Here is a 70,802-nt window from a genome sequence, read left to right on the forward strand (position 1 = left end):
AGCTAACGTCAGACCAGACCGATACAATCAATGATTTATGTCATATCGATGTGTTTTCATTATTAGCATAACGTTACCTGCGAGGGTGGTTCCTCATCTGTACTTTGTCCTTGTTCTCCATATTGTCCTCTTCTGGACCCTCACAAAGAGTCCTCTTGAGTCGTATCTGAAGTCACAACTTGACTCGTTTAAAACTGACACACGGTGCTAACTGACGATGCTATCAGCTAGCGGAGCAGCTAGCCCGTCCCTGTGTTACAGCAGCGTTCCGTTAGACGCTGAAAGCATAGCGTTTCTTTATCATTCTGTCACACGAGGTTCACACAGCGTACACACTTCACACAGCTGCAGTATCCTCGTCTTTGAGTTCATCCTCCTCACCGTGTCTCGACAACTTTGGACCCGGTTTAACAAACCGCTCGGCAGCCGCTTGTGACATCCAGTTTGAAAACACCAGGAAGTCAAGGGAGGAAGGCGGGCCAGACAAAGAGTGCAGTACCGTACGCCGGCAGCAGGGGGCGACAAAATACACACTGAGGACACAAATTACTTGTTTGTAGTGAGTTTTAAAGTGGTAATCCTTAGAAGGTTGATTTATAGCAAGGGTCACCAACCTTTTTGAAACTGAGAGCTACTTCATGGGTATTGAGTCATACGAAGGGCTACCAGTTTGATACACTCTTCTGAAATAACAAATTTGCTCAGTTTGCCTTTAGTTATATGTGGTTATTAATGATTAATGATGCTCATGTGAAGACACTGATCATGTTAATGATTTCTCACAATAATTATCAACAATGACTTAACAAGGTGGGAAACAGATAATATCAATATTCAATTTTCATTTTTAGAACAGGCCTGAGGGCTACTCATGTGGTCCTTGGGGGCTAAAAACAATTCCGTGATTTAGAGTGTCTATTTGAGGGAAAACAATGGGGTTGTGCTGAGAGTTTAGCAGTATGGAGCATGTACTGTAAATAAAATGAATATCATGATGTTTCTATGGTCTGGAGTCTTACTGTTGATACATGCACATGAGCTTTTTTTTTTTTTACAATTGTGTGCAATTAATCTCCTCTAAACTGGTTGAGTTAAACCTACACAGATTAAAGATGCTAAATTAAGATTAGCAAACAGAGTTAGGGAATTAAATTAGATCAGCAGGGCTTTGAAAGTGATAAAACATAGGGATTTGACACTGATTCAATAGTTAAAAAAAAACCTAAAGAAAACTCATTAGCCCACTTATTTCTGTCCTACAGACAAATATAAGTAGAGGCTGGACCAGATATTTTAGCACGTTTACAAAAAAGGTTTTAGTGGTGCAATGGTGTAATGTAACTACGTACATTTACTAAAGTACGTGACGGTTTCCCTACACTATTTGTATCACGCATGCGTTGGAACCTATGGTTGGAACACTTGACGGCCAGGCATCACTTTTTTAAATTTTTTTATTGTTCATCTTTCAGAATACAGTTATACAAACAAACAAGGCACAATCACAAATCCATCTCAAAAACAGAACTATTGCCTCAGGTTGAGCATATAAACAAAACCTAGGAGCTTATACCTTACACAAAGAATGATATAAAAGAAAAAAAATAAGGGGCTATCTCAAATTAAATTAAGAGTTTCAAATAAATAAATCAATTTAAGGGCTTTTTTTAGTCTTTAACCCGTTTCAATGACTTGCACAAAAGATTTAACTCATTCTTCCAATGGATCAGGGAGGGTTTGGTCTTAAAATATCTACATTTATGTATAAAATGTTTTCCTAGCAGCACCAAGTTGTTGAGAACAAAATCTACCTTCTTATAAAAACACCAACCTTTATATTCTTCACTGTCAGAGGTGGTATCTCAATTTCCCTGGTCTGGAATCAGCTCTGCAGATCTCTCCAGAAGGATTGCACCGACTCACACAGAAAAAAAAAAAAAATTCTTTTTCACAAAAAACACAGTATATCAAAATAAAATCTCAGTCTTAAAAAATTGTTTGTTGGGTAGTCCCTTGGTTTAAGGAAAGTTCACAGTCTGTATTATGACAATTGTTTTAGTATTTCTTTTAGCTTTTTACATTAGCAAGTACAAAAAGTTGAAAACAGAACAGAACAGAAGGCCTTTCTCTGTCCCAAAATCCTACAATCCTTCAAAAAATTTCTCCAGCGTGTCTCCAGTCGTGTCACCCACCATAACCATGTCATTACTCAACCCCCCTCTGTTTGGTGTGTTAAGTTGTGGGAGTATGGCACTCAGCTCCAGTGTTCCCATGTGTCCCTGCTCCATGGAGCCTGACATTGGGCCTCCAAGGCTGGGGAGCGTATTCGGCACCTGGTTTGCCATAGCTACCATTGCCTGCATTCCTGCCTGGGACCCAAGCATGGCCTGAGTGTCCTGCTGCTGCGCCTGCTGTTGTTGCTGCGGCTGGGTGGCCTGGTACTTTCTGTTGCTGCTGTGGGGAGCTGTGAGATTTGGCATCACACTCCATTGTGTCCATCAACACTCTCCAACAATTAAGTTGGTCATCATGATTCATCCACACGAATGACTGCTCGTGCACCCGTCCCTTAAACAGCCCAGGGTTGTTCCTGACGATGTACTCTTCCGTGTACATGTCTTTGACAGTTAATGGTAGCTTCTCCACTTCTACCTGCTCCTCCTTTGATAAAGTAAAATACCTTAAGTTAAGACTACTCTATAACATAAGATGTTTATGCCATTTCCATACATGAGGAACATCACCAACATGGTATTTATTATAAATTCAAGACATTTTCTCAGTGGTTCCTTGTTGAAATGAGTTGACTAGTGCTGTCCATTCCTGGGAGTTTTGGTTCTTTCAAAAGGGACCTTAAAGACATCTTTTCAGCATAAATTAATTAAGTAGTTCTTATGAGTTATGGTTTGTATATTATGGTATTTTCGTTAGGCTATTGATCATTGATATTACATTGTTGTTAATTCTGCTATTTTCCTTAATGTAGTTTAAGCAGCATTTTAAAACTGTTTACTGTTAATTTTTAACTTTTGTATTGTTTTTATTTATAAGTCACTTTGGACAAACGCATCTGCTAACTCATTACATAACTATTACATGCACAAAGAAAATATAGGATGAAAACGCGAAAATGGTTGTCTGGTTAGTTCGGCCATACCTCGACTTTGTGGGGTCGAGGAATCCTATAAATAGGTGGTAAGTTGCCTGCCATCATCTGTTTTGCATGCTGCCCATGCCTTTTCAAAAGTCAGAGTATGGTACTTTTAATATAGCATAATCGTAAAGCAGACCAATGTTTTACTGAATGAAATGTGTCCCACCTTGTGATTGCGAATTTCTCCAATATCTGGAGACTTGCGCTGTTTAGTTTTTAACATTCTTGGATACATACATTCTATGAATTACAACTTACATCCAAAAAGTTAAACTGGGCACCAGTACAGATGCAGAGGGCGTACTGTTAAAGAGGAAGCTACTGATTACAGAGACGTAGGACAAACGGGAAAAATTGTGTGGAAATTGTATAAGCTTACCATAAGCATGAAGATCCCACAGCTCTGTCCATCTGATTGAACTGGAAATGGCTGGAAAGTAATACACAGTTATTCAGATGTAGTGTTGACTGTCCCATCCTCGTCGCCATGTTTGTTGTGGAAGTTTCCTTTGACAGCCAATCTGATACACATGAAGACAATCAGAGAAATGCAAGAGACATCTCGGAGTCATCTCACCTCCTCCTCCCTGTACGACTTTCACCCCCCAGTTACATCTTAACTGGCATGGGAAAACATGAGATAGTTTTAGGGTGACCTTGTACCTTTATCTGTTCAGACAAACAGCTCACATTATGTTCCAGACTGGACACCTCAGCAGTTTAAGCAGAAACTGAGATAAACTGTCTTTCAATAATGTGAGAGAATTAAAGTAGAAATAAAACATAAAAATATAAGGCATTATGCTTAAATGTAATTTTTCCCATTACATTGACAACCATTACAGTATACTGTGTCCGCTGTGCAAAATTAAATGCTGAAATATTACATAGTAAGTACAATGACATCAAAATCTTTGCCTGTCTTCTCCACCCATGGCCCATTACCCACTGCTTCTGTAAGTTGTCTGGAAAACAAATTATGCAAGATTTAAAACCTGAAGCCATAGAATGAGGCTTTTGCTCAAACCTGAAGCCATAGAACGAGGCTTTGCCTAAACAGGATATCAGTCCATTTCACTCGGTTTGATCTGTATTTTTTAAGGCTGTTACACAGTGTCATCAGAATGATGATTTTCAGAGTGCTGTTCAGGCTTAACTGGATGAAAGAACTGTATAGAAGGCACCCAACATGTGTTAACTTTAATTCCCATAGTAGCATGTAACTACATGCACTGTCTGTTCTCTGTGTGAGCCTTAGACGATCACAGGTCAAACCTTGCTAATGTCCTCTGCGTATGAGTTTCAAACCTGAATATGGTTCGGTACTCCTCATCTTCAAACCCATTTGGACGTAATGAGTCCAGAAAAATAGCCTCCTTCTTAGCAACTAATAACACCTGTGAAGCACATATGCCATAAATGCCAGCTAGGGGCACCTACTGGTTTAAATAATAGAGGAAACACAAAAAAAAATTTTTACTCTACACAAAGCATGTAGTGGCTTGCTGTTTTTGACTCCCTACTCCATGCTGGCAAAATGATAATGTCTTTTTATTCCACGTTTTCCTATAAAAAAACACAATGTTCAGATCTCCATGGACATATCTTCACTTAAAGAGGTGTATCTGCTGGACTTATGTCAACACATTATGCAACTTACTGGCAAACTGGCTTCACTATGCTTCCATGTAAGGATTGTATACAGGTCAGCAATGTGGACATCCATTCCCTGAATAATATTGTATGTCAGTATTTCATACAACCCAAATTTATAAGTGTAATTCATTGTGTCTCCTGGCTGCCACCTCTACCAGCATAAAGCATGCATTCCCAATCTGAAAGCACAGGATGTTTTGCATATTGCAATAAGGGCATTAGAACCATCCAAACTCTTCACAGCAATATCCATTTACATTGCTCTCCACCTCTTCATCCAGCCCCAAGCTCCAAAAGTCCTCCCTTCGAAGACACATTGGGCCATCCAGAACAACAATTTATTTTGCTGGACGTGCTCACTCCAGCACATAGGTCAGCTAGAAATAACAAAAAATATCCCTGTTATGAATGAGCAATCATGCATTTATTATTTGAAGCACACCCACAAGCTATGCATGTCAACTATCCAGTTTAGTTTGGCACTCACCAGTTGATCTTGCTGTGGACCGAGACTCTTGGACCACATTGGACCTTTATTGGCATGCTGGTGGTCCACCAGTCTAATGTCCTCTGCCCTCTTGGACCACAGTGGACCTCTTTTGGCATCCTGGTGGTCCACCAGTCTAATGTCCTCTGAATCCTCTTGGCTGCCCTCTTGTTCACAGCTATGGTCTACACAATGGGAAAGTAAATACTAATAGTCATTGTCAATTGTCATGTTTATATTTCAAATGCTATGCCACATAGTAGGATTATTACAATACCTTGTGGTCGAAAGTAGGGCCTCAGCCGCGAAACATTTACTTTTTGGACTTTCTCTGACATAGCCACACTTGCCACACCCTTCTCTTTCAGGGATGTGAGGGTGAATGGCCCTTGGTGGAGATCCTCCAAACAATTTCCCATCGTCACCTTCTTTTTGGGCATCCCCAGCCTTGACTGAGCACTGGTGCTCCCCTTTCCCTTTCTTGGCCTCAAAATGTATAAATTATAATGTGAACATTCTTATTCACATTGAACATGCCATCCACACAACTCTGAACAAGCTTTTCATTAAGGGCCTTGACTCCACATTTTTTTTTGCTCCAGCTCCTCCTCTGGGTCTGCCAATTCTAAGGCGGAGTCTGTCTAACAGGCATTTAATGCCTGTGGTAGACGGGGGTGCCTGTTATACATTAAAAAGTATGGGCTGTACTTGGTGGATCTCTAATTTGAAACAAAAGGTTTTATTAGATTGCATTGAACCACAAAATAAAAGTCTTAAAACATGGATGTGATGTGATATATGTTATCTAATCATTTTGAATAATAACCTGTTTTGCAGCGTTAATTCCATAAACTACGGCCTGCAGGTGGATGTCCCAGTCATCCTGGTGCTGATTAACGTATTTTGTGAGTCCTCTTCATGTTTTGATTAGTTCTCTCATCCTTCAACATACAAAGGAATTACTACATGCATTTAAGTGTACATTGGCTAAAGTTGACTTGTTTTGAGGGATGTCATGATGGCACACTTACTTGGCCATTTGACTGGGGGTGGTATGCACTTGTAATGGCAAGTTTGATGTTCAGTTCCGCAAATATGTGTGAATTTAGCTGTACATAATTCAAACACATATGGTTATTTTCAATATTTATTGGTCTTGGAAATGACTGACTTCTTAAAACAACGTGAATTGTGATGTCATATGACCTGTGTGAAGGAGGTGAAGGGAGAGGGTAATCAGGACACATACGTTTTTACATTTACGTTTATTTCACACGTCATAAATGCATAATTTAACACAATCTCATAAAGAACAATGATCATATATAAGCCGCGTGAAATGGGGAAGACCAAATAAGCTACTAAAAGCTTTTCGGAGGTAATAAATAACAGCAGATAATATACAATCCAAAAACTCAATTTACCAAAAACACAAAATAGACAATAAAAAATACAATACAAATACAGACAGACATACTTAAACTAACATAGACAAATACTACAAACAAACAAATGAACGATCCTCAATTTTTCCTTTAGGCTTTTTCTTGAAATACCTCGTTAACAAATGTACGGCCCCTGTCTGTGATGATTTTCTGGACCATACCAAATGTGTACAGCTGTGGCACAAGTGCCTCAGTGCTGGAGGCAAACTTCAAAGGCTCAGCGATGACCCACTTGGTGAACAGGTCTGTCACCGTGAGGACATACTGATGGTCTTTTAAGGTTTTTTTCAGTGGACCAATGAGGTCCATGCCGACCACCTTCCATGGCTCTTTCACCTGTGGAGATATGTAATATTACCACATCACCTTATACATTTCTTGTTGCTTAAAATAGTACTCCAAGGTAAGCCCTACCTTAATAGGGTGAAGGGCAGGAGACACAGTCTTTATGGGTTCATTCTTCTGGCATCTGTGACAGCTTTTGACCTGATGGATACATTCATTATTTAGACCAAATAATTAACTGAAGTCAAACAAAGCCACTAATGCAATTCATTGCCTGAGAGCCATAGTGTTACATTCCATGAGAGTTTTTACCCAATCTGCCACATCTGCCTTTATGCTGTCCCAGTAGTACCCCGCAACAACCCTGTCTGTGGTGGCCCTCACGCGCCCGTGGTTCCCTGTGCCAGGGTTGTTGTGGCACTCTTCCAGGACAGCCCGCCTCTGCTCCTCAGACAGCACAACCAGCATCATATTTTCCACACTGGGTCCAGTGTAGAATAACTGTCTGTGATAGACATACAAATGTTTATTAAGTAATGATTTTTGCTGCATGGTTTTGGTATTACAATACGGCACTTATGTGCACGTGTCTTTGTTCAGGGATGCAAACACGTGTGATGAAAAAAGAGAGTGACATTTCTGTTACTGTGAAAGGAAACTAGCCTATACGAAATGTTTTAAATGTGAAGGCTCTAAACGTAATTCATCATTAACTAGATTATAGGCAAAGCATGACACGTTCATCACTCAGTTGTGGTGTAAGCCTACGTCTTGAGTGATCGTCTTCCCTTTAAATGTCTGGGACTTTAACTCCATGCTGTTTTTGTTGTTGGACAGCGGCGTCTTTGATTCAGAATTTTCTTACCGTTTTCATAAATGACACATGGGGGGCGCCGAAAAGCGTGCTATTTTCATCCCTGTTTGTTCCAGTTATAAGTCTGGCTGCTACAACACAGCTCACTCACTTCTTTTCAACTCTGACTAAACTTTACTGAACAGCTAATGACAAAGTAGCTAGCTAGTCATAAACGAAAATGTGCGAAAAGATCCCTTGTCCCACACACATTAGTAGGCCTACTAGTGCTAACTAAAACAGGTGTATCGGTTGACGTTAGCAGCACAACGTTAACGATAATATTATTTCATATACCGAAACTAACTTACCTCTTACAATGAAATTTCCAGACCTATTTCTTATAAGCAGGATCCACCAGCCCATCAACCAAATATTGCCTAAGGGCAACATAAAGAAGCCATTTTTTTCCTGTACAATACGGTAATTCCTCTACTATGTGACACAATCTTTAGCCTATTTTTACAAAAACGTCTGCTACGGAGCCATAACGTGAGGTACAAGGTAAGGAACAATGGACAAATAGAGTCTTTAAACGCTTCAGATGTAAAGTTATTTGCTGTCAAATGAAGTCAAAATGAATGCTACTCAATGGAATGCTAACGGGAGGTGATACCTTTGTAGCATCAAAATGGCGCCATAGGAGGGTCGAGTTCTGAAGCGAAGCTTACCCCCTTGGTTTTGACGGATCTTGGAGTAATCAGAGAGGTCAAATGTTTTATGATGCCACTGAGAGGCGACTAAATGAAACGTCCTGTGTCATTAAAATAACTTGGGAAACATTTAGGATAGTGTAAATACACAACTCAACAAAATATATAACATGGGTTTAGTTGTTTTTAGACATTTTAATGAAGAAATGCGACAATCCTTGAGATTTCAGTTCTGGTTGATTTAGAATCTCTGAGTGAAAATAACAAAATTGTGTTTAGAGTTTAGCAGCCAAGAGTAGACCATAGAAACATAATCTGTTTATAGTCTAGAGCAGCGTTTCTCAACCTTATTGTTCTTCTTTGGTTCCCCCACACCACACCGTCAGATTAACTTGCGTACTTCATCAATTCATATTTGTTCCAAATGTATACACACATAACTTAACTCGCCCTATATGAAAGTGGATATTGTTAGGTTGTCATACAACTGAGCTGTCAATATTTAGGTTGGTTGGTTAGCAATACTTGGCAGTTTAGATGAAAGTTCCATTATTATTATTATATACACATCAATATATACTTGACTCCATTATTTTTAGCTAAATATTTTTAGTCAGTACTTTGCTTACTAATGCTTATAATTGAGTTCAACATGTTTAATCAAATTTCAACACATCCATTTTAGGAAAAAAAAAGAAGAAAAGAATACAGTGGTCTTTCCATCCTGTTCTCAACTGCTTGGTAACCAATATTGTATTACAGAAGCATTTATTTGTAGGATTGTTTAGGATTTGAGGAAAGCAGTTCATTGTGATATAGCCTAAGTTGATCTTATCTGGAGACGTAGCATAACCTATGGATTATTTACGGTGTAGACAGAACGGCATTTTACTATAAAATATTATTGATCGGTTGTTGAAGGTAAAAGTGTGTTGAGGAATGAGCCCTTGAGTTTGGAGTGAGGTGGCTCTTAAAAGAGCCTTTGTGGTGTGTGGAGCAGCAGCAGACAGTTTAAGCCCGCTCTCTGCGGATGCGACGGGCCAGCTGGATGTCTTTGGGCATGATGGTGACCCTCTTGGCGTGGATGGCGCACAGGTTGGTGTCCTCGAACAGGCCGACCAGGTAGTCCTCGCTGGACTCTTTTCTCTCGAACTCAACGAAGAAGAACAGAAGAAACGCGAAAAATGTCTGGAAGAGGAAAAACCGGAGGAGGGTAAAGGTAAACTCGGCTGAGTTTATCCACCAAGCCTCCTTCCTCTGTCCGATTTTGTTTGAGCGCGCCTGAAAATGGCAGCTTACTCCGAAAAGTTTGGCTCACACTGGGCAAGATTAAAGTTTGGAGGACAAGGCCCTGCGCCCAACAGAGATTTTGTGGCTGAACAGTTATTGTTTCAGTCGTCATGGGTGAGTCCTACGGACATTTACTCCTTTATTGCCCTGCCTAATCGGAGAGATTTTGAACTGGTGTTTTACCAGGAAGCACAACTCCAACACTTTTTGGAGGTGGTCTCCACCAAGTCTAACGATCCAAAATGGAATGAGTGGAGCGTGGAGTCATCTGTGGCTATAGACGTCATAGCAATAGTGGTGAAATTCTGGACAGGTAGAGTGGCTGATCATGATATTGAGCTCTACCTAAAACATTACTGTGACATCATACAATCTGTATATAGACCAGTAGACAAGTATGGCATCTGGTACGGTGTTCGAAAGTACAAAGTCTGAATACATACTGATACCTCCGGTCACTTAGTCCAGTTACCCAACTCCATCTCCCTGGGTCCATACAATGGCCGCATCATATACACTGGACAGTTAACCAAATGCTTCATTTGCGAAGCTACCGACCACCAAGTGAAGGACTGTCCAACGGTCAAGTGCTGGCGATGTGGTAACTTAGGCCACAAAGCCAACAGCTGTGAAAGTGAGAGCGAATGCTCCCTGTGTGGCGAAAAAGGCCACACCTTCTTCAGCTGCCCGAGGTCTTTCGCCAACAAAACTAAAGGCTTTGCTCAGCGGGGAGACACCGCTGCTCCTCCTCCCCCCCCCCGCCGCCCCCCAGCAGCCTGGAGGAAAGCAGTAAGAGACCGCTACCCAGGAGCCTGGAGGAAAGCAGCGAGAGACAACTACCCAGCAGCCTGGAGGAATGCAGCGTGAGACAGCTACCCAGCAGCCTGGAGGACCGTCACAACAACCAGCGGCCAAGCAGCAGCTGCATCTCACTCAACCCACCTTGCAGACCAGGAACCCCCCTCCTGAAGTCTCCCTTCAATCAGGTGAGGAGAAAGATTTGAGTATAAGTGGCATAGAAAGCACGAGTGACGATAGTGATGGTGATGAAAATGAGGAAAACGAACAGAGTTATGAGAGCGCCAGTGAGAGTCCCAGTTCAGATTTTAGCTCTACAGGGCTGACAGCCGGTCAGCGGGCCAGCAGCACCCCCGCTGCTGATAACGCTGACTCCGCTCCAGGTGACAGTAACTCTGGCTCGTTCTCCACGACACCTGATTTCCCTTCTCCAGAGTCTCAGCATGAGCTTCCCTTTGAGGAAGTTAAAAAAAGAAAAAAAAGAAATCGTACTGAAACATATAAAGAAAACAAACGTGTGGATGTTAAAGGGGTGATAGAATGCAAAACCGATTTTACCCTGTCATAGTTGAATAACGACAGTTTGGTGGGTAAATAGGACATACATAGAAGCTCAAAGTTCCACTGACACCCCTTTACTATGAAAATTTCATATTTTGAAACTGCCGCTGAAAACGGGCGAATCCCAACAAAGCTGACGTCAACCTCCCAAAAACCGGAACCTTTGTCAGCCCATGCGTGTATTAAGAGAACGGTCACACCCCAACATTTACATAGGCTACACAACTGACCTGAGATCAGGTAGTCTTCTGAATCTAGGTCGCGCAGATCTCTGCTATTCCATTACAAAATTCACTTCTGAAACTTTTTTATGCGAGAAATCAACTATGTAAGGTTCAGCGCCGGTGCTGCCTGTGTTGTTGCCTTGCCGCCTGACCTGCCTGACCTGCCTTCCTTTACACACCCCGGCCTGCTCTGAGGTACTTGGAGCTCCGTCACGACTGGCAGCCCACAGCACTCCATACCCGCTCAAAGTCACCGGTTTTAGGATAATGGACTACTAAACGCTGGTGCTCTGACAGAGCTCCAGGGCCTGCAGCTCCCCTCTTCCTGCTAGCTAAATGCCCGGTGTGTGTGAGTGAGAGCACGGTCAGCGAGCTTGTTACGCCAGCAATCTGTTACCACAGGTTCCAGTTAATCTTTTAATGTGTGTAATTATAATGTGTTGAGTTATTTAAACAAACGATTGGGGAAATAAACGCCGCTTGCGAGTCTCATTGATAGAGCCTGCGGCTGGATGTAGTTCTATCAATGAGAACTAGCTCCTCCTAGAATTCCTCTGAAATTCACAAATATTCATTAACTTGAAATCGGACACCGTGTTAGCTTTATAAGACATTTAAGGAGATCTTGTATAAGTGGCGTGATGAAATTCAAACTGTAAATATACAGAAATTACGCCAGAAATGAAGCTATCTATCCATGATTTGTAGCTAGCTACACATAGCTAGGATTGAAGGGACAGTCATAGCTAACGAAACCCCCACTGTTCACAAAAATTTATTAACTTGAAATCGGACACCGTCGTTAGCTTTATAAGACCTTTAGGGAGATCTTGTATAAGTGGCGTGATGAAATTCAAACTGTAAATATACGAAATTACGCCAAAAATGAAGCTATCTATCCGTGATTTGTAGCTAGCTACACATAGCTAGGATTGAAGGGACAGTCAAAGATAACGAAACCCCCACTGTTCACAAAAATTCATTAACTTGAAATCGGACACCTTTGTTAGCTTTATAAGACCTTTAGAGATATGTTGTAAAAGTGGCGTGACAAAATTCAAACTGTAAATATAGCTAGTTATGCTGACAGCCAGCCAAGATTAACTGGAACTGTTGTAAGAGATTGCTGGTGTAACAAGCTCGCTGACCGCGCTATCACTCTCACACACGGGCCATTTAGCTAGCAGGAAGAGGGGAGCTGCAGGCCGGGGTCTGTGGAGGAAGGCAGGCCGTGCAGCGAGGCAGCAACACAAGCAGCACCGGCAGCTGAACTCCGACACAAAGTCTTACCAAATTTGCAATAAGCCATCAATTTTCGTAAAACGTCCCATATTTGAGCTTTATATAGTTGATTTCTCGCTTAAAAAAGTCTCAGAAGTGAATTTAATAACGTAATAGCCCGACAAACAATGTATAACTTTGCAATGAGACCTGCTGCCGAGTCTCCCATGTGTTTCTATGTAGTTTGCTCAAACCAATCAGCGCGTAGCTCATTCTGAATATTCATGAGCATACCATATTTGGAAGAAAAGCTCTTGTTCCAAATAGAGCCATATTCACAGGGTAGTTAAGGGCCTAATATAATAGCATTCGGGCAATTTTCAGCCCAACCAATGTTACATACCCCATTAGGAGACCTTAAGGAACAGTGTAAAATACCCTATATAATCATTCTATCACCCCTTTAAACCTTCACCATAGACTTAGTCTCTCCCCAAAAACATCATGTCCTGTTTAAAAATATCCACCTGGGAAAAGCAGAGCCGATGGTGTCGGTATTTTTTTCAAAACTAACGATGTTGTTATAATACGAAGAAGAGACATAATTCCGTGAAGATTGCTTATGATTGATTGTTAGTATAGGGGAGAAAAATATTGAATCATAAACTTGTACACTGCTCCGGAAAGAGTTAAAAAAACTCAATTATTTAAAAGACTTAGAGAGCTTTTAACCGTAGGCTATAAACTTATTTTGTGTGGTGATTTTAATACAATCACGGATAAAAATGACATAGTTAGTCCCTATGGTTTTAAATTACTAAGGGAAGGTAAGCTTTTAAAAGAAATATGTGATGAAGCTAAATTAATAGATGTGTGTCGCGAAATTTATCCTGTCGGGGTCCAATTCACCCGCTATGACCACAAGACAAAGACTCGTATTGACCGAATTTATGTGTCTAATCATTTTAAAATTAAGCATTATGGAACAGTAATAAATGACTTCTCTGATAATTTAATTGTTACAACCGTCTTGTCATCTGAGTCCTCTGAAACAAGAGGATTCTGGAAGCTAAACTCTCAGATCCTGAAGGACTCAGACTTATTAATAGAATTAAAACAAGAAATTCATAAAATCTTACAATTAAAATGTCTAACTAAATCTCACATTGAGCTGTGGGAGTTATTAAAACGAAGATTAAAAGACTTCTTTAAATTTAAATGTAGAGAAATAAATAAGATTAAAAATATAAAATATAAAGCTTTAATGGAACAATACGTTAACTTAAAACAGATGAAGAAAAGATCAAATTCAGATGATGAAATCATGTTAGAAGTAAAAACACAAATAGATAACTTTAATAATGAAATATTGTATAACATTTATAAACAAAACATTTATAAACAAACAAATACATATAATAGAGGAAACTTAATACATACTCTTAAAGCTGGACATCAGCAAATTCAAAGCAAATTTATTAAATCTATAAAGAAACAGGACGGTGATGTAGTGTTTGATGAAAAGCAGAAAAGACAAGTGATCAGAGAATTATGTACAGAAGCATATAAACACATAGAAATAGATAGTGGCTGTGTAAACATTTTATTAGATAAACTTACCTCATACAGCTCACTGAACTTCTCAGAGCTTGTGGGAAACATAAGAAAGGATGAAGTGATACAAGCCATCAAACAACTAAACGTTGGTAAAAGCCCCGGCCCTGATGGCCTGTCTACAGAGTTTTATCAATTAAATATCGATGATGTAACAAATGTCCTCACAGAGATGTATAATGAAGGGGTGAACAGTGGCTGTATGGGGGAATCCTTTTATCAGGGTGTAATGTGTTTGCTTTATAAGAAAGGTGAAGAAAATGACATTGATAACTACAGACATCTGACCATAATGAATACAGATTATAAAATATTAGCCAAAGTAATTATGAATAGATTAAAAAATATATTAGATGAAATTATAGAAAAAGAACAAACGTATGCCATTAAAGGCCGTTTAATGTGGGACAATCTCTGCACATTGAGAGAAATGATAAATAAACCTAATAAAAAAGACTTATGGCTTCCCAGAAAGTTTTATTCATTTGATTAGATGTCTGTATGTTAAATCTAGTGTGTGTATTAATGTAAATGGTGTTTTAACAGAACCTTTTAATATAGAGAGAGGGGTGAAACAGGGCTGTCCTCTGAGCGCTGCTCTGTACGTCCTGGCCATTAGCCCCCTTATTAAAACTATTAATTCAGATAGTCTTATAACTGGCACAAGCGTTGGGCTCGCTCCCAAAATCACGGCCATGGCCTACGCAGATGATGTCACAGTCGTTATATTAAAAACCAGATGGAGATGGATGTTTTAACTAATCACCTGAACTTATATGAACTGGCTTCAGAAGCTAAATTAAATCATGATAAGACAGAGGGAGTTTGGATCGGAGTTAAACGTGATATCAACATTAAAGTAAAGGATGAAATTAAAATCTTAGGTTTGACCATTTGTAATCAAGACTGTAGTGAAAAAAACTGGGAAAATAAACTATGTGAAGTTAAAGAAGAAGTTAAAAAATGGGAAAATAAAAACACCAATTATAAATCAAGAGTGAATATTGTTAAAACTTTCATCTTATCCAAACTCCTGTTTTTAGCAAACATCTTTCCTCCATCTCACAAAATGATAATGAAATTAAATAAACAGTGTGTAAACTTAGTTTGGGGTACAACCAGGGAAGTAACAAAAAGAGAAATCATGTATAAAAGTAAAGAATATGGGGGGTTAGGGGCAGTAGATATGAGCATAAAATTATATATAGCTTTTGTTAAAAATGTGTCAGCAGCTATCTCGAGGAATGCTCTCTGGGTCGGTGAAAATTGACTGGAATGGCCTCCCAAGTAAAATGATTTTTTTTTTTTTAATTAATGATTATAAATATGGTGGGTATATAAATTATAAATATTTAACGCACAACGAAGGAACTCAGTTCCTGAAATTTAAAAAAAATAAGAACCTCTCTGAGAGCATTCGAGACATGAGATGGCTGATGTCTGTAAATAGACTCGCTGTCAGAGCTGTTGTATCATGGAGTTGTTATGTAAAAACAAAAACATGTCCCATGATTAATTGCCAAGAAGATGAGACTCAACAGCATCTATTGATGGATTGCTATAGAGCTAAAGAAGTCTGGGACAAATTAAAAGTGTATGGTGTTAATTTTGTACTTTCATATAAATCTGTCATGTACTGTATTGTTGACGAGACTCTATCAGAGAAACAAAAGGAACTTTTACAAATAATCATATGTATTGTATGCATCAAGCTGTGGAAAACCAGATGCTGTATGGTTATTCAACATACAGTCATAAATAGTGACGATGTGTGCAAACCAGTTCTCGCTGAGATCAGGAGAAGAAGAACCATGGACAAAAAACAGCTCCTTCCTTGGGACACTTTTAACCTGTGAACTACAGCACTTTATAAAAAGACTTTATATGCACTTTATAAAAAGGCTCTATGCACTTCATAAAAAAAACTCCATGCACTTTATAAATATCTCTATGCACTTTATGAAAGGCTCTAGGCACTTTACACTTAAGCTTGGTTTGCACATTTTGTTTTATTAGTTATATTTTTGTAATTCTTGTATGGTTTATATTTATGTCAGGTAGCCTACTGTATGTTTAAATGTATAAATTGTAATTTGTAAAAACTTAATAAAGCTCTTTAAAAAAAGAAAAAGAAAAATGTAAAGTGAAAAGAAGAGACCCGCGACTCTTAAAGTGTGGGACCGGATGTACGATATGGTGTCTCCCCCTGTAAAACCATTTGTATCATATTTGCTACGCAAGTTTTTGAAACCTCTATCTCATCAAGTTGATCAATAATTTCCTTAAACACCTGTTGTATATAATCTGATACATGTATTCTGCCCTCTAGTGGAGTATCATTCCACTACAAGCAGTGAAAGGGATTTTTTTTTTACCTTTTCAAATTGGCTGATGTCATTAAATCCTCCACACACTTTTGGCAGGGAACAAGTTGCTAATTTTCATATAGTTATGGTAAGAATAACATTTATGTTATTACTATTTTTTTAAATAAATACCTTATTTATTGAAACAATGCATAATTACCTAAAAAAATATTATTTATATTATAGTTAAATCGTGTTAAAAATGTGTGTATCAAATTTGATACTGCGGGGATTTAAGGTTCTTTATCCCTGAACTTTCAAGTCACATTTTTGTAATGTAATCTACATAATGCCTACCACTATACAAACACACACTATTTTGATGATTTAATTAATGTAATTAATGACTAAAATGCCATCTTAAAATACATTTAGGGTATTTTCAAAATAACAATAACATAATCGCTATGCTATATCGACCAATTTGTGTATTTTTAGATGTGAAAAAGACTAGAGGAAGAATAAGTATATTAAAAATGTCATTAGCATGATAGTACATGGAAAATCAAGTGACATGGAGCAGTTAGGGGAAGATGATGAGGAGGAGAAGGAATGGACTCCTAGGTTATGCATGATAATGGAAGTTCAGATAGCAGTGATGAGGAAGACTATCAAGATGAAAGTGTAGCCCATACAAGCATGGAAGTTGAGGTCCCAAAAACAAATTTTTGTACCTAAAATGAACATTGTTGTGAGTAAAACGTTGCCCAAAATGCCCAATGTATCAAACATGATACAAAAAATATATCATAAACAAAATCATATGGCAAAAAAAAATTTGGAATTTTGTAATAAGGTTTAATAAACATATAAATTCCAAAAAATTAGAATTTTCTGGTTATTTTATCATGTGTCAGGCTTTACCTCCGGCTCGGCGGCTCCTGACTGGCGAGGGGCTCCTCTGGAGCAGAGCCATGTCTTTCTCTATCACGCTGCTCTGAAGCTTAGCACCGCCTCAAGGAGCATCCCACCGCCCGACTCTCCGTCGCTATTGGCGGACAATCCTTTTTCTATCCGAGAAACACATTATTATTATATGCATCAAACTATACAACTCACCTGTACACGTCTCAGCAGGTAAACTGCAGTCTGGAGGTCTTTTTAAGGCCAGACATACAGGCAAAAACATCTTTCAGACTGATGGAAAGAAAACATCCCAACACACACATTTAACTGTTTATTTTACACTTTGTCTATACTTGTGTTTGTAGAGTTCTTCAGAATTCACCTTAAGTTAGCATCAGATGCCTCATTTGCATATATATATATATATATATATATATATATATATATATATATATATATATATATACGTATATATATAAAAAATACATTTTTAGAAAACTTGTAATGCAAAAAATAATTGTCTTAATGCCAGTAATCAACTGGGGAAGTTCCATAGTGATAGCAACCCTTTTCACCTGTATAGTGTCCTTAAATGTTGTGTGTTTTGAGGAGAGGATCTTGCAGCAGGACTTTTTCTGCTGATGCTTTTTCGCCCTCTGCTGGTCAAAGTGTTCCATTGCACAGGATTCAACCGTTCATGTTCAACTCCTACTCATTTAATTGGATTAATATTTCACTATAATTGGCTTTAATCATACATATGTTAGACCTTGGAGTTTATTTCCCTTATTGTGCTGAATTAAATTGCATATATATAGCCTACTAATCAATACACATCTATGCTCTGACTAATATTGGATTGAATTTGATGGTACAGCTAATTTTTTGTTCATTAAACATTTGTCACTTTAAATATGCTGTCATTGTGTTTATTTAAATGTCAATCTACACATTTGTAAATATGTGACTTCACATTCACAACACTCTGTGTGAACATTTTCTGAGTAAAATTTCAATATGCAAGTTTTCCTACAAGCACACATGTTCTCTGGCTTCAAATCTAGCTCATGTGTGAATATTTTATATAAAGTACTGATTTTTGTTCAAGGGATCACATTAAGTCTACAAGCACTTTGCACTATATTTACCTTGATACTTTTAAAGTCCCATCTTTAGTGTTCCCATTTGCTTGGTAGCAAATATTGTTTTAAATAAGCTATGAAAGAGGTTTTTAATTGTAGAGATTAAACTTTACAAGAGCAGTTCACTGTAAATACTATTGATCTGTTATTATTCAGTTTAAAATTAGGCCTATTATTTAAATGAGTGAGGAAGGACCATTTAAATACACGGTCATTGTATTTATGTATATCACTCTACAAATCTTTGTTTTGAATTCTGTTCAGATCACGGTATGTAAATATTATCAGAGTGAAAATGTTAACAGCATACAAGTTCTCATTTGTACAAGTTTGTGTTGCTTTCCTTAATTCAAAGTAGCTCACATGTGTCAATATTTCATAATAGGTAGCCTACGGATTGTGCGCTTTGGGGAAAAGACAGAATAATAAAAAGGAAATACTCTTTGAGGATGATTTGATGGCTCTTAAAAGAGCCTTTGTGGTGTGTGGAGCAGCAGCAGACAGTTTAAGCCCTCTCTCCGCGGATGCGACGGGCCAGCTGGATGTCTTTGGGCATGATGGTGACCCTCTTGGCGTGGATGGCGCACAGATTGGTGTCCTCGAACAGGCCGACCAGGTAGGCCTCGCTGGCCTCCTGCAGAGCCATGACGGCGGAGCTCTGGAAGCGCAGGTCGGTCTTGAAGTCCTGAGCGATTTCTCGGACCAGGCGCTGGCAGCTTGCGGATAAGCAGCTCGGTGGATTTCTGGTAGCGACGGATCTCTCGCAGAGCCACGGTACCGGGCCTGTAACGGTGAGGCTTAAGCAATTTTTGGTTCTCTAAAGGTTCCGGGAAGGTTCGCTGAAGGTTCCGGGAACGTTCGCTGCAGGTTCGCGGAAGGTTCTCTCCGAAGGTTCGCTCACGGTAGCGCAGGAAAGTTTTCTGAACGTTCGCGGAACGTTCCCTAAAAGTAATATAACTTGTTCCGGGAACGTTCGGCGAACCGTCAGGGAACTGTCAGTAGGTTCGCAGAACGTTCTGCGAACTACTAACTATTATTATTAATAATAATAATAATAATAATAATATTTAATGATAGTGATAGTAATAATAATAGTTGATCATCCAGATGTAATATTGGCGACTTATTCTAGCCAATTTATAAGCCACCTTGTAAGATATATATGTTCACAACACTAGATTGATTATGGTCAATGAACAGACGGCATGTAAAACACTGAATGTTTTATTAAGTATTCGCTGGAATTGCAGACGAGAATGATGCACAATTTATTCAGGCGACACTTGGTTTCAATCCGGGAGAATGCCTTCTCCTGCCTTTGGATGATGAGTCCTGCAGCTCCTGCGAACGAAAGAAGAACGCCACTAAATCTACGTGTTTTTTTTAAATGTATCGAACATCTTTGGGTTGCTGTTTCCCCTGGACCAAAAGCACACTGGATTACTGTACGAGAGATTGGCAGGTGTGTTAATTGTCCAATGCTTTTTGTATTGTATTTGTATTATATTGATCACGCACCAAAAGGCTACATCGTTATATATGCAGACATGCTGTTTAACCACATGTGTGAAACAAGCCGTTTCCAAAGCAGGGTTTTTGTCCCAATATTTGATTCATTGTTTACAATGTACATGTGCAGTCTGACCTGAGCCGACATACCGCGGTCTCTAGAATCCAGCGACACGTCTGGCCTCCACTCCATGTGTTGGTGTGAAAGACACAAAAATACGGTTTTCAAACAGTTGATGATATATGCATAGCTAGACACAGGTGGTATAATTGTACCTTTTTAGAAAATGTAATTTAAAAGCGAATGGCAAATATAGCCCTCAGAATAGCTTTTCAGAGTTTAAAAAAAATATATATATATATATATATATATATATATATATATATATATATATATATATATATATAAATAAATGTGTAAAGCCACCACCCATATATATTATTTAATATTATTTACTTAATTTAATTTAATTGCATTATAACAGTTCATGTTCATTATGTGCATTGCTTTATGTTGTTAAAAGAGTCACTGTGCTCCCTGCACTCAGGCATTGTAGTAGAAACATGTTGTTGCTCCCTTCAGCCACAAGAGGGAGTATACCCTTAAATGAGCGCTTCTGTCAGGAGTAAACAGAGTCAGCACGTACATTGAATGGTAGTGCCAAGAGCAAACGATGGACAGAAATGTGTTGACAATGTACGCGATGTCTGTGTATTTTGCAGGTAAGAAAACATAAAATGGGTAATAAGCAGATGTGTAGCATGGTGTCAGGAGATTGTAGTGATAGTGGGAAAGTTGGCCGTATATTCCGACTGTGTATATTGAAGTGACAAGTAACTTTTGTTGTTAGCCATGTAAATGTAGCAGCTAAGCTAACTTTTGCTGGATATATATATATATATATATATATATATATATATATATATATATATATATATATACACACATTTTGAGCCTGTAGAACCTGCATGATCATAGTTGTACCCTTTTCTTTTCTTTACCAGAGGAGGCCTCTGTTGTGTGGTCACAAGTGGGATGAGACATGGCCCATGGGTAACAGCTGACCAAAGTGGCTAATTTTCATGTCCTTTCCAAAAGCACCCTTGGGAGGACAACGAAAATCAAATGTGAGTATTGAATCACAAGTGCACACTGAAAAGACACAGTTTTTGTAATTGGATAAAAGGACACCATTTTTATAGACTGATATTGATTAAGTTTCCCTTTGCTTTTGTCGTTGCAAGATTTGTTCAAAAGCAGATATAGTGCTTACTTAACTTACATTAGAGGCTGAAAGTGCACATCGCAGGGATCCATGAAAAGGGTTAGAACACTGAAATGAATACATTATATTATTAATTTTCCACACAGAAAATGTCAGATATATTTAAAAATACATTCTCAATGAATTTGGTCCATCATGAGTTGGTAATACTTATCAGCATTTCCCTGAAGCCTCATCGATCTTCATTTTCTCCAAATCACTTTACCACCTGTCCACCTATCTGTCCCACTGATCAAAGCTATCTCTGCAGTCATTGTTATATAGATATACATATGTACTAGGCCTACTGTTAGTAGAACACAGATATCACTGGAATTTGTACTAATTATCATAGACCTTATCCACTATAACAAGTAAATGACAGGACCTGCGATCCATAAATTAGATTTTATTTTAAACTACAGTTTTGTACTTCTCCTCCTCCTTTCCTCTTCCATCTTAAACAAAGAAAAAAATACAAGATTGCTATTAGGGATTAATCAAAATAATTTTAAGAGAGCACTTATGGTGAAATCATTAATGACTCATACCACTTTAATTGTCTGTGTGGTGCTAATTTCAGCGCCTGGCCAATGGCATCTTCCACCTCATCTGCCTTCACTTTATGCAATTTTTGGCATGCTCCTAAAACACATAATAGAGGTTAGAGATGTCAAACAGCTCCAAGTGTTAACATTGTACATAGGGTTGGGCACCGAAACCCAAACAATACCCAACCCTAATTGTAATAAGTAATAAAGTTTTTATTGCAATAACAGCTTACCAATCATTGCTTCACACAGTCGAAGCTTACTAAAAGGGCGCTTGCTCTGCCTCCCTTTAAAACTAAAATTTGACCAGAGGTCATTTTTGCCCACACGGCGGAGCATTCTTCTGACGGCTGCATTCAGGTTTGCTCCGCCGAGTGAGCGCAGGTACATAGTCTGAAAGATATGAAGAGATCATTGTTAGCTGCCACCGCCCTGTTGTACGCCATCATCAGCCCAGTTGTGGGCACAATGATGAAGATGACTATATATGTATATAGTCAAAATGCATACCTTTGGAGAAAAGTATACCTTTTATACAATATACCTTTTATATTTCCCAGCCCTATAGTTCAATATGTGTGTGTTTATGAAATTGAATTGGTCACCATTTTTTGTTTTTTTGACTTGTCCTCAAGCTCCTTCTCCAATGTCTCCAGGTCCTCCAGGGTCTCGCAGGGACGGTCAATGATGTCCTCTGACTCACTCACAGGTGGCATATTTTGTTTTTGGTAATTTAGAATTTGTTGCTGTTGTTCAATAATTTGGTCCAATTTCATTAATACTTTCATCTGAAAGTCTAAACAAATAAGGAATGTATCACAATTTTATAAAGAAATAAAGAACTTGTGTACATGTTTATGTAAATACTATCTTAATGAAGCATATGCAATTAAAGGAACATTCCACCTTTTGGGAAATTGGCTAGGAGGTCTTCTAGATGAATTTAAATAACACTGGGGCACACTGCAAATAGGGTAATTTCCCAAAAAAGGTGGCATGTTCCCTAAAGACAGCTGACTGACTGACTGAGTATACCACAGTATTAAGACTTACTGTCATTTGCCACCTGTGTTGTATTGCGCTCAGCTTCAAATGAGAAAAGAAGACATATTTGTAATTGATGTTACAAATATTGAGACATTAATAAATGATATGGAAATGTATTAGTAATAATAATAACAACAATAATAATATACTGTTTATATAACAGTCATCCACAACTGGGAATGATCATCAAAATCTCAACAAAACAACTTTTGTGTAATATTTTTGTATATTCATAGCCTGTAATGTATTTTTTTTTTAAATTGGACTTACTAAGCACCATTCTCTCTGGCGTAGTATGTGAATTGCCTGTTGTAAAACAGAACTATTAGTGATTTCAATATTATTGAATTTTGGAATATTGGTTTGTTTGTTTGTTTTAACAGGATTATTTCACAACACTTTGCTTACCATTTGAAGGACCCGCCAAAGGAGATAGACCAGTCACTGCAATTTCAAGAAATGCATGCTTGTGAAATGCAGTTTTAACACTTAATATTCTTTTTTGTAATTTCAATATGTGTGTATTTTACTTACTCTGCACAAGGGTGTTTGTGAAGGACACAAGAGACCCTGGAGACTCTGGGCTTCCCAGCCCACTTTGTTTTGGGCCTAAAAACATGTCTTGCGAGTAGAGCTCATCTAGTGATCCAAAAAAAGGGAGACTCCATCAGCAAAGGTATGAGTACAGAAAAACAGCAGAACATTTAAGGGTTTCGTTTATGCCTTACCTGGAGTCTCTGAATCACTCTCATGGTTCACAACTGTTTTAGTGTTGTACTGTTGTACTGTCTTCCGGTTGTTGTCTATCATTTAGAATTTTTTTAGTTAATAGAAGTTGTTTAGAAATAAATGGTAGTTTCCCCCGTAGAATTGTACTTACATTCTGGAGGAATTGGGAGGGTTTTGGTTGGGGCTGGCTCTGTTCCTTTTTTCTTTTTTTTGGGGGAAATTTCATCTGCAAAGTTAAGAAAAATTAGCTTGTTACCATCAAGAACAGTAGATCTGATAAAGTGGGTCTTCAAGGGTGATTTTGAGGTGGTTAGGTCAGAGCGGTCACGGTTCTAGAGGGAAGGGGCAGCAATGGATACTTACCGTCGGAGGACTCGCTATTGTAGCGAATCGGCCTTTTGGTGTTTTTTTTTTTTTTTTTTTTGCTTATTTCTGCCTCACTTTCTATGTTTGAGGTGGAAGTGGCCTCTTTTGTCTTCTCAGCCGCCCTGCTGTATGAATCTTAAAGGACAAAATGTGGGAAATCTTTCATGCAGTTTAGTAGCCTAATATGTTAAGTACAATATGTTTTGCCTCCATATAACCAGGTTTGCAATTCTTCAGCCTTAACACATGACTGATGTCTGCCATTAGTTGTTTTTATGTATTTTTTAATATATTTGTTTTACCTGTCCTAAGCCATATTTTTTTAAGAGGGAATTTCCTCCACCTCTCTTTGTCCGGCAGGACAGCCTTCATAACCTTTTTTGTGACCTCCTTGTGGGTCCAGTACGAAAATATTCCCTGAAAAGTAAAACATAAGTAAACATGTATTGCAGAAAACACAATTCTTATCCAGGCATTAACATTAAAAGTACCTTTTTTTCCCTCTCAACCCAGGTGCTGGGAACAGCAGCCATTGCACCATCCAGGAATTCTACAACCGTATATTTTTTATCAGTCATTTCTACAAAGGAAAGGAAGGAAAGGTAAGCATGATAAAGTAGAGTGTTATATTGCGTTGTTGAGCATGATGGCCCGTTCAATTGAAAGCCCACTCACCATGTCAAGGTACAGGCAGACATAAACTATACATTACACAAGGACATAGAAATGTCAGGGTTATTGACTGTTTCAGGTTAAATTCAGCATTAGGTTGGGTTAGATTGAACAAAACGATGTGAAAGAACATTACCGACAATGACACTGTCCTGTACACTGTCGTTTGACTCCATGACTGTCCTGTATACTGTCCTGTGACTCCATGACTGTCCTGTATACTGTCGTTTGACTCCATGACTGTCCTGTATACTGTCCTGTGACTCCATGACTGTCCTGTATACTGCCATGTGACTCCATGACTGTCCTGTACACTGTCATTTGACTCCATGACTGTCCTGTATACTGCCATGTGACTCCATGACTGTCCTGTACACTGTCGTTTGACTCCATGACTGTCCTGTACACTGCTCTGTGACTCCAATACACTGTCCTGTACACTGTCCTGTGACTCCATGACTGTCCTGTACACTGCTCTGTGACTCCAATACACTGTCCTGTACACTGTCCTGTGACTCCATGACTGTCCTGTACACTGCTCTGTGACTCCAATACACTGTCCTGTACACTGTCCTGTGACTCCATGACTGTCCTGTACACTGCTCTGTGACTCCAATACACTGTCCTGTGAGAACATAAACACTCCTTGGAACAGTCCTCTTCATTGCTGGGGCCGTTTATGATCCACTCAGCAACAGTTTCAGCTGTTATGTTAAGTTGCATGGAGGACTTCCATGAAGACAATCTCGTCTCTGTTTTCCACCATTATTGCTCTCTTGGTGCAGTTGGCTTCTGGAACCATCATTATTGAATAGCGCTTTGAGTGCACCTTGAAACACCCAATAATGCGGGAGTCACAAGGACTCAAAAACAAGGGAAGAGGTGATTCATATACCCGACACATTAACAATGGACTTCCAGAATCATCTTTGTTGTCTGTTTCTTCGATCACCTCGTAGCATTTGCCGTTGACAACAAAGCTGTTGTTTGGTCGTGACACTTTACTTTTCTCTGGCAGTATGATGTTTCTTTGGTGTTGCTTCATCTCTTTGAGCCTCTTTGCTACCTGTACAAGTGGCTGTTTTCCCGATCTCACAAGCCGTTTTATTCTTTGCATGTAATTCTCAAACACAAATGCACTGCAAGCATCCAGACATCCAAATCTTCTTGCTTCTGCAGCGACATGCACAAGAGAGTGTACATTGTACACCATGAAATGCTTCCCATAAAGGTCCTTGACTTGATCAACAAAATAAGCCATCAGCTCCTCAGCATACTTGTTGTGCTCCTGTTGGTGTGAGCTAAGGAGGAGACTCAGGGCTATGCTGAACTGCATGAAGTGATCATACAGCTCATCCTTTAGTATGCCCTTCAGCACCACTTTCCCTGTGTACACTGCAAATTGGCGTAGCTCTGTGGTTTTCCATCTGTCGATATCCTCCAGCTTTCGAGGTTTTCTGGCAAAGCAACCGGGCATTGATTTCCTCAATGACAACAACCTCTCGCTTACCTCATTTATTTGACCAGCTGACATGCGTGTCCTCTGCGGTCCCTTTATCCAGACTTGTAGGAGTTTCTTCATGACTCATAAGCAGACTGGTCATTATATACATACACTTCTCTGATCACACTTGTCACAGCCATGATAACCTGTGTATTGTTTGATGCACTTCAATAACTTCTCTGGGGTAAAGCTGCAGCTGTTTTGTGAGTGTGTCCTTGAAATCAAAATGTATGTATTGCTGTAAGGCTGTCAGACGGTTCCAGTGGCATCAGGCCAGCACAGAACATGCAGGTGAATGGTTCCAGTAATCCTACTGCTCCCAATAAGTGACAAAATAACACCAACATGTTCCTATTTACATTTTGTGATTTGTATAGTCACAGCGTGTACAAAGAACAAGGTCACGACACGCAGCCATCTTCTAACCGTAAACAAACCGGGAACTATATTCTCAGGCGGAAGAATATAGTACTTGGGCGGAGTGATTTGCTTTGCAGCAAGCCTGTTTGAGAATATAGTTCTCAGTTTGATAAGGTTAGAAGATGGCTGTGTCTCATGTTGTTTTTTGTACACGCTGTGACTCTACAAATCACAACATGTAAATAGGAACATGTTGGTGTTATTTTGTCACAATTGGGAGCAGTAGGATTACTGGAACCATTCACCTGCATGTTCTGTGCTAGGCTAAGCTACCGGTGGAGCCATTAGACAGCCTTACAGCACGGACGGAGATACAGAAATAAAATTAAACTAATACATTTAAAAAATCCTTTTGTAAACCTAAGTGTCAGTGTCTCTATTCTTGTTTTCATAGTAGAATGAAGCACACAGAGAAGCAGTCACCATCAGCTAGTCTGTATTACAGCTTTTTTCTTTCCTCCCCACAATTGATTTAGCTTCTTCAGAGTATAAATTGATCCCATGTAGCTATACACCATGCCTAGATGGTTAAAACATGTTATTTTTGTTACATGACCATTTACATCTGTGTACTTTTGGGTCAGATATCAAGAAGTGAAAACACTCTTAAAGATTATACTTGTTACTGCAAATCGCACCTAACACATGTTAGGTGCGATTGCAGTAACAATATCCGTCTTCCTGTGTGCAGAATTGCGGAAATGTGTTTATAGCTTTAATTGACAACGAAACAAGTGCATATCAGGCAGACTGCATGCCGCAGCGCATTGAGCGCTCAGAGCGCAACGATGGAAGATGTTAAAAAGAAGTTGGCCTCAGGAGATTTTAAAACCACTGAAAATGAAGGAAAGTCTACTGTGTGGAAGTATTTCCACATAGTTGTCTAGGCATATGTTAATTTTATTTCAATTATATGATTGGGCCTCTTGTATGAGCCTGTGTTAACGTGCGCTTGTTGCCCCGTGTGCGCTCACTGTGCTGATACGCTCATCTGTTGACATTTCCGAGTGCCTTACAGTTATTTCCACACAAAAAAACGTAGCCTACATGTGTCATTAGTATGAGAAAAAAATGAGATTTTAACGGTATCGGGCCGGGTCGGGCTCGGACATAAATGTCTTGATGCCTGTCAGGCTCGAGCCGGGTTCGGTCACGGTTCTGTCGGACGCGGGCCGGGCTCGGACAGAAAAATTTGGCCCGATCCCACCCCTATAAGGGACCCTTTATTTTATAACCTTAAGAGAACCTTTAGGGAATGTTCAGAGAAGGTTAGCTGAAGGTAAAAAAAATAACCTTAAGAGAACCTTTAGGGAACGTTCCCTAAAGGTTCTTTAAAAGTTCTACAAAACTAACCTTTACAGAACCTTTAGGGAACGTTCAGAGAAGGTTAGCTGAAGGTAAAAAAAAATAACCTTAATAGAACCTTTAGGGAATGTTCGCTAAAGGTTCTTTAAAAGTTCAACAAAAACAACTTTAAGAGAACGTTCCCTAAAGGTTCCCTGAAGGTTGCAAAATATTTTACCTTTAGGGAACGTTCCCAGAACGTTCCCTAAAGGTATTACCTTCAGAGAACCTTTAGGGAACGTTCCCTAAAGGGTATGTGTTTGCTGGGAACCAATCCTGTGCGAGCAACAGCACAGTTATATTTGCATCGAGTGGATACAAATTGAACGTTCGGCGGTGCGTTGGTATATTTAATTATTGAAATTCTCAGAACTAATCATGCCTGAGCCCAACGTCAAAGCGCCCAAGAAGGGCTCCAAGAAAGCCGTCTCTAAAGCCGTCAGCAAGACCGGCAAGAAGAAGAGAAAGACCAGGAAGGAGAGTTACGCCATCTACGTGTACAAGGTGCTGAAGCAAGTCCACCCCGACACCGGCATCTCCTCCAAGGCCATGGGCATCATGAACTCGTTTGTGAGCGACATCTTTGAGCGCATCGCCGGTGAGGCCTCCCGTCTGGCTCATTACAACAAGCGCTCCACCATCACTTCCAGGGAGATCCAGACCGCCGTGAGGCTGCTGCTTCCCGGGGAGCTGGCCAAGCACGCCGTGTCTGAGGGCACTAAGGCGGTCACCAAGTACACCAGCTCCAAGTAAACCATCCTGCTGCTGTAATCCACTAAAACAACGGCTCATTTAAGAGCCACGCACTTCATCTAAAGAGGTCTTCCTGTTATCATCGATAAACTTATCCATGTTTAACACCATATATATCATTTCAGGAATGTTCAGGTTATCTATACTAACGGAGGATGAACCGTAAAGTAGATGGGAACAGCTCAGCATAAAATCATATACAGTGAAACCGGATGAGATAAATAAACGTTCTATTTAAGTATAAGCTTATCCAACCATAATATAAGAGGGGGGGACTTCAAGCCTAAATGAGATGGCATGATTTAAGCACACTTACTTTGAACCTTATTAGCGAACCACTCTTCTTAAAACGATAAGTGTATCCATGATATAAGAGTGTATCCATGATATAAGTTGAGACCCCTTCACCTAAATATAGATGTCAGTTTAATTTGATACATTTTGCCCACAAATCCACACTGAAAACTAACATGTTTTGAATGATCGTAGAAAAAAAATCGTATTTATTTTTTTTAAATAATTGATCTTTAAATCTGATCTTAAATTTGTAGCAATATGTGTATCAAATCATAAGCGTTAAGAGTTATCTCAAGACAGAGTTATCTCAAGACACATTACAGAGAGTAGTAATGACCACACCATAATTTACAAAGCCCCAACAATTCTAGTAGCCTATTGTCCTTCCATTGGATAAAAGTGTTCTTGTTTTGGTATAAAAAGTTTCTCATTTTAAGTTAATATTTTCCTTACTGGTGTATCAGTTATTTCAAAACTTATTTTTACAGTCATGTGTGAAACCTTTCACGTTCTCTGGGATTCGAAGAAATTGTGATATTTATAGGAAAAAAAGGAGCTAAAAAAATTATGAATTATAACCATTGTGTTTACTCCTGATATTAAGTGTGCTGTTAATTACAGAATAAGATTATAAAGGAAAATTCTCTTTGAGGATGACGTGGTGGCTCTTAAAAGAGCCGTTGGTTGATGAGACGGAGTACAGCTCACTTCTTCTTGGGTGCTGCCTTTTTCACTTTGGGCTTGGCAGCCTTCTTCGTGGGGGCTTTCTTGGCTGCAGGGGCCTTTTTGACCACTTTCTTGGGGCTCTTGGTCACCTTTTTTGGGCTCTTTGGGGCCTTCTTGGGGCTCTTGGCTGCTTTCTTGACCGCTGCGGGTTTCTTGGCCTTCTTCGGCGACTTCTTCGCAGCTGCTGGCTTCTTAGCTGCCGCTGCCTTGGGCTTCTTGGCCGCTGTGGGCTTCTTGGCTTTAGGAGCGGCTTTCTTGACTGGCTTCTTAGCCTTGGTGTCAACAGCCTTCTTGTTCATCTTAAAGGAACCGGAGACTCCGGTCCCCTTGGTCTGGACCAGAGTCCCCTTCGCCACCAGGCTCTTGATGGCGGTCTTGACGCGGGCCTTGTACTTGTCCATATCGTAGCCTCCGGCAGCCAGAGCCTTCTTGAGGGCGGCCGCAGACACGCCGCTCCGCTCCTTGGAAGCGGCCACAGTCTGAACGATGAGCTCGCTGACGCTGGGGCCGGCCTTCTTCGGCTTGGAAACCTTCTTCTTGGCTGCTTTGGCCGGCAAGGCGGCTGGAGCTACTTCTGCCATTTTCTATTCAAGAATCTGTTTCTTCTCACAATAACAGAGTCTGACTGGACTGATGAAAAGTACAGAGCAGGACGGTGCACTTAAACACACCATGAGAACTGTGGAGACTCAGCCCATCCCGGTCGGTGTCTCCTCTGTGCAGTCTGGATGCCACTTTGTGTTTTCTCTTCACCGATAATAGCCTTCAAATTAAATTAGGACGAAGTGCTGCAGTCTGACAGAGACAGGGCCGATAGCGGACTCGTGTGTCTTCATGTTGAAGTCCCGCAGAGCTCTGATGCTCTCTGCGTTTTGTCTTTGGAGCCTCTAAACCTCACCTCTTCCCCCCCGTGAACAGCACTGCTCAGCGGCTTTTCCCACTCCTTTCTCCCCTAAAAGTATTTAAAATACATCAGAGCCCCATTAAAAGCCGTTTTCCAGCTGGCCCACATGTGTGTTCAGGGACTCGACGTTAAAACAACCATCTGCTGTTGGTGAGATTGTAATAAACTGAAGGTTTTCTCGTGGCAGCAAACACAGTGAAGATGGCCGAGTTTAGCCAGACTTTCTATCAGTCTGTGAACAGCTCCTCTGCTGAGGAATACGTTTAATATAAATAGTTAGTAGGCTAGTTCTTCTGATCAAACGGACAAAAATGGATTATATCCACATCTTTTTTGTCAATTTACAGTATATTAACCATCAGACCAAACCCCATTAAAATAAATACCATTCCTGAAAATTGGAAAACTACATTAAGTTATTCTATGTATGCTGCTGAGGTTGAAAGTACTGACTGACTGACTGACTGAAATTTAGATTTGGACTTCCTTTTAATTAAACCTCAGATCAATACAGCAGCTCAGATTCTACAGCGCTCTATGAATTAAGGCATTTCTCCCTACAGCTCAAAATGACCCAATAATTTTAGCAGTTCTTTAATCATTTCTATTCTTTTCCCTCTTGGTTATTATGGGGATCCATTTGTGCCAAAATGATGTCACACGCTCAACTGAAGATGTGGAGAAACAATCAATGTAACTTTAACCTGTACTTCTGTCCTCTTGTTATTGAACTGTGTTCTTATGAATATCGTCCTGACGTGTTGTACTGTGTAGTGGGATCCATAATAAATCTGCATCGAGGCTTTTGTCATATGGTATTGGCCTTGGCACAACAACCCAGTCAAACTGCACATCAGGACGACATTTGTTGCCCCCTTGAAAAGAAACCTCCTTTTGTTGGGCAACGCTATATTCCTCGGTACTACATTCTTTTTGTATAGTTTTAATGAAGCAGCCGGATATGAAACAGCTTTTTTTTTCTCCACAAACTGAACTCAAAGCAACCCTGATCTTCTTGGCAAGAGTTTAGTCTTTTGGCTATTTTTTTGTGAGGCCTTTCAAAGCCATGGTCTCGCCTGATAATTGTTATAATGTACATCCTAAATGTTTTCTATGATACTGTCACCTACATTTACTTTCATCTCTTGGCTCTTTTCCATTAAGTCAAATTCTGGATACAGAACAAGACATTTTATTTGCACGCAACTCCTAAAGCTCTATGAGACACAATAACAGCACAATTATGCCTGAAGTCATTAAAGAAAGAGTGGCCCCAGGACACTCCTTTGATGGACCCAACAACTATTGTTGGTTCAAGCCGTTAGATAAGCTATCTTGCTGTGAATAGTTTGTGGGGGCTGTGAAATTAAATGATGGCCTTGCTGTGCTATAGAGATGGAAACCTTGCGGCTACAAAGATGGAAATGTTGTGCTTTAGAGATGATAATGTTGAGCTACAAAGATGGAAATATTGGTACAGCTTGAATCTGACTTGGACTGACAACGTGTAAATGTGCAATCAGCACACACAAAAGGATAACACGATGCATGAGATATATTTAGTGACAAAAATTGGTTAAACTGCTCATAGACAGACAGACAGACAGTTGCAGTCAAACGTATTTAGGGAAATTGACTTCTTTCAAAATGTAGTTTCTTCCATTGACATGTTCCTTATGTGAGCTTCTGACTCTAACTGTTCAGTAGGCTATTATGTTTTTATCATATCTGTTCTCCTGATGTTTCTGATCAGTCACAAACCGACCGGAGGGATTTTTGCAATTCCTAGAACCTTTTTTTTTCTTGTGTTCGACTGGACCAATTTGGGGATTATTAAGTTCCTCTGACCGCAGTTCCTGTAACTCTTTCAGCTCCTACTTCAGGGCAGGGTCTTTTCCCTTTTCCACATAGTGGTGGTTAGATGGCTGTGATTATAATAACAAAAGGTCAGTTCCTATGGCCACTTGGGCAGTGTGAATGCAAATGTCAAAACCGGTTTTGGGGGAGTAGTTAGTAGAACTGTTTAGAAGTGGACTGTTCCTAGAACTATGTTCCTGTAACTACCTGGTCAGAAAGGCTATGGCTATTTACCACAGAGGGAGTGTCTACTAAAAGATGCTGACAACAATAAATATATATATATATATATATATATATATATATATATATATATATATATATATATATATATATATAGTTAGAGTACCTCTCTGTGATTTGTTACATTTAGTAATGATTCCCTCCCCAGCTCACCATGATGTTATCTCGTGCTGCCATCTTGTGTTCAACAATGTAACACATTACATTATGAACCTCTGTGTCATTATATAAAAAAATAACATTTTAAAACTGACTGTATTCTAAGGGTGATGTTAAGTCTTTTTCCTGAAACTAGACTGAAAAAGTCAGGTAGCTGTGAACTAAAATCAAGTACAATAAAGCTTGATTTTAGAAAATACCTGAAACAAACCAAACTGTTATTATCAGGACTTTATTTACAGAGAAAGATGAACAGACAGAAGGAGATGCCATGAGTTATCATAATTTAGGCCAACTAATTCATAGAAAACAAAGGACTTTATATTATTATAATACATGTTAAACAAAAGTCAGGTAGGCCTATATGAGGCTGTAAACCTGACCTCAGAAGTATAAAACTAGGCCTACTATAGAGGCAGGAAGACACGAAGGCTAAAACAAATACATGAATATATAATCATCAAAAGGAAAGACGTTAAGTTTTGAAAAATAATGTGGGCAGGGCTGCTGGGTTTGGCTTCGCCCACCGAAGTTGGCGCCACCTGTCCTCTCTTACGTCCGCAGATAAGATGTAAATACAGCCGGTCTGGTGATGTTGAACTCATTCGTTTCTGGCGATCCAACATCGACTGAACTTGAAAATGTCTGGAAGAGGCAAGGGAGGAAAAGGACTCGGTAAAGGAGGCGCTAAGCGTCACCGTAAAGTTCTCCGGGATAACATCCAGGGCATCACCAAGCCCGCCATCCGTCGTCTGGCTCGTCGCGGTGGAGTGAAGCGTATCTCCGGTCTGATCTACGAGGAGACCCGCGGTGTGCTGAAGGTGTTCCTGGAGAACGTGATCCGTGATGCCGTCACCTACACCGAGCACGCTAAGAGGAAGACCGTGACCGCCATGGATGTGGTGTACGCTCTGAAGAGGCAGGGCCGCACTCTGTACGGCTTCGGAGGTTAAACCTGATCCGGAGAAACTACAACAACACAACGGCTCTTTTAAGAGCCACACACTTCATCTAAAAACCAGTTTTCTATTGTCAATTACTTTGTGGAAATTATTATTTAACAACGTTATAAATATATAACGTGTTTTTTTTTTTTTTTTTTTTTTTTTTTTGTGAGTTAATGTGGATTAAATCAATGTAAGTGGTTTAACCCTTGTATCGTCTTCGGGTCAAATTTGACACGTCTATAAAATTTCTTTATCATAAATGTGTTTCTTTCAACCAAATTAACCAAAAACCGCATGGGTGGTTCCCAATTAAGTTCTTCGCAAGTAAAATGAACGATCACTGCTTTCATAAAATTTTTGGGTGTTTAAATTTTATTCCATTTACGCGCACACACACACGTACATGAATGCACATGCGGAGACACACAAACACCCGCACACACATACACCACCCCCCAAACGCACACATTCATACAAACAGCAGCTGAGAACTACCTCATGTGATTGATCGCATTATTGTGCTTTCCAGTACATGGAAATGCACCCAAACACACACACATGGACAACAAACATGCACATGTACACCTGTGCGCGCACATGCATTCACACACACACACACACACACGCACACAGAAAAAGCTGAGACCTGCAATATATCAAACTATTGAGATGTCCTGACATAAAAATTTACACAGACACACGTGCACACACACACAAATACAAACCTACAGACACGACTTCAAACTACAGTTTTGTAAACTTGTTATAATACCTTTGATGTGTCTTTTCCTAAAAGGAGCCAAGTAAACTTTCAGTAAATTATTTTTTTCCTTTTTGGTAGCTCTGCTTTGTTTGTGAATACAATTGCATTCGTTAATTTTAACCTGGTTATATAATAATTGTCACATACTAACCATTAATCCAAACACAACTTTCTCAATATCTCAGATCTCAACTGATTTTACTCAGAAAGTAGGTATAATTTTATGTAAATGAGGTCTGTTGACCATAAAAAACTAGTTGAGATGAATTGGAATGAAGTTGAATAAAAGTGGTAACACAGATTTGAGACATTAATTATAATTGCCTATGCTTTATAAACACGCAAAGCAGATCAGGTCACTTTTTTGCCCAGGAAGACACCAGGTGTGATTATTGGCTGCCATTCAAAATAATAAAATGGTTTCAAAACCATATCCTCACTAATCACTACCATAATTATAACAGTCAGTGATTATTCACAAACATAGGTTCATCTGATCTTACCTATAATGAAAATAATTCATAATTTATGCTTATTTTACCCCTAAAATTAGGTATTATTTCATGTAAATGAAGTTTATTCACCATAAATTCCAAAAATAAGTGTAAAACTAGTGGTAATATATTCGAAAGAAGTTGATAAGAAGGTGTAAAATAGAATTGGTTGATAATTTATGCTTTATGCTTTATTAATAGCCAAAACAGACCGGATCAATTTGGACCCGGGAGGACAACAAGTGTGATTATTGGCTGCCATTAAAAAAATTGAAATAGTTTCCAAACAGTATTTTCACTAAACTTTGACTTATACCAGTCTGTGATAACCCATCAACATATGTTCCCATTGACCTCAATGTAATCTGTCTGTAATAAATTGCAGATTCAAATATTAAGTGTGTCACAGCTTAGGACATTATGTAAATTTATGAATGATCTTCCTAGCAAATGCGTCTTGATCCCAGATTTGGTGCTAAATGAACCCATTTTGTGGCACATTAGTACACTGAGACTTTGAGGAACACCATAGAAAAAAAAACCACACTGATTTGCTATCAAAAACTTCAAAGTTCTTTATTTGTCATGTGCACAACAATACGGACAACCTATTTTGTTGGCAATGAAAATGTTAGGTCTCAGGCATCTCCTACACTGCTCAATATCTAACTAAATAGGAAACTTTAACCCACTAGAAAAAGCTAAATCTTGTATTTAAGACAACACAATAATATATTGCAAATTAAGATACAGGGCTAAATATTAACTGAAATACAAAAAAGTGAAATGACATAATAAATACAGTAGTGAGATGAATAAGATTGAAGAAGTGTATATGCAGGATGAGAAGCATGATGAGTTCAATGTCCTGCGGGATGAAGCATTGCCTGAGCCTGGAGGTGCACGACCGGATGCTTTGGGAAAAAGTTCCTAATAGATTAAAGTGGATTAAATGTGATACTATGTAGCGATGCCACATGCCAGGTAACGTTTGTACAAATGTCAGATCGTGAATGAAGAAAAGTGCTGAATGCAACATATCCATGTTTTGCTAAACTTGAGTGATTATTCTTTTTTTTTTCTGTTCATTACATTTCTGTTCAATCAAGCGTTTATAAAATGGTAATAAAACGTGGAATTTTCTCAACTTATTTATTACCGCTTTTAAAAGTCTTAAAAAAAAAGTTTTACAGTAAAAGTTAGTTACGCTATATTCTGCCAAATATTAAAATCGTACCCAGTGAATGAATGTGCAAAAATAAAGTGCATTATGTATAAGTGCAACCTACTTTCAACCTTCTGTTGAACATAAACATAACTGCTGCTTCAGCCTGCTGCACACTATCAGTCTAAATATCAGCTAGAAATCAGACCTTTGGACTGAAACACCCCCTGTATTACATGTGAAGGTACAACATTTAGCAGAGGAGGTAAGACAAAAGAATTCCCACCTTGTAACCTGGTGTTAAAGAACCTGTGTGAGGCCTTCTTACTGGAGAGAGATCAGAGAGTTTCAGAGGCTCTCTGCAGTCTGCACTCTGAGAAACTCAAACTCTTCTGTCTGGACCATCAGCAGCCGATGTGTGTGTCATCTGCAGAGATTCCGAAAAACACACCAACCACAGATTCAGACCCACCGATGAAGCTGCATGACAACACAAGAAGGAACTTCAGGAAACTCTGGAGCCCTTAAAGGAGAAGTTAAAGCTTTTTGAGGAAGTTAAGGTGAAATGTGATCAAACAGCAGAACACATGAAGGTCCAGGCCCGATGCACAGATTAAGGAGCAGTTTAAGAAGCTTCACCAGATCCTAGAAGAGGAAGAAGAGGCCAGGATGGCTGCTCTGAGGGAGGAAGAGGAGCAGAAGAGTAAGAGGATGAAGGAGAGGATGGAGGAAGGGAAGCATACCGTCTGGATTTTGGGTAATAGGGTTCTTTAAAGGTAAATACTTAGAATGGTCACCATCAGCTCCACCCACTTTTCTTGTAGTGCAGAAGAAGCTCCAGAGGATCAGAGTAAATCTGGACTGGAACAGAGGAAAGCTGTCATTCTCTGATCCTGATAGTAGCACAAACATACACACCTTCACACACACTTTCACTTGGAGGATGTTTCTATTCATCAACACTGGGGAAAAAGTCCCACTGAAGATATCACCATTTACGGTGTGTGTGACAGGGGAACAGAACAGTTAGACATAAAGAGGATGATTATATTCATGATGTTGTTTATTTCCTTAAAGTGCTCATATTATGCTTTTTGGTGCTTTATTACCCACTGTAGATTACTGAGTTAGCAATACTGTAGCCTACTGTAAGGTCATATAGTCGCGATTAATGTTTTGCTCGGACAGAAAATCATTCATTTACAATAAGAGAATACGTTACCTGGCTCTGTTCCGAGGTAATATGATCAACCACACATACATGATCAAGGTAATGCAACATGTAGTGTGTTCCACTCTATTTACTTGTAAACTTGTAATTGTTTAATTGTGGGCTCGCTCAAGTAAATTACTTTACTTTTAATTAAATGAATAGGCCTTTTAAGTTTAAATAAAAAAGTAAGAGTGAACCGGCAAACCAAGAAAACCACCACACTAGTTTTTAAGATATTTCAGTCTGGACCAAAGAGGTGGACCGACAGAAATCACCAAACATAATGAATTGGGAAGGCTGCTTCAGCTGTGAAATGTTAACATACAGAAGAGAACATTTTTAACAAAAAACTTTAAACTGGGAATAAAAAATAAGTGACCCCACAGTGTGACAGAGACGTATGAGCTGGAGACAGGCTGAGACAGAGAGGCTGAAGACTTCAAGATGAGAAAGCATCTATTTTATTAAAGTTATATTCCTTTTTTTCTTCATATCAAACGTGAGAAACTGGAACTTGTTGTCACTTAACTTCATACTGTGTAACTCCGTTTGCAGAAAGGGAAATATACTCTCTATAACCTCAAACAATGAGAAGCGATTGCATGACTTTAGTTTAAAATCTTAAATTTCAGCAGGTAAACTGCAGTCTGGAGGTCTTTTAAGGCCAGACACTACAGGCAAAAACATCTTTCAGACAACCCAAATACACAGCCAGCTATTTATTTCACTACACTTTGTCTGTTTGTGCCTTCATATTTTTACTAAATTCCCCAAAAGTTAGCATAAGATAATGCCTCATTTGCAAATTTAAATATAACTTTTCAGAAAACACAACGGCCCTTTTAAGAGCCACAAACTTCATCTGAAGACACACTTCTGTATGTCCTAAGTTATGCGATCGTAGATCCATTGGGTTCTTGAAATATAAATGTATTGCCAATTAGGCAACAACGTGGTTGAAACCTTATGGTTATCAAACCTCCTAGCAAGAAGTCAGCTCTGGGCTTATTTTGTTTTTCTGTTGATTACGTAATACTACGAATTTGGTTAATCTGAATTGTCTGAGAGTAAAACATGTTTGTCAATGGAATTACACACGTTCTTTCCAATAAACTGAATGAGGAATACATGATAGGCCTACCACAATGTGTCCTATAATAGCCCATGTATTGAAACATAAAAACATGAATTCAAATTATATTTCACTCTCAATATGGTCACTGTTCTATATCAAACTGTTTTTTGATTAATTCATAGCTCTGTTCCTTATGTTTAGGATCCATTATTCAGTCTTTCACACTGACCGTTAATGTTAAAGTAGGGTTTTTACACCTTCATATTTGACACACTTCCTGATATCCGTTGACGTGTAAAGTGCCAAGCAGCTATAGAAACTTTATCAGAGTCCTGACACATTAAAAACTCCAGTAAACATCTACAGTGTGGCGTATTTTGATGATTTTTCAAAGGAAACGGAAAATCAGCTTTTTAATGTTAATGCAACTGGTTGAGGCAATGGGAGAGATTATCTGCAAAGTAACCAGTAAAAGTAAAGCATTTTAATAATTGTGTATGTAACAGAACATGGAAATATAAGTACAAGTACCTACATACAACTTATTACAATCTTTCACGATATATTCCTCGGTTACAAGTTTTTTATTTCTCCTTTATTACGAACGTGAAATGTAAAGTAGAAAATGTACATTCATATCATAACTTTATTATGTACCAACCAAAACAGTCATATACATGTTTTACGTAAGTACAAAAAGAGTAAATATAGAAAATAGAGCATTTGACAAACATACAAGAGCATACTAACTTCAAATAATTTAATTAAATACCTCATACACCATGAGAAAGTAAATAAAATAGAGGTCTAGTCAGGAATCACAATGTGCATGTTTTCCTAAACATTAAATAGGATATACTATACAAATTGTGGTTTGAAAACAGAAAATCTACTTCCATGGTACATTGTTTGGCCATTAGAATCACACTATTAAACAAGTTACAAGTCTGATATCTAAAATAGCCTCAGTTCAGAGCCATTCTTTTATTTTTTTATAAAAGTACTTTATTAAAGTTTATGCAATACAAGTTTATAAATACAGTAGACGTAATAACATACAAAAACAAGACAAAACATGTGCAAACCATTGCATAATGTGCAAAATATAATAGTATGCATAAAATGTGCTTAGTGTAAGATCTTTCATAAAGTGCTGTGAGTTTATACAGTGTGGCTGTCTATCACAGTCTGCTGTAGAAACCTTGTAGGCCTACATCTGGTCTTCCACAGTTTTAGACAAACAATTTACAGGATTTTTTGTTGTGGTTGTATCAGCTCTTTATGTTTTGTAGCCAACTGTCAAAAGCTCTCAAAGTCTTTTAAATAGTTGACTTTTTTTTAATAACTCTTTCCGGAGCAGTGTACACATGTTTGACCTGATATTTTTCACCCCTATAATAACAATCAATCATTAGTAATCTACCTGAAATTAAATCTCTTCTTCGGATTATAATAACATCATTCGTTTAAAAAATATACACCAACACCATTGGTTTTACTTTCCCCAATAGATATTATACTCTGTCCTTTGTTCCACATATTACACACATCAGTGACATCGTTATAAGTGCTCAGTCTGAGCTCCTGAGTAGCCTACACAGAATGTCAAAGTCAGTGTCTAACAGAAATTTCTGTTTTTTGGCTCTGAGAGTACTTGACTGGATGCCGCAAGCGTCCCAGGTGGATACTTTAAGACAGGTCATGGTGGTTTGGGGAGAGAATATAGGCTTACTACGGCGTTGGTTTATCATCCAGGCGTTTATTATTGGTTTTATTAATTGTAGCTCAAGCTCTTTTTTTCTTTGTAACTTCCTCAAAATTAATGAGAGGTTCAAAGCCGTTCAATGTCTCCTAACGGCTCTGGCTCTGGAAGGATTATTTTGTGTTGGCGCATGCTCAGTCTCAGTCCCAAAGTTTAGCCAATCCTGTGCGAGTAACAGCACAGTCTCATTTGCATCAAGTGCACATAAAGCCGGCATCCGGAACGTCATTTTGTTATCTGTTTCAGGAACACCAACCCGGAGTAACAATGCCAGCAGAAGCTACCGTGAAAGCGCCCAAGAAGGGCTCCAAGAAAGCCGTGACTAAGACCGCCGCTAAGGGCGGCAAGAAGAGGAGAAAGAGCAGGAAGGAGAGCTACGCCATCTACGTCTACAAGGTGCTGAAACAGGTCCACCCCGACACCGGCATCTCCTCCAAGGCCATGGGCATCATGAACTCGTTTGTGAGCGACATCTTTGAGCGCATCGCCGGTGAGGCCTCCCGTCTGGCTCACTACAACAAGCGCTCCACCATCACTTCCAGGGAGATCCAGACCGCCGTGAGACTGCTGCTTCCCGGGGAGCTGGCCAAGCACGCCGTGTCTGAGGGCACCAAGGCCGTCACAAAGTACACCAGCTCCAAGTAAACCATCCTGCTGCTGTAATCTACTAAAACAACGGCTCTTTTAAGAGCCACCCACTTCTTCTTAGAGAGCAAAGTTTCATTTAGTGATGTGTTTGATTAGAAAATACTTTTTTTTTATTTTATATTTTTTTCTACGCGTTCTTATAGTAAAATTGCCTTGTATGGGATTTGTGTAGGTTTATTTTCATACTTTCTGTACCTACCTTCTTTCACTGTGGGTCAAAGGGGAAACTCATTTTCATTTCCTCTGTCCTGGCACATATTGCAGAGTTTAGATTAAAGTTGACTTAACTTGAAATGACAAAACTCCTTGTAATGTCCACAAATGTATCCCACTACTTTACTTTTTTTGAAGAAAATGAATTAACTATCCTTGTAGACTTTACAGGTTACCATATTGTTTTTACTTCATAGCTGTGAGCAGTATCCAAATGAACCTGCTGTTAAACCAACAACTCTGCTCTCTAAAAGCAAAACAATGACTTGAATAAGATCTTCGTCCGCTTATCCGGTGTCGGGTCGCGGGGGGAGCAGCTCCAGCAGGGGACCCCAAACTTCCCTTTCCCGAGCAACATTAACCAGCTCCGACTGGGGGATCCCGAGGCGTTCCCACGCCAGGTTGGAGATATAATCCCTCCACCTAGTCCTGGGTCTTCCCCGAGGCCTCCTCCCAGCTGGACGTGCCTGGAACACCTCCCTAGGGAGGCGCCAGGGGGCATCCTTACCAAATGCCCGAACCACCTCAACTGGCTCCTTTCGACGCAAAGGAGCAGCGGCTCTACTCCGAGCTCCTCACGGATGACTGAGCTTCTCACCCTATCTCTAAGGGAGACGCCAGCCACCCTCCTGAGGAAACCCATTTCGGCCGCTTGTACCCTGCCAGTAGCATATGCTTGTCTCAAAGATTAAGCCATGCAAGTCTAAGTACACACGGCCGGTACAGTGAAACTGCGAATGGCTCATTAAATCAGTTAATAAGAATAAGATCTCTTGCTGCGAAATTTAAGCTTAACAGTATTTAATTCTCCAAGATCTATGCTCCTAAAACTATATATGGTTGTTGCATCTGCATTCAGAGTAGGTCATTTAAAACAATATTTTGGAAGCACCTTTATCCATTTAAAGGTGTGCTTTGGACCTCTTATTTAGGGTTCATGCAGTTACTTTAAGTAACTTGTTCTGACTTCATGGACAGTAACTGTAAATATATTGCATTTCAGTCTTTACGACAAAGAACAAACCACTGTGCACACACAAGGACAGTGCTTCTGTTTCTTGTTAGTTTCTTCCCAGGAGCAGCATGGTAAACTTTTCCCAAAAAATCCAGTAGGAGTTTTGCAAATTGTAAACTTGCAAGATACCCAGTCTTTGTCATAATGTCACTGAGGTTTGAGTCACAGACCATAATATTTTGCAGATTGTCTTTAGATGTCTTTTCAAAATAATTTCAGAGTCTTCCAGTTAAGTGGTTTGATGATGGTCTTCATGAGAAGAAACATAATGGCAATTAGTAATAGTTTTTTGTGCCATTTCATGCTTTTAACAGATAATTGATGTGCTCAAGCACTGTAGGCTACTTCAGAAATGATTCTGCTTTTTACTGCACTACATTGGTCTCAAAGCTGGAGTTAGACATACTACTATAACCGTAGATCCCAAAGTGGAGTCCGGGGTCCTTGAGGAGTTCCCAGGAAATCCCCAGAAAAAGGGGAAATACTATACTACTATAATTCCATCCATAAGTAACAACATGACACAATGAATGACTATTTTGGTCATGGATTGTAGGCCTATTCACTATGTAATCGCTCACACATAAAAACAGAGGTGGAAAGGAAATTGAAGACAAGCAAAAAATAACAAACTCAGCCTATTCACGTCAATGTGATGAACCAAAGGAAGCTTTTTTAAGTTATTATGAGAAACCTCAAAATAATGACGTAGAATCCCGCACTAGCCCGTTATTTTGAAAAAGTAGATCGTAGGCCTATCATTATTTTGAGATACAAAGGCTTCTAGGCTTCTAATTATAAAGACTTAACCCTCATGTTGTCCTTGGGTCACATTTGACCAGTTTTCAAATATTCTATGTCAAAAATATGCAATCTATCATAGGTTTCTCTGATCTTAAGTTTCATAATTTCTGGGTTTTTTTTAATCAAAAATTAGGTATAAGTTAATATGAATAAGGTTTATTGACTATGAAGTCCATAAATAAGCATTAAACTAGTGGTAATTATTTGGTATGAAGTTGGCTAAGAAGATGTAACACAATTGGGTGATAATGTATACCTTATGCTTTAAGAACAGGCAAAACAGACAGATGACAACACAAGGGTTAAGAGTCTTTTTTCATCACAATGGCGGAAAGTGGCATTACCATATGAAGCTTTCATGTTAGGCGTCATATTTTACAAAAACACATTTAAGATCCCACATTTCCTTGCATTTTTATTAACCGACAACATGACTAGTTGATAGGCTATTATAAATAATTGTGACCTGATCAGATCATGTTACAGAAAGATTTTGAGGCAAACTGAAGCTGGTTGCAGTGACAGACACAGATTCAGGGTTGTGTATAGCAGAATAGAGAAATATGAACCTGTGTTATGAGGCCCATCATGTCAGATCCATCATGTTAAGGATCAATGCCAGCCGAGAAACCTGTGTCAGGTAACTGCCTATAGCTTCACACCCAGCACCCAGTGTGTTTACCACCACTGAAAACGTCCCCAATTTAAACTAAATAAAACACATTAATACAGTTATTTCACTTTAATTCTATCCTCAAATGTCTCTGCTTACTTGTACACCACTGTCACATTTAATGCACATTACTTTTAGATATTTTTAAAGACAAAATGTGAGGAAAACTCGCTGTGAGTAGTCCGAAATGACTGTGTATCCGAGAGGTTTGAAGCCTCCTGTAATCAAATGAACGAGTCCTCGTCGCCAAACATGGGCTCAGTGTGAAGGGGGGAAGCTTTGCTTACCACTAAAATAACAATTTTGTTTTAAAACGTTTCTCTTCTATGAATTTTATCCTCAAATTGTGGAAGAGAAAACACAAAGTGTGGCCACATTTTCAGCAGGGCAGCTGAGCGGCTGTGTGTTGACTCTCCACGGTTCTCATGAGCTTTATAAGTCCCGCCTTCTGTCTGAGTAGGAACAGCAGACTGTAACGCGACAGAGAAAGACACAGACATGGCAGAAGAAGCTCCAGCAGCCCCCGCGGCGAAAGCCCCGGCCAAAGCCCCCAAGAAGAAGGCAGCTCCCCGGGCAAAGAGTGACGGGCCCTCCCTCCCGAAGCTCATCCTCGACGCCGTGACGGAGTCCAAGGACCGTAAAGGCACCTCGCTTCCGGCTATCAAAAAGACGTTGGCCACCAAAGGCATCGACCTGGAAAAGTCCAACAAACGCATCAACACCGCGGTGAAGAAGCTGGTGACCGACGGAAAGCTGGTTCAGAATAAAGGGGTTGGGGCTTCCGGATCCTTCAAGCTCCCCAAGGCTCAGCCTAAAGCCGCCAAAGCAGGCAAGAAAGCTCCCGTTAAAGTGAAGAAACCTGCTGCCAAGTCCCCGCAGAAGAAAACCGCAGCCAAGAAAACCGCCGCTAAGAAACCAGCTGCCAAGAAACCGGCAGCCAAGAAGTCTCCTGTGAAGAAAGCTGCCAAGAAGCCGGCAGTGAAATCTACACCCAAGAAGGCTGCCCCTAAAAAGGTCGCAAAGAAGAAGACCCCTGTGAAGAAAGCTCCGGCAAAGAAAGCTGCAGCGAAGAAGTCCAAGAAGTAAAGTGGCTCTTTAACCTGCACTCAGTGCACCAAAAGGCTCTTTTAAGAGCCACCACACATTCACAAGAGAGCTGTTTTCCCCCCAACATTACCATGTCTGTTTCCATTGTTTGTTTTTCTATTATCTATTCAACAAAAATTCCACACATTTTTGATTTTGAATATATTACAGTTCCATAGAGATTAAGATGTAATCAGCGCAACACAGTCCGATTACAAAGAAATTAACTATAATCATCCCAGAGATTTTTTTGATATATAAAATCTGATACACTGTCAATGATTACTTTACAATGTAATGTTTTATAAATTCTACAGATTCAATTAAATACAATCTAAATCTGAAAGTTACTTGTAATTCAAAATGTGTAAGAATTCATTTTTCTTCAAGAGATCAGAATCAAGTGTTCAATTCAATCAAGACAGACGAAAACAGCAGGAAACATAACCCACATGTGAAAGTAATTAAGGCGGAAGAAAGTAAGTAAAACAATATTCACATAATCTAAGCTTTACTGTTTCAACCCGTATATTTCTAACATTGAAATAGCCGTTCTCCAGCTGCTGTGTGAGTTTTACTTTGTCCAATAGTTACACAGCTACAGCCCGCGTGTCTCCAGGTCTGGACCAATCAGCGCTGCCCTGGCTCCGGCAGTTCCTTTATAAAGCCGCTTTTCACTCCGAATAGCACTTCTTCTTGAACTGTGAAAACAGAGGACTGAGAAACAGAAATGGCAAGAACCAAGCAGACCGCCCGTAAATCTACCGGAGGCAAAGCCCCCAGGAAGCAGCTGGCCACCAAGGCTGCCCGTAAGAGCGCCCCGGCCACCGGCGGCGTGAAGAAGCCTCACCGTTACAGGCCCGGTACCGTGGCTCTGAGAGAGATCCGTCGCTACCAGAAATCCACCGAGCTGCTGATCCGCAAGCTGCCCTTCCAGCGCCTGGTCAGAGAAATCGCTCAGGACTTCAAAACAGACCTGCGCTTCCAGAGCTCCGCCGTCATGGCTCTGCAGGAGGCCAGCGAGGCCTACCTGGTCGGCCTGTTCGAGGACACCAACCTGTGCGCTATCCACGCTAAGAGGGTCACCATCATGCCCAAAGACATCCAGCTGGCCCGACGCATCCGCGGAGAGAGGGCTTAATCTCACCACAGACCGTCCTACAACGGCTCTTTTAAGAGCCACATACAAACCCTAAACGAGCAACAGTCCTGAAACAATACTATTTTATATGGTAGATCTAGTCTCTATGTACTGCAGACACTAACTAGATGAACAAGTAGTGTGTATTGCTCATTCACAAAATAAAGGAATGCGTTAATTAAGATGTGCCCGCCAGGTATAAAAGTGGAGAGGCTCTATAAACATGGACAAAGCAGATTAGGCAAACTGTGCCCACTCGGGCATATGCAGTGGGCTGTAACTTTGTATTAGTTTTGACGATTCGAGTTTCATAACTGCCTGTGCAAAAGCATCACCTTGGATTTTATGACCATTACCCGCTTGAAGTTGCAAAGAATGCTTACAAATGGATTAACAATTTTAATCTCTTATTTTAGAGTCTAAAGTAATCCATGAGAAGCCTTTAAACTAAGTTAATGGGCTGGTGGTGTTTTTGTTTGTTTTTTTAACTGGGGAAAAGCGGGAGTAACTTTGTAATATACATAGCTTAACATCCAAGACAAGTGTCACCTACAATTTAATGTCGCAACACAACGTTAATTACATTCACGATACATAAATAGTAAGTAAGGATTTATCTTTAGTTGGAAGTGTGTGGCTCTTAAAAGAGCCGTTGTTGGTTTGGTTGAAGCCGGTTCCGGGTATTTACTTCTTGGCGGGCTTCTCGGTCTTCTTGGGCAGCAGGACGGCCTGGATGTTGGGCAGCACGCCGCCCTGAGCGATGGTCACTCCGCCCAGCAGTTTGTTGAGTTCCTCGTCGTTGCGGACAGCCAGCTGCAGGTGACGGGGGATGATACGGGTCTTCTTGTTGTCGCGGGCAGCGTTTCCAGCCAGCTCCAGAATCTCAGCGGTCAGGTACTCCAGCACAGCCGCCAGGTAGACGGGGGCGCCGGCTCCCACACGCTGAGCGTAGTTTCCTTTACGGAGCAGCCTGTGAACACGGCCGACTGGGAACTGGAGCCCGGCACGGGAGGAGCGGGTCTTTGCCTTAGCTCTGGCTTTTCCTCCGGTTTTTCCTCTTCCAGACATTTTTCTTGTTTCTTGAATCTTCAAATACTAGAAAAAGTACAGTCACATTGCCTAAACCGGCATTATATCTACCTTGCTGCTTCGTGATTGGCCAGAATGAGCGTAAGCATGATCGTCCAATCAGTGAAGAGATCAGTCAAGTTTCTGTATTCACAACAAGACTCCGTTTAAATTGCACCGCCTTTCAAAATAAAGCGTGACAGTGGGGGAAATTAACCTTGATTTGGTTGCACAAAAGCAGAGGCACCTAAATTACCATGGAGATTTATTCTGTGCAGCTAGCCTGCTCCTCACCAGGCTAACTGCAAGGATTTATTAATCCTGGGGCCTTTTGTGTTCACTCAGCAGTGCTTTTACCTTATTATTATAATATCAGCCTGCATTAAAATACATTAGGTGCATATTGCTGTTTAGTAAAGCACTGTTATATAAAGTTGTGACCATTATTTTTATAATTATTCATATGACAGTCACTGCTGTTCATATTGTTGTTAGAAGTTTGATGAATATATTACGGCAGTTGTTGAGATAATTAGAAAAGGCTGATACAGTTGCAAATATGTTTTAAATGAAGTCAGTGATGAAGGATAATATATAAAGTGCTGTACATGTGTTAGTGGTTCTAACAATAGCAGACTGGTCAGGAACAAATACACCTTTAACTATTTTAGTTGATTATTTCTTTTAGTATTCTTTAATAAAGGAAATGTTCCTCTTTCATGTGCACTGTATTTGCCATTCTTGGCACGCAATTTGTGTTCTCTCCAGTGAACTGGGACTATAATTTGGGAGGATTGAACAATTATTATAATTTATAATAATTGTACTTATAATTGTACAATCCTCTCTTATTATAGTCTTAGTTCACTGGACCAGTAAGGCTACATTCATTCGATACAATAGGGAGAGGACACCTCAGTGATTTTTAACCTTTAGCTGGGGGGGGAAATAACTGATGAATACACTGTGTTACAGTCATGTTTAAAGTGTGCATTAAATGTATCACTTAATTATTTTTATACTTTCTATTATCCCCATCACATTGTTATTGTTCCGTTTCTTATTCTGTAATTTGCCTTTATAGGTTATTTTTTTTTGTTAAAGCACGTTCAAGGGTTAAACACAATTATGTAAACACAAACACACTTATAAATATAAACGTTAAATTTCCATTTGCAGTAGCCTGGCCTCCTGTATTCCGCCACAGAGGGATTTTTTTGGTCATACTTTCAGTTTATCATCTCATGGAATAAACAAATACAAGAAAAAAACTATGTGTTAAAGTTCAAAGAAACAAGTCTCAATGTCACACCGACAGAAAACATATAACGTTTAAACTTGCAACTAAAAGAACACATACATAATAGTTTTAGTGCTGACATTTGATTAAAAAACAAATTCATTTTTTAAATCAATTTTATAGCTTCAAGTTAGAGTTTGCAAACTTGTCTGTTAGTGACAGAGAGCAAACAATTACAGGTTGAAAGAAACAGGTTTGATATCCTGTGTCGCTGTCGTCAAAGCTATGCACCTGTAACCCAATCATGGACATTTTTGCAAGGCACTGTATCCGTGTCAGATTCTCATTAGGGGCTGAGCCCCCCTAAAGGTCTGATGCTAGAATCGCCCCTGGTTTAAACCCTAGATGTTGCTGTCATCTAAGCAAACGTAACACTACATTTTATTGTTAAAGGCAGAGTGATAGAGAAAGACAGAGTGGCGACACTCCCATTGGACTCCATTTTACGCTTTTTCCCGCCTACTTCCGGGGTATGCAGCCTCGCATAGTTCCAAACAATCCATTCACGGCGTCGGACATCGTTCATTTCCATTGCTCGCCGTCGAGTAACTTCTGAGGTAAGTTGATTAAATAGCTACCTCTTTTGAATTGTCAACTGTCTATATTTTATCAGAGGCCCTTTATGATGCATATACTGATCTTTATTTGTATGTGTGCACAGCGTGATTATATATTTTTGCCGACAGCAACTTGTAAACAGTGCACTCTCGTGCACACATTTAATAGGCGTTCCCTCTCGGGAGCAGGCAGAGTGTTGCGCATGTGCATTTTTTCAAAAAGTACAGAGGGCGTTTCTTTTCTAAAATTCGGGAAAATCCTCCACTATACCTTTAAGTGTCAGTGTCTTGCTCAGGGATACTTTGACATGTGGCTGGATGAGCCTGGGATTGAACAATGTTGTTCCTTTGAAAAAAAAAAAAACCCCCAAAAAAAACCCAGTAATTTACCCTCGCAGAACACCAGAGTTGCTCATCGTTTGGTTAGTTTGTGTCATTATGGGACTTTACTGAATCCCAACAGACCGTTTAAACACCGGAGTCACACAATAGCACTAACTAACTAACAGATGGAGGCAGCGGTAGAGCAGCAACTCCCTCGTTCTGCAAGGTAAAATGTTTTTGTCAAAAGAAGTCTGGTGGCTTTGAAGAGAGCAGAGATAACGACTTCAGTTTCCCCACTGGGAAAAAGAAAAGTACATTATCAGAAAATTCAGATTGACCAAATTTGTTTAGGATATAATATGAAATAATCAACCGAACAGTAAAGAAGCCCAGGACATTTACTCAATAGTTTTTGAGGCATTACTAACCTAATAATCACATTTAATATCCATTTCATTTTTTGAAAAACTCCCCTGCTCACTGACACTCTTTACCCCGCAGCTACAGTCTCTACACCTTACATTAACACACATCCTGGATCCCTACACATTGCACGTTCACTCAGCATGTTGTTCATACAGTCCTTGTTTGTTATTAACTATTAGACCTATATTTAGCACATTTGTTGAAGTTATTGTTTATTCATTTCAAATTGTGGTTTACATTTTAAATGTTTATACATGGACAACCATCTTGTGTTACTTAAATGACAGTAATACTAGGGCTGGGCATATCGATCTAAATATCGATAGTATCGATACCTTTTGTTGCAGTTTCTCTCCGTCTCTCCAAGTCTGTGCGCAGTGTATTTTTTGTTGTGTTTTTTATATTGTTATATTCATATTTATACATTGTGGCTTTTGTTTACTTATTTTGCACAACTGACTACTTTTCACAGATGTGTGTAACAGAAGATATTTTTGGTTGTGTTGTTGACTTTGTTATATTTAGTTATATTATTTTTATAGCGTTTCATTGTTTTATATTGTTCTAGTTGGTAAATAAAAACATTTAGATTTGCCTAAAATCTTTGTCCTGTGTTTTATCATAATCAACTAACTAAAGGCAAAAATCACAAAATTATTCAATTATCGTGACGTTACAAGTCAAATGTATTGGTATCGGCGATACTAGCACCGGATTTACTTGGTATCGGATTGATACCAACTTTCCCAGTATCGCCCACCCCTAAGTAATACTAATCCGAGTTTAATCTTAAACATTCCATGGAATTAAAGTGTATTAAGGGACAAATTAGGACAACAGTTCAGTGTATTAAGATGAAGTGTGTGGTAGTGATGTGCGGATCAATACTAAATTATCAATATTTACGATCCCAACGTCTCCTGCTCTAGTATGTATTTTCATATAAAAAGATCGATATTTAAACTCAGTAATTTGGAGTGAGTGTTTAATTAGATCCGGTTAGGGGAAGGAACTACTTATCCTTCCGCCGGTCAGTTGTGTGTGCACTGCGGCTCTGTGACGCAGCCGGCCGCTGCAACAGCCCTTCTTTAATTTCCCGCTACGAAGACTGCAGAGTGACTATGGCTGACCGCAAAAGGAGTCATGTCTGGCTGTATTTTAGCTGTATAGACAGCAGTGACGCTGCGTGGACATTTTATTTGTGTGTAATTTTCAACCTGTTTTACTGTACAAGTCTCTGAGATTTTCTTTATAACTAAATAATATGAGAGTAGTTTGTCTTGTCATTATGCATCTATAGCCTACTTTGGAATTGGTAAGCCTACTTTATTTTACTTTAAACTATTTGTCACACCACACTACAAATAAAATATGTAAAAAGTATTGGTATCGGCAATACCAGCCTGGGTATTACTTGGTATTGGATCGAATAGGAATTAAAATGGTATCGCACATCACTAGTGTGTAGCTCTTTGAAGAGCCATTGTCCTTCAATGCTTCCGGTCTGTTTGACATTATACTATACACAGCATAAACTAAGCAATGTATGAGAAAAAAATAAAAATAAGTGACATTGTTAAGCAATAAGACATAATTATTAAAGCACAAGATCTGCTTGTGTGACCAAAGAAAAGGATGTCATAATGAATAGATACAATTCACATCAGGAAGGATTTCTCTAGAGCTATTGTGTGTGTGGCTCTTAAAAGAGCCGTTGTTTTCTTGTAGTTTCTCCGGATCAGGTTTAACCTCCGAAGCCGTACAGAGTGCGGCCCTGCCTCTTCAGAGCGTACACCACATCCATAGCGGTCACAGTCTTCCTCTTGGCGTGCTCGGTGTAGGTGACGGCATCACGGATCACGTTCTCCAGGAACACCTTCAGCACACCGCGGGTCTCCTCGTAGATCAGACCGGAGATACGCTTCACTCCGCCGCGGCGAGCCAGACGGCGGATGGCGGGCTTGGTGATGCCCTGGATGTTATCACGGAGAACTTTACGGTGACGCTTAGCGCCTCCTTTACCGAGTCCTTTTCCTCCCTTGCCTCTTCCAGACATTTTTAAGTTGAGTAGACGTTGGATCGTCGGAAACGAATGAGTTCAACATCACCAGACCGGCTGTATTTACATCTTATCTGCGGACGTAAGAGAGGACAGGTGGCGCCAACTTCGGTGGGGGAAGCCAAACCCAGTAGCCCTGCCCACATTATTTTTCAAAACTTAACGTCTTTACTTTTGATGATTATGTATTCATGTATTTGTTTTAGCCTTTGTGTCTCCCTACGTTTATAGTAGTTGTATACTTCTTTGTATTCTTTTGAGCTACTATGATACATGTTTTCGTTCATCTAAAGACAATGACGGAAATATTTGAAATTTGTTTTGAGATTAAAAATGTACTTCTTTGAACAATGTGTTTTCTATTCTTTTGGTGTTTGTTGTGGAAGTTTCTGCAGCAGGGGTGGATTTTAGAGAGTTAAAGAGTGAAACAAATAAGACGATCAGAGACTTAACCAAGTAAGGTTTTTGTATTTTATAAAAAAATATATTTGCAAATATAGGAAGAACATAAATTTCACAAAAGACAGGAGCCCAGTGTGAGCTTAAATACATCTTCAGAATGACAGCACACATGCACTTGGCTTATCATGACTCAAAAAACACAAGAGACATATCAGAGCCATTTTGTCCTTTCCCCTCTGCCTCTGAATAGGCAGAGAAAGATAGTTTACTGTGACCGTGTACCCATTTATCGGTTCAGACAAACAGTGCTCAAATGATGCTCCAGACTTTGTGATTCTCACTTAGTTATAATCAGAATCTACATGTGGAAATGAGATAAACTCCCTTTCAGCATTGTGAGAGAAAGCTAACAGAGAAGAAATAAGACAAAAATATAAAGAATCATGCTTAAATGTAAATTTGCCATTACAGGAGTCAGAGGTTTTGTAAATAGTGCTTGAAGATGAGGTTTTGTGTTTAATGTTTTCAGAAAATGGAGCAAGGTTTCAGAAATTGTGTTTTAGCAATTGAGAAATTTTTTTTACATCCTTTCTTTTCAAGGAACTAGTGGGCCTAAATTATGATAACTCCTGGCTCCCTGGCTAACAAATAAGTTTCTTTGTGAAACATCTCCTTCCTGTCAGGTCATCTTTCTCTGTAAATAAAGTCCTGATAATAACAGTTTGATTTGTTTCAGGTATTTTCTATAATCAAGCTCTATTGTTCTTGACTTTAGTTCACAGCTACCTGACTTTTTCAGTCTAGTTTCAGAATGAATTCTTTACATCACCCTTAGAATACAGTCAGTTTTAAAATATGTTATTTGTTTATATATAATCACACAGAGGTTCATAATGTAATGTGTTACATTGTTGAACACAAGATGGCAGCAGGAGATAACATCATGAGGAGCTGGGGAGGGAATCATTACCAAATGTAACAAATCACAGTGTACTCTGACTATATATGTTTGAGACTGATCAGAAACCTCAGGGGAACAGATTTGACATGATAAAAAAACATAATAACCTATATACTGAACAGTTAGAGTCAGAAGCTCACATAAGGAACATATAGGTCAATGGAAGAAACTACATTTATTTATTTATCTATCTATCTATGATCAGTTTATCCCACTTTTGTCACTAAGTATATCTCATGTTATCCTTTTGTGTGTGCTGTGGAATCACCTCTGCTCTAAGCTAAAGTTGGTTTGACTTCTTATGTGTGACCGATGTTTTCACATGTCCAGATACTTAGTGTACAGTATTTTGTGATGAAATGTATGATTGCACCTTTGAGAAAGACAAAGAGGATGGAATGTGCAAATTATTGACCATGAATGTGCAATTATTCACAATAACAACACAACTGTGTGTGCGTGTGTAAGCAGAGATCATCTGCACTTTCTATGATAGATAATGTGTACTGTGTATGGGGAGGGATGTGGATTTAAGGCAAACTTTCATATATTCTTCATTTATTTTGTTGCAACATTGCAGCTTATGCACAGGGGTTTTAAGGTTAAAAAAAGAATGTCATTTAATTAATTAAACAGATTCTGTTTCTAAATTGTGTCGTTGCCATGAAATCATCTGTACACTGGTGTTCTTCACTTCAACCTAAAAAGTTTTACAAGTGTATCATTAAATATATTTGGAAACCTGTGACAAAGTATTTTTACAAATAATTTGTTTTCATTTTTTGAATGAGGTTGTTATTTGTGTGTGTGTGTGTGTGTGTGTGTGTGTGTTTGTATGTGTGTGTGTGTGTGTGTGTGTGTGTGTGTGTGTGTGTGTGTGTGTGTGTGTGTGTGTGTGTGTGTGTGTTGCACAGAACCAGTGGAAAACATTTTTTTTAAGACCTTTTATAAGACCTAAATAAAAGTCAAAGATTCCCGTTTATCACAAAATATTGTATAGTATAAATGCTGACGTAGGTTACGTCAATATGCCGTTTATGTTTTTGGCTTTGTCCTGTTTCTGAGGTGGATTCTGTGAAGGTTTTCTTTATTTAAGTAGCTTATAAAACACTTACAATGCACATGAAGGGAATCTGAAATCATTGCATGCATGGGTTGTATTTGAATGGCAAACTTTAAATGTAGATTCATGCGGCACAATTTGTTTTTAGGCCTACATCTTTGTGTGAATTTTGTGTGACCGATCACAGATCGAGAGGAAAAATCATGAGCTCCACATTCTCACAAGAGGACTATGACAGGGCTGCTCTTTGGATTTATGTAGATGTTTTACAGCATCAACCATGCCTCCTACCAGATGTAGGATTGGATCAGTCTCTGCTGAAATATTCTGGTTCCGACTCTAACGCGGTGCTGCAGGCTTTCTCTAAGGAGATGCTGTCAGAGACACTGGTCGATAAAGTGCCCGAATACATTGAGAAACTGGGATCTGCTATTGGTTCACTGAATCCAGTCCCGAATGCTGTTAGACTTGGAGCTTTGGTGATTTCCATGATCATAGAGATCATCATCAAGGTCAACACTCAGCCAAGTGATGACACATACAGCTTGTTACGACGTGTTTGGTGAAGAGAAAGCTTTGAGTGTCCCAATACACAATGTCCGAATATCTGAAACACTATCATTGGCTTTTTAATAACTAAACACATCTTTAAAATACATTTACAGTGAAGCGATACTGTCGTTAAAGACCCACTGATCGCTGCCATGCTCCTTAGTGGAAACTAAAACTTCTCATTTACAACTTCAGCTGCATTCTCTCTTCGCATAATGGCCTGAAGGAGGAGCGTATTCTGGCTGACTTGACCCTTTATCTCTTCCAGCATAGAGTTCTCTTTCTGAGTCAGACAAACATAAGATGCAACATCTATGCATTATAACTACACAGAATTAAAAGTTGTTAATTTATTAGCTTGTTAATAACTTTTGTAAACATGTATGCTAGTGGTAATGAGACATTACTTTTGGTAAAGAATCTGTTAAAAATAAATGTTTACCTCTTTTATAGAAAGTTATGGTAACTGATAAAAAGTGATATTAAAATGGTTGGTGAAGATATGTAAAGATTAAAATGAGCTGTACCATTACACATCCTGCCATGACTCTCATAGGGATATGATTCTAAACAACAACAACAAAAGTATTATTTAATAATAAATGAAAAAAATAAAAAAATAGGTGCTCAGTAAACTTTGAAGTCCAGTTGACAGTCCCTAAGGCGTCAAGCCACTAACTGTGTTGGTTGGTTTATTGAGTTCTGGTTTTGAGGGATGATATAAACTAATTCATATTTTGTTTGGGTATTGTTGCAATGAGTTTAATTGCTTAATGGAAGTTGTTGTAGTGGTGGAAGAATTCTTTTTCTCAAGTACAAGTAGTAGTAATACTACGCATACTGTAACAAGAAGGTAGGCTATGCCTAGTAATTTTGCAGAATGACACATTCCAGAATATGAACTATTGTATTATAGCCTTGATTGTATTATTGATAAATTGTGTTCATCATTCCATTTGTTTTAGGCCTACCTAAAGGGTAGTTTGTGAATTTCCCCTTGAATCAATAAAGTTGTATCGTAATCCAATAATAATCATACTGTTGATTATATTTGATTGATTATAAATGAAGTCAGTGAGGGAGTGAAATACCGGAGTGGAAATGCGTGTCTGATTGAGTTCTTATCCTCATAAATATGCATTTTGTAGCCTAACCACCCTGTAATATTTTTCCTCTAGGTTAGGCTACTAGTTAAGGTTTTCGACTAGAGATGGAGAGATTTCATGAATAACCATTTCCGCAGTTGGGTTACCGGACTAGCAGACCTATTTTATATTCTATTTTTATCAGACACAGGAGGGAAAACAGAGCTCTTTATGAGGAAAGTGTGTGGCTCTTAAAAGAGCCTTTTTGGGTCTGATTTCCAGCAGTCAGCGAGTCTCCAGTTTCCCCAACAGCTGAAACCCTCCTTTTTATGTCCACGTAGCCGGTCATTTCCAGCCAGACCAACCAGAAAAGAGGCTTCCAGCAGAGGACGGCCCGCTCTCACATTTTGCCGGACTTTTTGAAAGGATTGTCCGCCAATAAGCGACGGAGATTCGGGCGGGGTCGCTCCTTGAGGCGGTGCTAAACTCCAGAGGAGCCCCTCACTAATCAGGAGCCGCCGAGCCGGAGGTCTTAAGCTGCGACACTATATCGTACATCCGGTCCCACACTTTAAGAGTCGCGGGTCTCTTCTTTTCACTTTACATTTTTCCTGATCGTAGAGACAAAAAGCCATGGCAAGAACCAAGCAGACCGCTCGTAAATCCACCGGAGGAAAAGCCCCCAGAAAGCAGCTGGCCACCAAGGCTGCCCGTAAGAGCGCCCCGGCCACCGGTGGAGTGAAGAAGCCTCACCGTTACAGGCCCGGTACCGTGGCTCTGAGAGAGATCCGTCGCTACCAGAAATCCACCGAGCTGCTGATCCGCAAGCTGCCCTTCCAGCGCCTGGTCCGAGAAATCGCTCAGGACTTCAAGACCGACCTGCGCTTCCAGAGCTCCGCCGTCATGGCTCTGCAGGAGGCCAGCGAGGCTTACCTGGTCGGTCTGTTCGAGGACACCAACCTGTGCGCCATCCACGCCAAGAGGGTCACCATCATGCCCAAAGACATCCAGCTGGCCCGTCGCATCCGCGGAGAGAGGGCTTAAACTGTCTGCTGCTGCTCCACACACCACAAAGGCTCTTTTAAGAGCCATCAAATCATCCTCAAAGAGTATTTCCTTTTTATTATTCTGTCTTTTCCCCTAAGTGCGCAATCTGTAGGCTACCTATTATGAAATATTGACACATGTGAGCTACTTTTGAAGTAAGGAAAGCAACACAAACTTGTACAAATGAGAACTTGTATGCTGTTAACATTTTCACTCTGATAAAATTTACATACTGTGATCTGAACAGAATTCAAAACAAAGATCTAGAGTGATATACATAAATACAATGACCGTGTATTTAAATGGTCCTTCCTCACTCATTTAAATAATAGGCCTAATTTTAAACTGAATAATAATAACTGATCAATAGTATTTAGAGTGAACTGCTCTTGTAAAGTTTAATCTCTACACTTACAAACCTCTTTCATAGCTTATTTAAAACAATATTTGCTACCAAGCAAATGGGAACACTAGGATGGGACGTTAAAAGTATCGAGGTAAATATAGTGCAAAGTGCTTGTAGACTTAATGTGATCCGTTGAACAAAAATCAGTACTTTATATAAAATATTCACACATGAGCTAGATTTGAAGCCAGAGGACAGTGTGCTTGTAGGAAAAATAAGAACTTGCATGTTGAAATTTTACTCAGAAAATGTTCACACAGCCGTGTTGTAAATGTGAAGTCACATATTTACAAATGTGTAGATTGACATTTACATAGACACAATGACAGCATATTTAAAGTGACAAATGTTTAATAAACAAAAAATTAGCTGTACCATCAAATTCAATCCAATATTAGTCAGAGCATAGATGTGTATTGATTAGTAGGCTATATATGTAATTTAATTCAGCACAATAAGGGAAATAAACTCCAAGGTCTAACATATGTATGATTAAAGCCAATTATAGTGAAATATTAATCCAATTAAATGAGTAGGAGTTGAACATGAACGTTTGAATCCTGTGCAGTGGAACACTTTGACCAGCAGAGGGCAATAAAGCATCAGCAGAAAAGTCCTGCTGCAAGATCCTCTCCTCAAAACACACAACATTTAAGGACACTATACAGGTGAAAAGGGTTGCTATCACTATGGAACTTCCCCAGTTGATTACTGGCATTAAGACAATTATTTTTTGCATTACAAGTTTTCTAATAATGTATTTTTATTATATATATATATATGCAAATGAGGCATCTGATGCTAACTTTAGGTGAATTCTGAAGAACTCTACAAACACAAGTATAGACAAAGTGTAAAATAAACAGTTAAATGTGTGTGTTGGGATGTTTTCTTTCCATCAGTCTGAAAGATGTTTTTGCCTGTATGTCTGGCCTTAAAAAGACCTCCAGACTGCAGTTTACTTGCTGAGACGTGTACAGTTGAGTTGTATAGTTTGATGCATATAATAATAATGTGTTTCTTGGATAGAAAACTCCTCCACTCACAGACAGGATGCACATCGGCTGTTCTAACTTTCCTGCTTTTGGTTGCTCACATCTCCTTCACTTCATCAACAAACAAAATGAGGGGAAACAATTGGTAACTGACTTCTTTTCAAAGAAAGGTGAGCACAAACTAGAAAACGAAATCCATGGTGCTAAACTGCTTGAATATCTCCGTGACTGTTAGTGCTAAAACCAAACTGAGACAACCAATATAAAGGCAGAACATACACTTTCAAATGATAATTTGGTTATACATGTAATCTGAGGTAAAGGCTAAATAAATAAACTACACTAACAATTCTGTTTGCATCCAATACACCATTGTAATAGCCTAATTTAAAACATGTTTAATTTCAAATGAATAGGCTATATCATATCTATAACTAGCAATAATAGGCTAATCTGTGTCATAGGTAACTTGGTAGCTCATCGGTAGATACATATCATGTCAACATTATAGTTATGTCAGATTCAGTAGAAGCAGATTAACATTGTGAAAACACATGGCCCTCAGTTTCAGAAAGTGTCCCACCAGGGAGTAGCGTAGCAACAGACCCCTCATCCTCCTCTTTGGATTTGAGACAAGGTGAGCTTATATCAAAATTAAAGCAAACTAGAGCCGCAACGATTAATCGATTAGTTGTCAACTTTTAAATTAATCGCCAACTATTTTGATAATCGATTAGTCGGTTTGAGTCATTTTTTTTTAAGACAAAAGTAAAAATTCTTTGATTCCAGCTTGTTAAATGTGAATAATGTTCTAGTGTCTTCTCTCCTCTGTGACATTAAACTGAATATCTTTGAGTTGTGGACAAAACAAGACCTTTGAGGAAGTCATCTTGGGCTTTTTGGGAAAAACTGATCCACATTTTTCACAATTTTCTGACATTTTATAGCCCAAACAACTAATCGATTAATCAAGAAAATAATCAATAGATTAATCGACTATGAAAATAATCGTTAGTTGCAGCCCTAAAGCAAACCATTTTTAGCCATTTTGACTGAAAGGTGTTAAGTAACACTAACATCTTAGTGTGTTTTATTATATTAGGTTACAATTAGGATAAGAGGTTAACATCAAATGTATCCTTCATAGAGAAAGATGATAGAGAAGATGTGATTGAGGATGATGGGAGTGACGACAGCAGGGAGCTCTGAGCACAGTGTGGAAATGAGAGATGAGGAAATGGAAAGTAGGCAGAGCAATGTAGACCAGTTTTTGCCAGAGGATCCAGGACTATGGGCAGATAAATTAACAGATGATCAGAGAGAAACCATAGTACACAGGCTGGCAAGGAAAGGTACAGAAAAAAACAAAAAAAAATGTAGTAGTAACCACAGCAAAATAGGCTAGAGAATGTTGAGAAAGGAGGTTTGAAATGTGTGTTATCAGGCTACTCCAAGCATTACAGTTAATAATTATTAGCCTATAAGTATCTAGGCCTACAGATTCATGTGTACAGAGGCCTGATTATTATTTATTTATTTTTTGGGGGGAGGGAGTTTGAGGAACATGGGGGCCTATCAGGACTGCCTATGTATACACTCAAAAAACTGAATCAGGGGGGTTGTGCATTTTTGAACTAGATTAAAGTCCAATTGAAGAGATAATTGGATTTGTGAAATATCAGAACTGGATGAATATATTATGGTGTCATCTGCATATAAATGAATTAAACTGTCAGTACACATTTGCGGTAATACACAAAATGAGTAAACTACATCATAAAACTAACATCAACAGGGATGTAAGTGGAAAGAATATCAGATATTATCCTCTGCCACCACAGCACCAAAACAATTACAATGAAAATGTAACTAAACAGCAAAGCAGCAGAATTCCCTGGATTCACAGTTCAACAGCAAGCTGGTAATCACTTTTAGCTTTATAAACCAACAGGTAGGCTACAGCATCTGCAGCAGTGCAGAACGCCTGGTTTTACTGAGGCAAAATCACAACATCACTACCAGTGGTGGAAGAAGTATTCAGATCTTTTTCTTCAGTAAAAGTACTAATACCATACTGTCCTGCATTGAAAATGTAACTTAAGTAAAAGTATGTAAGTATCATCAGGATAATGTACTTGAAATATTAAAAGTGAAAGTACTGAATGTTGAAAAAATCCTCAATTTTTTTAAACAAACCAAACAGTACTGTCAATCAACTAGTGTTTAATGGTCTATTCATCTCAGCTGACTTGTAGGCCATTATATTGTTGGCTAGTTTAGTTTAGAATCAAACATCACATTTTATAAATTACATGTGCTTTGTGTGCAGAAATCTTAATGTGTAAAGTAACTAGTAACTAAAGCTGTAACAGATGAATGTAGTGGAGTAACTAAAGTAAGTAGTAACTAAAGCTGTAACTGATGAATGTAGTGGAGTAACTAACGTAACTAGTAACTAAAGCTGTACCTCAACATTTGGACTCAAGTACAGTACTAGAGTACATGTACTTAGTTACATTCCACCACTGATCATTACTGAGACACAAACCACTGTGCAATATACTAAACTGTGAATAAAATAAAAATAATAAAAACAGCAGCAGCAGCACATAACACTGTTATTAACAACAATAATGAAACAGCAGCACAACATGTAGGCTACATATTGTTGCATAATCATCACGCCTTTAGAATTTTTTTTTAGAATTCACATGCAGGATCCGAGCTATAGGTAGTAGCAGGGACGGACTGGGACCAAAAATTGGCCCTGGCATTTTGGCCCAGACCACACCACAAATACCAACCGTCCTTGCGCTCCCTGAATGTGTATAGCAACTCCTACTCCTTAAAACTATTAACGCCATGTAAGGGGTAAGCAAGAATCATTGAGAGTTGATACAAAATAGTGTCATTTATTAATATAATAAAACGGTATACTCCTCATGAATCATAAAACAATATATATAGGCCTATATATTATGATTTCACGACTGAAGAGGCCCTGTGCTTTAATTTCAAGAGGTCTAGCATGAGTTTTTGTCTGCCAATGCAGATAGAAAAGCTACAATTCTCATTAAGAAAGCTTGCATGATGTGCAACGTTTATCTAGGCTACTTTAAGGACACAAATGCACAAGCACAAGCTTAAGGTTTGATGAACCTTAAGGTGGTGTTTTGCTTATTATTAAGATGTTTGTTGAATGAAAGGCAGTCTAATATAGCCTATTAATAATAAAACGGTGAGAAAATGATCAGTCAAGACTCAGATACCCGCGCACGTAGCCAAACTAATGCAATGATACAGTATAGCATGCCTATTTCTTTTATTGTTGTAGCGTTATCATCAACAGTTTGTCCACCACTCAGTTTAATCAAGGGGTTAAGTGTTTTAAGTTGTGTGTTTTAAGAGTTGTGTTTACCGCAGCCGGTTGTAGCCTCACTCCCTCATCTCTGTCCCTCTCCTCCTGAGTTTCCTCCTCACTGTGCATGTCACTGTAGCCGACACCAGCACCACTATCATCGGCCACGGGAGCTGATGAAAGTCCTGCTACTGGCCAAAACATGTCTGTCCATTTGACACATTGGGCAGCGTTTTTTTTTCTCACGCAGCTTCTCAGCACCTCCTTTGCGTTTCTTCTCCATGATCTCTATCACTATTCTAGCCTGGCAGATGAACACCCGAAACTGCATGCAGGCAGAAATCCCAAAGAGGGTGCTGTTTAAAGATATGCTGTCCTCTTCATTGTCTTGGTTAACGTTATCCTCACCTAGCGCCACTTCAGCTAGCTGCTGCTGTAGCGGCATATTCATCGCTTTGGACTGTTGTTCTTCATGTCTGTATCCCCAACAGTAGTTGTAAAAAAAGTTTGTCATCTTTGGCAGCGTTGCCAAATACTTATCGGCGTCTTTTTTTCTTTTTTTAGACTCATCTTGCTTCGTCTCTGTTTGTGTACTTCTAAGCTCTCCTGTCACTGTGTTTATCTTTCGTGCCGCGCACCGTTATGGACTAGTCCATTTCAATTTGAAAGTAGGGGGTGTATGGAAAAAAATAGTCTATGTGATATTTTTGACTAAAGTGTTTTTTGGCCAGCCCAGAGTCAATTGAAAAAACAATGGGCCAGTTAAAAAATAAATGTTTCTTATGGGCCAATTAGGGTCTTTTTTTTTTCGCGCTGAAGTAAATTCAAAATAATAATTAATTGTCTGGCTAATCCGGGGCTCCTGCACACGTGGGGCCCCTAGGCTGCAGCCTCAAAAGCCTGTGCATTAATCCGCGCCTGATGATGGATCTGACATGATGGGGCTCATAACACAGGTTCATATTTCTCTCTTCTGCTGTACACTACCCTGACTCTGTGTCCATCACTGCAACCAGCTTCAGTTTGCTTCAAAATCTTTCTGTAACATGATCTGATCAGGTCACAATTATTTGCGATCCCACATTTCCTCGCATTTTTATTATATTAATGAGTATAGGCTATATTATCACTATATTTGTAAAATATGAAACTTAACATGAAAGATCAGATGGTAATGTAGGTCGATGGAAGCCACTTTCCACCAATGTGATGAAAAAAAGACTAAAGTCTTTAAAATTAGAAACCTAGAAGCTAATTTTATCTCAAAATAATGACAGGCTAGGCCTACTATCTACTTTTTCAAAATAACAGGTTAGTGCGGGATACTATGTCATTATTGTGAGTTATTATTTTGAGAAGGTTTCTCATAAACAGCTTATTTTGGTTTCATCACATTGACGTGAATAGGCTTGAGTTTGTTATTTTTTGTTTTCAATTTCCTTTCCACCTCTGTTTTTATGTGTGAGCGTTTACATAGTGAATAGGCCTACAATCCATGACCAAAATAGTCATAGGCTACATTGTGTCATGGTGTTACTTATGGGTGGAATTAGTAGGCCTAAGAATAAATATTTCCCCTTTTTCTGGGGATTTCCTGGGAACACCTCAAGGACCCCGGACTCCACTTTGGGAACTACAGTTATAGTAGTAAGTAACTCCAGCTTTGAGACAAATGTGTAGGGTACAATCGAGTACAACCTGACCTTGAAATGATCTGAAGTAGCCTACAGTGCTTGAGCACATAAACTGATTAAAAGCATGAACAACAGCACAACAAACTATTAGTACTAATAATCATTATGTTTCTTCTCTTGAAAATATGCACAGTACATCTAAAGATAATCTGCAAAATCTTAGTCTCTGACTCAAACCTCAGTGACATGATGACAAAGACTGGGGATCTTGCAGGTTCACAATTTGCAAGACTCCTACTGGATTTGTTTGGGAAAAGTTTACTGTGCTGATCCTGGGAAGAAATTCACAAGAAACCAGCAGAAACAGAAGCACTCTTTGGCCACAGTAGTCCTTGTGTGTGCGCAGGGGTTTCTTCTTGGTCGTAAAGACTAAAATGCGATCTATTTACAATTACTGTCCATGAAGGCAGAACGAGTTAAAGAAACTGCATAAACCCTAAAATTATTAGATGTTCAAAGCACCCAAAGTGCCCAAATTCTTTGAAATGGACAATGGCGCTTCCAAAATATTGTTTTACATGGCCTATTCTGAATCGAGATTCAACAACCATATTTTTTTTTAGGAGCATAGATCTTGGAGAATTAAACACTGTTAATCTTAAATTCTGCAGGGAAAGAGCTCTTATTAAAGTCATTGTGTGGCCTTTAATAAAGCCAAGTCATTGGTTTAACAGCAAGTTTACTTGGACACACTGGAGAAAAACAAAATCGTAATCTATTGTCTTCAAGGAGTGATAGTTAAAGTTGTAGGGTTAGTTGTTGGGATAGTTCGTTGTAAAGGAAAGTGGTGGGCTACGTTTGTGGAGATTCCAAGGAGCATTTTTGTATATGTCACGTTAAGTCAACTTTATGTCAATTCGGGCAATATGTGCCAGACAGAGGAACTGACAAGGTTTGCCTCTGACCCACAGTAAAAGTCAGGTTCAACAAGTATAAAAAAATCAAGTATACAATAAATACAAATTATACAATGCAAAATACAAGTTGAGAACAAAGCATAGAAAACTGATAAAATCGATACTTTGTATCCAAACACATATCTGAATGACACTGCTCTCCAAGAAGAAGTGCGTGGCTCTTAAAAGAGCCATTGGTTTAGTGGATTAAGTTATCTTAGTCTGGCTAATATGGAGGTTTGGTTTTTAGAGCAGCCTGAATAAGACTTACAATATGGCTTTAAATAGCAGCCTGAAACCGAGTTGAAATATAGCTTTAAGTTGACATTTAAGCCTTTATTTTTACTTTCCTTCATCAGAATACTCCGAAAATGCACAGGGACATTAAGGAATGTGTATACTATCACCCTTGGGTGAAATCAGCCTGGCTAATATGGAGGTTTGGTTTTTAGAGCTGCCTGAAATAGAGTTACAATATGGCTTTAAATAGCTGCCACAAACAGAGTTGAAATATAGCTTTAAGTGGACATTTAAGCCTTTAATTTTAAAATACTTCATCAGAATGCTCCGAAAATGCACAGGGACATTAAGGGATGGCTAATATGTAGGTTTGGTTTTTAGGTCAGACTAAAATAGAGTTACAATATGGCTTTAAATAGCTGCCACAAACAGAGTTGAAATATAGCTTTAAGTGGACATTTAAGCCTTTAATTTTAAAATCCTTCATCAGAATGCTCCAAAAATGCACAGGAACATTAAGGGATGACTAATATGGAGGTTTGGTTTTTAGAGCAGCCTGAATAAGACTTACAATATGGCTTTAAATAGCAGCCTCAAACAGAGTTGAAATATAGCTTTAAGTTGACATTTAAGCCTTTATTTTTAAAATCCTTCATCAGAATACTCCGAAAATGCACAGGGACATTAAGGGATGTGTATAGTATCACCCTGGGGTGAAATGAGTCTGGCTAATATGGAGGTTTGGTTTTTAGAGCAGCCTGAATAAGACTTACAATATGGCTTTAAATAGCAGCCTCAAACAGATTTGAAATATAGCTTTAAGTTGACATTTAAGCCTTTAATTTTACTTTCCTTCATCAGAATGCTCCGAAAATGCAAAGGGACATTAAGGGACGTGTATCCTATCACCCTGGGGTGAAATGAGTCTGGCTAATATGGATGTTTGGTTTTTATAGCAGCCTGAATAAGACTTACAATATGGCTTTAAATAGCAGCCTCAAACAGAGTTGAAATATAGCTTTAAGTTGACATTTAAGCCTTTATTTTTACTTTCCTTCATCAGAATGCTCCGAAAATGCACAGGGGCATTACGGGATGTGTATAGTATCACCCTGGGGAAAAATCAGTCTGGCTAATATGGAGGTTTGGTTTTTAGAGCAGCCTGAAATAGAGTTACATAATGGCTTTAAATAGCTGCCTCAAACAGATTTGAGATATAGCTTGAAGTGGACATTTAAGCGTTTAATTTTAAAATCCTTCATCAGAATGCTCCGAAAATGCACAGGGACATTAAAGGATGTGTATACTCTCACTCTGGCGTGAAATGAGTCTGGCTAAGCTGGCTAGACTGTCTGGCTGGAGGTTTGGTTTCTAGAGCAGCCTGAATAAGACTTACAATATGGCTTTAAATAGCAGCTTAAAACAGAGTTGAAATATAGCTTTAAGTTGACATTTAAGCCTTTAATTTTAAAATCCTTCATCAGAATTCTCCGAAAATGCACTGGGACATTAAGGGATGTGTATTCTATCACCCTGGGGAGAAAGGAGTGTGGCTAATATGGAGGTTTGGTTTTTATAGCAGCCTGAATAAGACTTACAATATGGCTTTAAATAGCAGCCTCAAACAGTGTTGAAATATAGCTTTAAATTGACATTTAAGCCTTTATTTTTACTTTCCTTCATCAGAATGCTCTGAAAATGCACAGGGAGATTAAGGGATGTGTATACTCTCACTCTGGGGTGAAATGAGCCTGGCTAAGCTGGCTAGACTGTCTGGCTGGATGTTTGGTTTCTACAGCAGCCTGAATAAGAGTTACAATATGGCTTTAAATAGCAGGCTCCAACAGAGTTGAAATATAGCTTTAAGTTGACATTTAAGCATTTATTTTTACTTTCCTTCATCATAATGCTCCGAAAATGCACAGGGACATTAAGGGATGTGTATACCATCACCCTGGGGTGAAATTTGTCTGGCTAATATGGAGGTTTGGTTTTTAGAGCAGCCTGAATGAGACTTACAATATGGCTTTAAATAGCAGCCTCAAACAGAGTTGAAACATAGCTTTAAGTTGACATTTAAGTCTTTATTTTTAAAATCCTTCAAGAGAATGCTCTGAAAATGCACAGGGACATTAAGGGATGTGTATCCTATCACCCTGGGGTGAAATGAGTCTGGCTAATATGGATGTTTGGTTTTTATAGCAGCCTGAATAAGACTTACAATATGGCTTTAAATAGCAGCCTCAAACAGAGTTGAAATATAGCTTTAAGTTGACATTTAAGCCTTTATTTTTACTTTCCTTCATCAGAATGCTCCGAAAATGCACAGGGACATTAAGGGATGTGTATAGTATCACCGTGGGGTGAAATCAGTCTGGCTAATATGGAGGTTTGGTTTTTAGAGCAGCCTGAAATAGAGTTACAATATGGCTTTAAATAGCTGCCCCAAACAGATTTGAAATATACCTTTAAGTGGACTTTTAAGCGTTTAATTTCAAAATCCTTCATAAGAATCCTCCGAAAATGCACAGGGACATTAAGGGATGTGTATACTCTCACTCTGGGGTGAAATGAGTCTGGCTAAGCTGGCTAGACTGTCTGGCTGGAGGTTTGGTTTCTAGAGCAGCCTGAATAAGAGTTACAATATGGCTTTAAATAGCAGCCTCAAACAGAGTTGAAATATAGCTTTAAGTTGACATTTAAGCATTTATTTTTACTTTCCTTCATCAGAATGCTCCGAAAATGCACAGGGACATTAAGGGACGTGTATCCTATCACCCTGGGGTGAAATGAGTCTGGCTAATATGGATGTTTGGTTTTTATAGCAGCCTGAATAAGACTTACAATATGGCTTTAAATAGCAGCCTCAAACAGAGTTGAAATATAGCTTTAAGTTGACATTTAAGCCTTTAATTTTACTTTCCTTCATCAGAATGCTCCGAAAATGTAGAGGGACATTAAGGGATGTGTATCCTATCACCCTGGGGTGAAATCAGTCTGGCTAATATGGAGGTTTGGTTTTTAGAGCAGCCTGAATAAGACTTACAATATGGCTTTAAATAGCAGCTTAAAACAGAGTTGAAATATAGCTTTAAGTTGACATTTAAGCCTTTATTTTTATTTTCCTTCATCAGAATGCTCCGAAAATGCACAGGGACATTAAGGGACGTGTATCCTATCACCCTGGGGTGAAATGAGTCTGGCTAATATGGATGTTTGGTTTTTATAGCAGCCTAAATAAGACTTACAATATGGCTTTAAAAAGCAGCCTCAAACAGAGTTGAAATATAGCTTTAAGTTGACATTTAAGCCTTTAATTTTACTTTCCTTCATCAGAATGCTCCGAAAATGTAGAGGGACATTAAGGGATGTGTATCCTATCACCCTGGGGTGAAATGAGTCTGGCTAATATGGAGGTTTGGTTTTTAGAGCAGCCTGAATAAGACTTACAATATGGCTTTAAATAGCAGCTTAAAACAGAGTTGAAATATAGCTTTAAGTTGACATTTAAGCCTTTAATTTTAAAATCCTTCATCAGAATTCTCCGAAAATGCACAGGGACATTAAGGGATGTGTATCCTATCACCCTGGCGAGAAAGGAGTGTGGCTAATATGGAGGTTTGGTTTTTATATCAGCCTGAATAAGACTTACAATATGGCTTTAAATAGGAGCCTCAAACAGAGTTGAAATATAGCTTTAATTTGACATTTAAGCCTTTATTTTTACTTTCCTTCATCAGAATGCTCCGAAAATGCACAGGGAGATTAAGGGATGTATATACTCTCACTCTGGGGTGAAATGAGCTTGGCTAAGCTGGCTAGACTGTCTGGCTGGATGTTTGGTTTCTACAGCAGCCTGAATAAGACTTACAATATGGCTTTAAATAGCAGCCTCAAACAGTGTTGAAATATAACTTTAAATTGACATTTAAGCCTTTATTTTTACTTTCCTTCATCATAATGCTCCGAAAATGCACAGGGACATTAAGGGATGTGTATACCATCACCCTGGGGTGAAATTTGTCTGGCTAATATGGATGTTTGGTTTTTATAGCAGCCTGAATAAGACTTACAATATGGCTTTAAATAGCCGCCTCAAACAGAGTTGAAATATAGCTTTAAGTTGACATTTAAGCCTTTATTTTTACTTTCCTTCATCAGAATGCTCCGAAAAGGCACAGGGACATTAAGGGATGTGTATAGTATCACCATGGGGTGAAATCAGTCTGGCTAATATGGAGGTTTGGTTTTTAGAGCAGCCTGAAATAGAGTTACAATATGGCTTCAAATAGCTGTCCCAAACAGATTTGAAATATAGCTTTAAGTGGACTTTTAAGCGTTTAATTTTAAAATCCTTCATAAGAATGCTCCGAAAATGCACAGGGACATTAAGGGATGTGTATACTCTCACTCTGGGGTGAAATGAGTCTGGCTAAGCTGGCTAGACTGTCTGGCTGGAGGTTTGGTTTCTAGAGCATCCTGAATAAGAGTTACAATATAGCTTTAAATAGCAGCCTCAAACAGAGTTGAAATATAGCTTTAAGTTGACATTTAAGCCTTTATTTTTACTTTCCTTCATCAGAATGCTCCGAAAATGCAAAGGGACATTAAGGGACGTGTATCCTATCACCCTGGGGTGAAATGAGTCTGGCTAATATGGATGTTTGGTTTTTATAGCAGCCTGAATAAGACTTACAATATGGCTTTAAATAGCAGCTTAAAACAGAGTTGAAATATAGCTTTAAGTTGACATTTAAGCCTTTAATTTTAAAATCCTTCATCAGAATTCTCCGAAAATGCACTGGGACATTAAGGGATGTGTATTCTATCACCCTGGGGAGAAAGGAGTGTGGCTAATATGGAGGTTTGGTTTTTATAGCAGCCTGAATAAGACTTACAATATGGCTTTAAATAGCAGCCTCAAACAGTGTTGAAATATAACTTTAAATTGACATTTAAGCCTTTATTTTTACTTTCCTTCATCATAATGCTCCGAAAATGCACAGGGACATTAAGGGATGTGTATACCATCACCCTGGGGTGAAATTTGTCTGGCTAATATGGATGTTTGGTTTTTATAGCAGCCTGAATAAGACTTACAATATGGCTTTAAATAGCCGCCTCAAACAGAGTTGAAATATAGCTTTAAGTTGACATTTAAGCCTTTATTTTTACTTTCCTTCATCAGCATGCTCCGAAAAGGCACAGGGACATTAAGGGATGTGTATAGTATCACCATGGGGTGAAATCAGTCTGGATAATATGGAGGTTTGGTTTTTAGAGCAGCCTGAAATAGAGTTACAATATGGCTTTAAATAGCTGCCCCAAACAGATTTGAAATATAGCTTTAAGTGGACTTTTAAGCGTTTAATTTTAAAATCCTTCATAAGAATGCTCCGAAAATGCACAGGGACATTAAGGGATGTGTATACTCTCACTCTGGGGTGAAATGAGTCTGGCTAAGCTGGCTAGACTGTCTGGCTGGAGGTTTGGTTTCTAGAGCAGCCTGAATAAGAGTTACAATATAGCTTTAAATAGCAGCCTCAAACAGAGTTGAAATATAGCTTTAAGTTGACATTTAAGCCTTTATTTTTACTTTCCTTCATCAGAATGCTCCGAAAATGCACAGGGACATTAAGGGACGTGTATCCTATCACCCTGGGGTGAAATGATTCTGGCTAATATGGATGTTTGGTTTTTATAGCAGCCTGAATAAGACTTACAATATGGCTTTAAATAGCAGCCTCAAACAGAGTTCAAATATAGCTTTAAGTTGACATTTAAGCCTTTAATTTTACTTTCCTTCATCAGAATGCTCCGAAAAGGCACAGGGACATTAAGGGATGTGTATAGTATCACCATGGGGTGAAATCAGTCTGGCTAATATGGAGGTTTGGTTTTTAGAGCAGCCTGAAATAGAGTTACAATATGGCTTTAAATAGCTGCCCCAAACAGATTTGAAATATAGCTTTAAGTGGACTTTTAAGCGTTTAATTTTAAAATCCTTCATAAGAATGCTCCGAAAATGCACAGGGACCATCGAAAATGCACAGGGACATTAAGGGATGTGTATACTCTCACTCTGGGGTGAAATGAGTCTGGCTAAGCTGGCTAGACTGTCTGGCTGGAGGTTTGGTTTCTAGAGCAGCCTGAATAAGAGTTACAATATAGCTTTAAATAGCAGCCTCAAACAGAGTTGAAATATAGCTTTAAGTTGACATTTAAGCCTTTATTTTTACTTTCCTTCATCAGAATGCTCCGAACATGCACAGGGACATTAAGGGACGTGTATCCTATCACCCTGGGGTGAAATGAGTCTGGCTAATATGGATGTTTGGTTTTTATAGCAGCCTGAATAAGACTTACAATATGGCTTTAAATAGCAGCCTCAAACAGAGTTGAAATATAGGTTTAAGTTGACAAGTCTGG

At 39.0% G+C, this 70,802-nt stretch overlaps 9 protein-coding genes and 1 pseudogene across 9 annotated transcripts in view; 5 read left to right on the plus strand and 5 right to left on the minus strand.

Moving 5' to 3' along the window:
* LOC114554354 (serine/threonine-protein kinase 4) overlaps positions 1-471 on the minus strand; it is a 46,474-nt gene extending 46,003 nt beyond the window's left edge. Inside the window, exon 1 of the mRNA XM_028576146.1 lies at positions 78-471. Within this exon, the coding sequence (XP_028431947.1) occupies positions 78-121 (44 nt within the window). The 5' untranslated portion in view covers positions 122-471. The remainder of the gene's footprint in view (positions 1-77) is intronic.
* An 18,609-nt stretch (positions 472-19,080) lies between these two features.
* LOC114553511 (histone H3.3-like) lies at positions 19,081-20,297 on the minus strand (annotated as a pseudogene).
* Positions 20,298-28,380: 8,083 nt separating this feature from the next.
* Positions 28,381-28,778, plus strand: LOC114554162 (histone H2B 1/2). The gene has a single exon (XM_028575816.1). It carries the CDS (start codon positions 28,381-28,383, stop codon positions 28,753-28,755), a length of 375 nt encoding a protein of 124 aa, XP_028431617.1. The 3' UTR covers positions 28,756-28,778.
* A 978-nt stretch (positions 28,779-29,756) lies between these two features.
* Positions 29,757-30,359, minus strand: LOC114554155 (histone H1). The gene has a single exon (XM_028575808.1). It carries the CDS (start codon positions 30,357-30,359, stop codon positions 29,757-29,759), a length of 603 nt encoding a protein of 200 aa, XP_028431609.1.
* A 3,158-nt stretch (positions 30,360-33,517) lies between these two features.
* Positions 33,518-33,944, plus strand: LOC114554165 (histone H4). The gene has a single exon (XM_028575818.1). It carries the CDS (start codon positions 33,583-33,585, stop codon positions 33,892-33,894), a length of 312 nt encoding a protein of 103 aa, XP_028431619.1. The 5' UTR covers positions 33,518-33,582; the 3' UTR covers positions 33,895-33,944.
* A 6,667-nt stretch (positions 33,945-40,611) lies between these two features.
* LOC114554161 (histone H2B) lies at positions 40,612-41,043 on the plus strand. The gene has a single exon (XM_028575815.1). The coding sequence runs from the start codon at positions 40,628-40,630 to the stop codon at positions 41,003-41,005; it is 378 nt and encodes a 125-aa protein (XP_028431616.1). The 5' UTR covers positions 40,612-40,627; the 3' UTR covers positions 41,006-41,043.
* Positions 41,044-44,078: 3,035 nt separating this feature from the next.
* Positions 44,079-45,028, plus strand: LOC114554156 (histone H1-like). Its single transcript, XM_028575810.1, has one exon. The coding sequence runs from the start codon at positions 44,212-44,214 to the stop codon at positions 44,797-44,799; it is 588 nt and encodes a 195-aa protein (XP_028431611.1). The 5' UTR covers positions 44,079-44,211; the 3' UTR covers positions 44,800-45,028.
* A 489-nt stretch (positions 45,029-45,517) lies between these two features.
* LOC114553512 (uncharacterized) lies at positions 45,518-56,961 on the plus strand. Its single transcript, XM_028574722.1, has 5 exons — positions 45,518-45,934; positions 46,661-46,958; positions 51,457-51,614; positions 54,457-54,612; positions 56,359-56,961. Exons 1-5 carry the CDS (start codon positions 45,530-45,532, stop codon positions 56,779-56,781), a joined length of 1,440 nt encoding a protein of 479 aa, XP_028430523.1. The 5' UTR covers positions 45,518-45,529; the 3' UTR covers positions 56,782-56,961.
* Positions 46,490-47,025, minus strand: LOC114554159 (histone H2A). The gene has a single exon (XM_028575813.1). The coding sequence runs from the start codon at positions 47,006-47,008 to the stop codon at positions 46,625-46,627; it is 384 nt and encodes a 127-aa protein (XP_028431614.1). The 5' UTR covers positions 47,009-47,025; the 3' UTR covers positions 46,490-46,624.
* On the minus strand, positions 51,344-51,687 carry LOC114554164 (histone H4). Its single transcript, XM_028575817.1, has one exon. The coding sequence runs from the start codon at positions 51,669-51,671 to the stop codon at positions 51,360-51,362; it is 312 nt and encodes a 103-aa protein (XP_028431618.1). The 5' UTR covers positions 51,672-51,687; the 3' UTR covers positions 51,344-51,359.
* Positions 56,962-70,802: the final 13,841 nt, after the last annotated feature.

The sequence above is a fragment of the Perca flavescens genome, chromosome 4 (assembly GCF_004354835.1).
Source record: "Perca flavescens isolate YP-PL-M2 chromosome 4, PFLA_1.0, whole genome shotgun sequence".
In the NCBI taxonomy this organism is placed as follows: Eukaryota; Metazoa; Chordata; class Actinopteri; order Perciformes; family Percidae; genus Perca; species Perca flavescens.

Bases quoted from the DNA above. Each gene is read 5' to 3' on its own strand.
- LOC114553512 (XM_028574722.1), top strand. From the start codon at position 45,530: ATGGCAAGAACCAAGCAGACCGCCCGTAAATCTACCGGAGGCAAAGCC. The intron at 46,959-51,456 runs GTCTTTGCCTTA...TGCTCGGTGTAG, and splicing joins GCCCGGCACGGGAGGAGCGG to GTGACGGCATCACGGATCAC. The intron at 51,615-54,456 runs GTGACGCTTAGC...GCGGTGCTGCAG, and splicing joins TTATCACGGAGAACTTTACG to GCTTTCTCTAAGGAGATGCT.
- LOC114554156 (XM_028575810.1), top strand. From the start codon at position 44,212: ATGGCAGAAGAAGCTCCAGCAGCCCCCGCGGCGAAAGCCCCGGCCAAA.
- LOC114554155 (XM_028575808.1), bottom strand. From the start codon at position 30,359: ATGGCAGAAGTAGCTCCAGCCGCCTTGCCGGCCAAAGCAGCCAAGAAG.
- LOC114554159 (XM_028575813.1), bottom strand. From the start codon at position 47,008: ATGTCTGGAAGAGGAAAAACCGGAGGAAAAGCCAGAGCTAAGGCAAAG.
- LOC114554161 (XM_028575815.1), top strand. From the start codon at position 40,628: ATGCCAGCAGAAGCTACCGTGAAAGCGCCCAAGAAGGGCTCCAAGAAA.
- LOC114554165 (XM_028575818.1), top strand. From the start codon at position 33,583: ATGTCTGGAAGAGGCAAGGGAGGAAAAGGACTCGGTAAAGGAGGCGCT.
- LOC114554162 (XM_028575816.1), top strand. From the start codon at position 28,381: ATGCCTGAGCCCAACGTCAAAGCGCCCAAGAAGGGCTCCAAGAAAGCC.
- LOC114554164 (XM_028575817.1), bottom strand. From the start codon at position 51,671: ATGTCTGGAAGAGGCAAGGGAGGAAAAGGACTCGGTAAAGGAGGCGCT.